The sequence below is a fragment of the Phocoena phocoena genome, chromosome 11, assembly GCF_963924675.1.
Source record: "Phocoena phocoena chromosome 11, mPhoPho1.1, whole genome shotgun sequence".
Lineage (NCBI taxonomy): Eukaryota > Metazoa > Chordata > Mammalia > Artiodactyla > Phocoenidae > Phocoena > Phocoena phocoena.
The window spans coordinates 241,364-309,082 of record NC_089229.1 but is presented as its reverse complement, the minus strand read 5'-3'; the positions used below and the strand labels follow the sequence as shown (position 1 = coordinate 309,082).

Genomic DNA, 67,719 nt, shown 5'->3' with positions numbered 1-67,719 from the left:
CCACGTCCAGACAGGGACCTCACCGGTGAGCCCCCACCACGCGGGGCAACGGCTGGTCAGCTTGACCACACCCGAGGCAAACATGAGGCGAAACAGCAGCCAGCGCACGAGCCAGAAGGGGAGGTCTTCGTGGGGCGAGACCCCTGCCAGCCTGCCCTGGGCCTGCTTGTGGCGCGGGGGCAGCCTCAGAGGGGCCACCAACAAGGCCAGGAAGCCAGTCTCCAGCAGAAGGGAATCCCTGTGGGGAGAAAAAATAGCACAAAGGACCTCCTCCCCATCAAGGCTGCCCCCCTAAGGGGGTCCTCCCAGGAGAGACAAACACACCCCACCCCATCCCACCCACCCAGCCTCCTGCAGCCCCACACCCAATAGTCACTCACCACTGGAAATAAAGAAACACCTGGCCCACCTGCAGGGAGAAGGGCTGTCAGGGAACAGGGGGTGTGTCTGCAAAGGCAGGCAAGGCAGAGGCAGGGGTGGGGTGGAGAGCGCATGGGCCTGGAGCGAGCTGGAGATAAGGGTCCCAGTGGTGCAGGGGGCAGCAGGCAGCCCTCACTTGCCTGGTAGGCAGACAGGTAGGCAGCCCAGAGCAGCAGGTAGACAAGGAGGTGGCGCAGCTGGTGCAGCAGCAGGGCTCCCAGGGCCAGCAGGGTGCCCAGCAGGCTCAGCAGCTCCAGGCCCTGTGCTGTGTCCAGCCCCAGTAGCGGAGTCTCCCACAGCAGCGTTGGGGTCTCCCACAGCTGCGGCCAGCGTCCCTTTCCCTGCGGCCGCAGTGTCCTCCGTGCAGGCAGGATGCCCTCAGGGCCGTACAGGCCTGTGAGAGGGCACTTCAGGGCCAGGCACTGGACACTGCCCTCCAAGGCTTGACTCCTCCCACCAGTCAGGGCCTTCAGGCCCGCCTCCCCAGGTCAAGCCCTGCAGACCCCCGCCCCCCAAATCTAGGTCAGGACCTGCTGACTCTACCCGCTCACGGGTCAAGGGCTGCTGACCCTCCAGACCCCCCCACCCAGGTCAGGCCCCAGGCCTACCCGACTCCCCCAGGTCAGGATCTTCCACCCGGCAGGGCCCTGTTCCCCCTTCCTCCACGCCAGAGCCTGTTCTCTTAGCTGCCCACCAGGTCTGGGCCCACCCCGCTCAGGGCTCTGCCCCCCCCGACCCAGGTCAGAACCCAGAACCCTACTGAAAATGGACCCTTGCACGCCTTCCCACTGCCCACACCCCCGCAGCCCGCAGGACACAAACCGCAGCCCCCTACCCCGTGCATCAAGGCCTGGACCTCACTCCCGCCCCCAGGCAGCGGAGTGTCTGGTGGGGAGATGAGGGGTCACAGGGCGCGGGTTGGTGGGGGGGTCCGCCTTCGGCGCCCTCACCCGGGATCTGCATGTAGAGGGAAGCGAAGGCGAACATGAAGACGGCGGCCACGCCCTGGAGAAAGAGCTGCCGCGGGAGCCGGGAGCCAGCCATATCCGCTACGCTGCTGCGGGATGGACTGGATCCCAGGGTCCGGTACAGTCCGCCCCGCCCCGCCCCGCCCCGCCCCGCCCCGCCCAGCCGGCGGCAGCTGCAAGCCCCACCACGCCCCACGCAGACGCAGGCCCCGTCCCCACGCATGCCCCGCCTCCGGGGCGTCCTGAGACCCTTCCGGCGCGATTCGGCAGCCTCACGTCAGAGATGTGCGCGCGTCGCTGCGCGCTACGTATTTTCCTGGGCGGGAACAGTAAAATGGCGCCAGAACCAGTGGCGGGCTGAGCACGCTGGGTCATTCGAAGCTGGCCCTGCGGTTCCCGGGCCGACCCGGCCCCTCCCGGACATGGAGGACGTGGAGGCGCGCTTCGCTCACCTCCTGCAGCCCATCCGCGACCTCACCAAGAACTGGGAGGTGGATGTGGCGGCCCAGCTGGGCGAATATCTTGAGGAGGTGAGGGCGGCCCCCGGGGAGTGGCGCGGGGCGGGGGCTGCCGGGGCCCGGCCGCCTCCTGGTGTGTATCCATCTGGCGCTCTGATCGCACTCATCCTCAGGCTCGTTTCTTTTTTCCCAGCCCCGTCTCTGCCCCTCGAAATCATCCTTTATTAGATTAGCCTGGAGCTGTCCTTACAGCTCCTGTAAAGTACCCGTTAGTGAGCCTTGAAATCGACTTAGTGAGTGGCGACCAGCATTTTTCTCTGATAGAGTAGAATACGATTTGTGTGCATGTGTGGGTGTGTGAGAGGTCTGGATCACGATGTAAGAGGGATATCTTATGTTAGATTTTCAAACCAGTTTCAAGTGACTGCCATGTTCCATCTCGTCAGCATTTAACCTTTTTTCAGTGTTTGACAGCTGTGTCTAGACGTCTTTAAGGAGCTGTCCCCTCCATTTCTGCACTTCACTTTCACTCCTCAGCCCGCTGGGACTGCTCTTGTCTTGATCAATAATGATATCCCTCTTACCAAATCCAAGGGTCACCAGAAGTGTCATCTTATTCAACTCAGCAGCATTTGGTGGGTTGAGCACATCCTCTTTTTTGAAACAGGTTTTGGTGTTCTGATTTTCTTCCGATTTCGTTACCTACTTTTTCTCTCCTATCCAGTCTCAGTGTTGAGCTCCGCAGGGTGTGGCCTGAGCCATCTTTTTACACATTTCCCCTAAACCATTTCATTTATTTCCATGATTTTAAGTATCACTTGTATGAGAACAACCCCTAGGTTTATTTATTTATTCCCCCCTCCCTCGATTTATATTTCCGTTCCAGGTCTTTTTTCTCAATCAGTTTTGTGTATCCAGCTGCTCATCTTGACATCCCACTTAGATTTCACACAAGCAGCTCAGGTTTAATATATTATAAAGGGGAGCTCCTTGTTTTCCTGCTCGAATCCCAGCCTTCCTGATCTTGGCATATGGCACTACTGTTCAACCAAGGTGAAAGCTAAGAGCTAGTGAAACCCCACACTCCACACCAGTTCACCCGTGGATTCTATCATGCCACCAGAATTTCACTTCAATTCATCTGTTTTCCATTTTCTCTGATCCAGGCCGCAATCTGGCTCCCATTCATGCTAAAACCTTCCTTCCTGGCCTCCCTACTGTTGTTTTTGGCCCCATCCAATTCATGCTCCACCCAGCAGCAAGTGTGATGCTTAAAATCAGGCTGCAGCACTGCCCTGCCTGAAACCCCTCAGTGGCTTTCCCTTGCTCCCAGAAGAAAATCCACATTTCCTTCTCTGAACCGGGTCCTGCCCACTGTCTTAGCCTGTGGCAGGCTCTCCACCTGTTCTTTTTTTTTTCTTTTGGGTCCACCTGTTCTTTTGAACCTGTCAGTCGACAACACCCACGTTCATTCTTCACTGACAGTTTATATTTTCTGCACTCAATGGCAAAAATTCTTTGCCTAGTTCTTTTTATGACTAATCCTTTCTCATCCTGTATCTCTCAGTTGAAATACCAGCTGATCACCAGGTCTAAAACAGTTCTGTGTCATAGTACCTTCTGTATTTTAGAATGTTCATCGTAAGCTATTCTCTAACTTGTTTATGGTCTGTTTGCACCCCAGAATGTAAGTTCTGTGAGGGCAGGAACTATGTTCATGCTCTCTCCCCTTTGTTTAATACAATGCCCGACACATAGTAGGTGCAGAATAAATGTTTGTGAAATGGACACTTGATCTGACAATTGACTCTGCTTGGACATAGAGTCTCCTGAGAACATGCAGAGAACTATGCTAGGTGGGGCTGCTGTGGATTCAGGCTTCCACGCTGAGCAGGGTGCTTGTGGATGCCTGGGAAACCTACTTGCTCGGTCAGCTCCCCTCCTGCTCCATGTGTCTGCTTTTCCAAACCTTCTCTGCCCCCTGAAGTTCTGATTTCTCTAGTTTTGTCTTTCTCCTTTCATTTTCCACATAGCTACCAGAACATTCTTTCTTTCTTTCTTTTTTTTAAACACATTTTATGTTGCTGTCCTCTTCACAAACTTCCTCTGTCTTTTCAGGAATTAGCAGAAGTGGTGCCATCGTGGCCCCTCTCAGACTCTCCCCCTTTGTTGTGCCACCACAGTACCTAATATCTCGCCTTATTCCCCAGCACACCCTCTGCTTTGGACATGTTTGCGCAGTACTCATCTCCCTGAGCCCTTGAAAGCCGTGTCCGCTGGCTGCCTCGGTGTGGGTGCCTGTGCTTTCCTAAGATGCCGTTCCCTTCCTCTGTCTGGGAGCGTCGATCTGTCTTCGCGCGTAGCCTCTTTGTCACCAGCTTGCTCATCACGCATTTGCTGAGCACCGGTGTCGGGCACTGAGCGGACGGCTGGAATCACCCTGCTGTTGATCAGAGTCTACTGGGGGAGGAGAGCCTTGGTGTGACAAGACCACCCTAGCGGTGGTGAGGCCCAAGGCACGTCCTAGGGAGACTGCTGCAGAGGCCAGTCTGAGCACGTTGGGGCTGGACGTTCCAGGCAGATGGAAAGCGAAGGCAAGGAGCTTGAAAACCATGTGGAGGCTTCAGAGTACCGCTCCCTGAGAGGAGCAGGGGAGGCGCCGGGTTGTGGGGAAGATCCTGAGTTAAGCATGGAGATGGAGTTTGGGGACTTTGGGTGTCTTGGTGGACATGCCTAGTGGGCAGCTATAAACGCAGTTCTGCAGCTTAGGGGAGAGAGCTGGTCTAGATGGGTTTGGGGACTGTTGGCATACGGTTGGTGGACACAGATTTAAGAGGTGGTGGGAATTGGGGCTCACGAGGGGCTGTGGGGTTGGTGGTTGCAGAGGAAGGAGGAGGATGTACTTGGAAGTGTTTCCTGACTTTCGTGCTCAAAGGATTGAGACCCCAGCATTTTGTCTCTGTCTCCCCCACCCCTGAGGGTCCTCAGTCCGTCTCTCGGGGTGGGCGTCTTCCTGCTGGAGTCTGGCTGAGTTGGCCCCGACTAGGATGGGTGAGGTGTGAGCACCTGCGGAGAGGAGGTGGTGTGTAGCTCTGGCCGTTCGTGGATGATACACTCTAGGGGCCTCCCTCTTCCAAAACACTAGGTCTCAGAGGTATACAGGAAGTAGGGAAAATCACAAAGACCTGTCTTTTGCCTCTAAAAAAATGCACAACCGGTGAGCCCTAAGCAGAGTCAGAGCTGTCATTCCGAGGGGCTGCTTGTGGTGATGGGTACTTTGGGCCAGTGGCACTGGGAGAAGGTGGGGTGGCGGGTGGGCTGCCGGCGAGAAGGGTGCATAGACTTCCCACTGCCCTGCGTTGTGTCTTGCAGCTGGACCAGATCTGCATTTCTTTTGACGAAGGCAAAACCACAATGAACTTCATTGAGGCAGCACTGCTGATCCAGGGCTCCGCTTGTGTCTACAGTAAGAAGGTGGGCCCCTCCTGACTACTGGTCTTGGAGTTGTAGTGTCTCGTGAGACCGAGGTCTGCTGTCCTGCCGGGGCAGGTGGCAGGCTCACCAGCGCCTCCCACCTCCTCCGCCAATTCCTCGCCACCTTTTAACACCGAAGAACAAACTTGGATTTAATCATTGCGGGGTTGGGACTTCCCTGGCTGTCCTGTGGTTAGGACTCTGCACTTCCAGGGGGCATGGGTTTGATTCCTGGTTGGGGAACTAAGATCCCACATGCTGTGCAATGTGGCCAAAAAAAATAAAAGAAGAAGAAGAAAAAGAAAGAAAAACATTTTATTGTGAAGAGAAGGAAAGAGATTGGTCAAATACCAAATCGGTGGCTCTCAACCCAGGCTACGCTCCAATTAATCACCAGTGCCTCGGCCTAACCCAGACTGATTAAATCAGGATCCCCAGGTGGTGGGGTGGAGGGGCAGGCAGGTCACAGGATTTCCTGAACTACCCTCTGACAACCAGAATTGAAAACCATGGTGCTGGGGTGGCCAGCCGGGGTGGGGGGAGGGGAAAGGGGAGCTGGGGGAGGAAAATGGATGAAACAGAACCAGAAAAAATAGGTAAGGAATGGGTCAGAAACATGGGCTGACGGGCTTGCCTTGAAAAAAAGAAAAGACAGCTCATCTCAGGAGACTGCAGGGAGAAACGCTGATGCAGAGAAGGTGGGCCCAACGGTTTGCAGAGGTCACACCTAAGGCCCCAATTTTCACAATGGAGCATGTAAGTCAGCTACTGAGAATCAGCTACTGGACTGGAAATTTGGAGTGAGGTTTGGCGAAAGTTCAAAATATTTGCTGAGGGGAATGCAAAATGAAAGATTAATTGAAAGCATTGGTAGTCTAACGAAGATTAAATGCTGGAAAGTCTTCTCCAGCAGTAATAGCTGTCCCCTAGTGGAGGAGCGTGGAAAAGTGGACCACAGCACTGATCCCAAATTGTTGGTTTAGTGGGAGGGGGGAAAATAAAAAGTGCACAGGAGGTAAGAATTCAGAAGAAGTGTGTTGAGGAGCTCAGTAATGGGGTCCCAGCCAGAGGAGGGGGAGTAACCTACCTGCAGGTTAACGGGCGCAGGGCACAGTGGACCTGCCTCCGGGCACTGTAAGTTATTAAGATGGTCTGAGATTTCATTGGTTTTTGTTCTAGATGATCCAATTAAATTGGATTCTTTTGTCCCGCATTTGTCCTAAGAAGGAGTATCTGCAACTGACTTTGAAAGCACAAAGCCTAAGGTGAACCGATACACAAATACGGGGACGGGTAGACACGTGATAAAGCAGGCGTAGCAGAATGTTAGCACGAAGTCTGGAAGCTGTGAGGGGAGCGTTGGCTGTAGTCAGCGCCGTCCAGCCGGACCTTCCGAGGTGATGGGAACGTTCTATGATCCGTGCTGTCCGAGACGTGCGGCTCCTGAGCCCTTGAATGTGGCAGGCGTGACTGAGGCATCTTGCGCTGTATTAACTCTTACTTACATTTAAATTGATTGCGCCAGCTGCGGCTCACGGCTGCCGTGTTAGACGGCGCAGCACTGGATTTCTATGTCCCTGGCGCAAGTCCTGGACCCGCCGCTGACTGAGGTTACTTTGATTCTCTGAGTCTCAGTTTATCTCGTATGCAGTGAGAATAGTGATGGCACCTAATCCAGACAGAGTGGATGAGATGATGCATGAAGCACAGTCCTGTGTATGTGCCAAACACTTAAGAAAGTTAATGTTTATTATTCCTGGTGAGTGGAATCCATGCGATCAGGGGCCACCACCTGTTTTGCTCACCACTGTCTTCTATCGGGTGCTGTCACCCCAGAGGAAATGGCCCAGGGGCAGCGCGTGTATGTACCCTCCTGGTGGGTGCTTTGCGGTATCTGGAAGATCCCAACCCTCACCCTAACAGTGGGGCCCCACAGGTTGTGGCTGGAGCTGTGACGGGCCGGCAGAGACCCCTAGGTGCTCCTGCAGGTTGGGCACTGATTGGAGCAGCAGGGATGTGGGCTGCAGGCAGGCTGGTTGGTGTGCCAGCAGTGAAGGCAGACAGGGCTGCGTGGGGCACAGGCTGGGGTGCCACAGTGCGGAGGTGGCCACACCTGCCGCGGTGTGGTGTGAGGACGCAGAGCGGGGTGGGAGCTGCGGCTGTTAGGTAATTCTGGGGAAACATACTAGTTTGATTGGACAAGTATTTCTGGCAGCCACGTTGGCAGGAATTGTGCTGGGGGTTTTGGACAGGACATCTGGGCTTCTCTGTGTACTTGGACGACTAGTTGGAAAGGCTCTGGGGAGGGCCCCCTCCTTTCTGCATCCTCACTGCCCGCTTCTGGTTGCCAGGTGGAATATCTCTACTCGCTGGTCTACCAGGCTCTTGATTTCATCTCTGGCAAGAAGTGAGTACTGGAGGTGGGGCCTGCATGCGGCTCGGGAGGCCCCGTGGCCTCCTGTGACCTCCTTGCACTGATTCTCTCTCAGGCGGGCCAAGCAGCTCTCCTGTGAGCGGGAAGACGGGCCCATTGGGGATGCCGGCTCCAGGGCGCCCCAGGAAGTGGAGTATGAGGTGAGGTTTCCTGGGTGCCTGGCATTGCCCCCTGTGCTCGCCAGGCACCCTCCTGAGCTCTCCACTCCCCCGCAGTTCCTGTCGTTGGATGACCTCTCTGATTCCCGTGCTAACGTGGATCTGAGGAGTGACCAGGCCCCTAGTGTGAGTGCCCCTCTCCTGCGTTTAGCTGATGGGGGTGTTGGAAGGCGGTGTCATGCCACGTGGGTTCTCACGGTTCACCCACTCTTGGCCTCTGTTCAGGAGACCCTCATCGTCCCCCTCCTGCCCATGGCCCTGGTAGCCCCTGATGAGATGGAGAAGTATAATAACCCCCTGTACAGGTGCGGGCCTTAGCCTGGTGGGTGGGTGGGGGGGTGTGCTGGGGAAGGGTCACTGTAGCACCTGTGTTTGTGCCAGCACAGCTGTCGGGGGGAGGTCCTGGCCAGCCGGAAGGATTTTAGGATGAATACGTGCACCCCCCACCCCAGAGGAGCTTTCATGTTGGAGCCGGTGGGCATGTCCCCCACGGGGGCACTGCTGCCGAGGAACCAGAAGGGTGAGGGCTCGGGCTCGGATGTGGGTGGGAAGGAAGGGGCCTTTTGCGGGGGAAGCGGGGCTGACCCCGTTCAATCCCCCATCTCTCCCAGAGGCCTCTGGGAGGGCTGAGGAGCAGCCAGTGGAAGTCTCTGTGCACAGGAGTCCAGTCCCGCTGCTCAGCGCCTCCCAGGAGCCAGGTGAGGAGAGAGCTGCCGCGTGGAGCTGCAGGGTGGGGTGGGGGGACGGGACCCTGCACTCCTCCGCCGCTGTGCAGCCTGTGGAGGGGTGAGGCATGGGGAGCAGGCCCCTGTGCTCAGGGCCCACCTTGGCCAGCCGTGCTGTCTTGGTCCAGTGACCACCCCCTGACCATTCTGGGGCTCTGAGGTTTGGGCCCACCCCCTCCTCTCTGGGCAGACAGAGGTGGCAGCATTTAAAGAGAAAAATTACTAAGAAATAAAATGAACCAACCAAAGCAGCAGTACGATGAGAGTGTAAAACGCCCTGCTGCATTCTCTGGTTCTAACAAATGAAGCTGAGAGAGGAGTGGCCTCTCAGGTTCTCCTTGGGGTCGGCCCCTCATCCCGGAAGGGCAGCCCCCCTTCTGCTGTCTGGTCTTCAGGCTCCTTGGGGCTGACTGGTGTCTTCCTTCCCTGCCCAGGCACCACTCCAGAAGGCCCAGTGCCCGGAGGTGGGGGTGAAGAAGAGGATACAGAGTGGGCAGCAGAGCCCCCCGAGGCCTCAGCCCCTGAGGTCCCGATGGAGCTGCAGGAGCCCAGGAGCCCAGAGCAGGTGGGACCCACAGTCCAGCCTGCAAAGCTCTAGCCCTCAGCCCTGGCGGGGACAGTCTCGCTTACACAGGGAAGGCAGTCCCCTGGTCTTTGCTCCCTCTCTGGTCCTTGCACACCAGGGCAGTGGGTGCGTCCCCCAGCCAGCCCTAGACCTGGCCCTGCACCCTGCCCATTTGGGCAGCAGCTTTCATGTCTCTCCCCTCTCCGAGCAGAGCAGCAGCTGCTCTCAGGGCGGGGCGGCTGGTGTCCAAGAGTCCAAGGCCCACAGTGCTCAGGGTTACTACCCAGAATGGCAGCTGGTCTCCAGAGCTGACTCTCCCAAGGCCAGGCTGGCAGGAGTGGACAGGCCGGCCTCCCTCACCCCCGAGGGTCAGCTCTGTGCTCCAACCTAGAGCTAAGAAATCTTTTTTTGTAAGAAAAAATCCTGACATATAGGAAAAAATACTAACATTTGTCAATTTTGGCTGGTAGATACTTGGATATTGTATCGTTCTATTCTTTTTTCTGTTTTTTAAAGAAGAAAAAGTACCCCGTGACCACTAGTTTACTGATTTGTATGTTCTCCTAAAGTTTTTCCTAGAACTTTTGTTTTACTTTTTAGTCATTAAAACTATTTGAACTTCCTGCCCCCAGAGAAGGTCCCTGCAGGGTTCTTGGTGTCTAGCCCCGGAGCAGGGCTGCTGGGGTGCCTGGAGCCTTGGGTGGAGGAGGAGAGGGGAACCCTCAACGTATTTTTGCAGAGTGTGGCCCAGCCCAGGAGGTGTGCACTACGGGAGCGAAGGGAGGCCCTGGAGCCTGCGTCCCGGCTGAAGGTGAGGGCTGGTGGGGCCTGGACCCCCGGCAGGGAGGGTATGCTTGAGGCCCCTCTGCAGTGGCTGTCTTTCGAGCAATCTTCTTCCCTGCAGCCCCAGGGCACCTCCCTCCCTATGTCTCTCGACTTGGGGGAGGGTGCACGTCCTCCACTCCCCTGTGTCTGCTTGTGCTCTGTGCTCAGGAGACCCCAGACCCCTGGCAGGGCCTGGACCCCTTCGACTCCCTGGACTCTAAGCCCTTCAGGAAAGGTAACTGGGGGAGGGGCCCTGCCCCTGGGCATCCGGGGCTGGGCTCACCTGCCTTGAGTGGAGGCTGGGGCTCCAGGGCCCGTGGGCACGGTGATCTGCCCTGGGCCACGGTTGTGCTCCGAGACCGTCTGTTTGCCCCCAGGTAGGCCCTACTCTGTGCCCCCCAGTGTGGAGGAGGCTCCAGGACAGAAGCGTAAGAGGAAGGGTGCCGTTAAGCTGCAGGACTTCCACCAGTGGTACCTGGCTGCCTGTGCGTGGGCCTGGGGGCTGGGCCAGGGCCGGAGGGCCCGGGTGTGGCTGTGGGACTGGGCTTGGCGCCTGCTGACCCAGTCCTCTTGCAGATGCTGACCACGCTGACAGCAGGAGGCCCCGGCGAAAGGGCCCTTCCTTTGCAGGTGCGGCCGGGGCCTTGTGGGCTCTTCTGAGGGATGATGGCACCACGCTCTGCCACCTCCCCTCAGCCTGGGGACACCTAGGGCCCGGGGTGGATTCGGGTGGACCTGGGCAGGATGAGGGAGCCCTTCTCACAAGGCTTTCGTGTGCAGACATGGAGGTCCTGTACTGGAGACACGTGAGGGAGCAGCTGGAGACCCTCCGGAAGCTGCAGAGGAGGGAGGCAAGTACCGGCCACCGCCTGGACCCCGCTTGGCCCTTGGTGGGAGACGGCAGTGCCCCTCAGATGCTCTCTTTGCACAGGCGGCTGAGCGGTGGCTGCCGAGGGCTCAGGAGGAACCGTGGCCCGCGGAGGAGGACCGGCTGGAGGATTCCCTGGAGGACCTGGGAGCGGCAGGTGGGTGCCTACGGGGGGCAGGCTGGGTCGGGGCTCAGCGCCGGCTGTGGGCTAACCTGCCTTCTGCTCGGGTCCTCCCCTCCCAGCAGGTGACTTTCTAGAGCCCGAGGAGTACGCAGAGCCTGAGGGGGCCGAGCCTGGGGAAGACGCAGACCTGGGTAGGTCTGGGAGTGGGCTGCTGGCCAGGGGACCCTGAGGGGAGGAAGGAGAAGGTGAGGCTCACGGCTGCAGCACCTCATGGCTGCCCTTTTCCAGAAGCAGAAGCCATGCCGGCCTCCCTAAGCTACGAGGAGCTGGTCCGAAGGAACGTGGTAGGCCCAGGTCAGAGTGGGTGGGGGAGCCGGGCGGTGGGCCCTGCACAGAGGTGATAGCCCCTGCTCCTCCCCCAGGAGCTCTTCATCGCCACCTCGCAGAAGTTCGTCCAGGAGACAGAGCTGAGCCAGCGCATCAGGGACTGGGAGGACGTCATCCAGCCCCTGCTCCAGGAGCAGGTGAGGTGGGCTGCGCCAGGGCCTCTGGTGAGAGCTGGAGCGTCCTGCTGCCTGCCTGGGGCCAGCCCGAGCACCTGCCCCTCCCCTTTGCAGGAGCAGCATGTGCCCTTTGACATCCACACTTACGGGGACCAGGTAGTCTCAAGGTTCAGCCAGCTCAACCAGTGGTGTCCCTTTGCGGAGTTGGTGGCTGGCCAGCCTGCCTTTGAGGTGTGTCGTTCCATGCTGGCCTCCCTGCAGCTGGTGAGTGGCCTGGGAGCCTGGGAGGGAAGCGGTCCCTGGTCTCTGCTGATGATCTGTCTCTACAGGCTAATGACTACACAGTGGAGATCACCCAGCAGCCGGGGCTGGAGGCGGCGGTGGATACCATGTCCCTGAGACTGCTCACGTACCAGCGGGCCCACAAGCGCTTCCAGACCTACACTGCCCCCTCCATGGTCCAGCCCTGAGTGGGGAGCACTGAGACCGGGGTTGGGCCCTGGAGCCCTGTCCCCAGCAGGTGCTGGGCATGCATCTGCTCACTCCACTTTGCTTCCTGGCTCGCCCAGCCCAATAAAGTGTTGCCACCCCGCCAGTCCCTTTAAAAAACCTTTACAAAACTGTTCCGTGTGGAGGAAAGGGCTGTCCATCCTCCGCACCTCAGGAAGCTACCACGTCTCCAGCCCCTTTCCCGCTGTGGCCTCCAGGGGCTGCTGGTATAGATCTCAGGCACACACAGCTCCACCACATCCTTTTAATGACCCAGCTCAGTGCAGGACGCTGCGGAAGGCAGCCATGTGGCGCCGCACACTGTCTGCGACCTGCTCGGCCGACCTGGCCCTGCCGTAGTAGTCTGTGAAGAGGCCGTCAGGGCTGAGCAGGTAGATGGCGATGGAATGGTCCACGATGTAATCCTGGTCCTCGTCCTTGGGGCCGGCGCTGTAGTACACGCGGTAGCTGCGGCTCACCTGGGCAACCTGCTCAGCAGAGCCGGTCAGGCCCAGCAGCCTGGGGTGGAAGTCCTGCACATAGTGGGCCATGGCCGCCACGTCATCCCGCTCGGGGTCCACGGTAATGAAGATGGGCTGCACGGGGGGCAGGCCAGGCTCCGCCTCCAGCTGCTGCACCACCTGCACCAGCTTCTCCAGTTCCTCGGGGCAGATGTCAGGGCAGTGAGTGAAGCCGAAGTACATCAGCACCCACTGGCCCCGGAAGTCAGCTTTGCAGCGAGCTTGGCCCCGGTGATCCAGCAGGCTGAAGTCACCCTGGCCCACGGCAGCTTGGCGCAGGGCCTCTGTCCTTCGTCGCTGCTGCCACTGCTCCTTCTCGGCTCTCATGGCCAGCCAGACCCCACCCAGCCCAGCCCCAATCAAGGCTGTGATCAGCAACCTAGTTCGTAGCCCAGGGCCCTGAGGCTGGTCCTGCCTTCCCATCTCTGTGGGGCCCTGCCTTGATAGGAGCCGGTACCTCACATGCTGGGCCTCTCCTCCTGGGGTCCTAGGGAGGGCTGGAGGCTTGAGCTGAAAGAGCCTGTGCCAAGCCTTGGGTGCCTGAGCCAGCAACAGCATGGCCTGACGCTCCTGGAAAAGAGCAAGGGTGTCAGGAGCCAGAAGGTGCCTCGGCCTCCCGGGTCATACCCCATCCTGGAGATGCTTGCTGCCATCTGAAGGACCAGCCCTACCCAGGCTCTGCTAGCAGCAGCTGCTCACCTGGCGTCAGAACTGCTTCACCTCTGAAACCTCAAACTCCAGCTTAGGTGTCATCAAGCGTCCATCCCTGTCCCTCCTGTCCTTCAGCCTGAGAGCCTCAGTCTATCGCATCCCACCCGGACCCTGCCCCCGGTCCTGTGCCTGCAGCTCTAACCAGCCTAGCCCTCGCCTGCACCTGAGCGTCTGAGCTGACCGAGAGCATTCCAAGCGCATGCCTCGCCCGGATTCCTGAGCATATTTATCTGTTTGCAATAAACTCCCATTTCTTGAAAGGAGGTAGGTGAGTCTCTGGCTTCAACCCCCGTCCCCCAAGACTGACTCCTCCGGCCCTTTTGCAGCCTCTCCCCTCTGAGGCCGCTTCAACCGTGGTGCTTTGGCCTCCAGCCCCGCGGAAATCCTGTGCCACCCGCACCGCAGCCTGCAGCGCCTTCCCCCGCCCCCCCACGAGCCCCTCGCACGTAGAACCTTCCGGCCGGCAGTCACCCTGTAAGAGAAACAAGGTTTCCACTTGCCTCGAGCCCACTCTCTTCACAGCCGGGTACCCGACAGCAGCTCTGAGCTCGTGGCCCACACCCTGCTGTTGCTTCGGTGACCTCTGCGCCTTTCTCAGGGCCCTATGGAGGTTTGCTAGGCGGAGGTCTTAGGACCCCGCCCCCCCCCCCCCCCCCCCCCACGCCTCACCTGTTCAGCTGCTGCTGGGAGGACCCTCTGGAAGACTCCTAAACGTCCGGCCTCCGCCCCGTCCGACGATTCCTGGGCTGGAAGACCTTGGATACACCCCTCAGCCTGTTGACATCAGCTTCCTCCTTTACAAAATGTGTTCTAATTGGTGCACAAGATGGACCTGCAAACGGAGGCAGCCTGCGAACGTTTCCAAGGACCCTCTCCGGGAGGCCCTTTTCCTCCAGGAGCCCCGTTCAGGGCGCCCTCTCGGAACGCGCCTCGCGGGCCGCTTTCCCAGGACCCCGGCGCGCCGGGGTCGGTGCCAGGAGTCTGGGGACGCGACCTGGCAAGCTGCGGAGACCTCCCGCCTCGCACCACGCCAGCGCGCATGCGTCAACGGCGCCGCGCTCGCGTACACTGACTTGGAGCTGGCCGGCGCTGGGCCGTGCGCGTGCGCCGAAGGTGGCGGTTCAGCCAGAGGTCACGTGTTGGAGGCGGGGCTTCCCTGCGCCCCGCCCCCCGCGCGGCGGCTCCTTGTTCGGCGCTGTAGCTAGTCGCTGGCTCTACTCGCCCTCTCGCTTACGGCCCCGGCGCACCAGGCATCTGCACGGCTGCGCGCCTCTCGGGCTTCGTTGCTGCGTGTCGGCCTGCGCGCGCGGTGGGGCGGGGAGTGAGGAGCCGGGCTCAGGAGGGGAGGACGTCTCTGGGCGTAGGGCTGAGCCACAGCGGGTGCCCCTTTTCCTGTCCCCTCACCGAGCCTGGTGATGGGTGACCGGGTCCGCCGGCCCGGTGGCCCCAGGCCGTCCAAGCACAGCAGCGCTTCCTCCACTCCAAAGCGTGGCCTACGGCGGGGTTCCTGGCGGTCAGAGCGGCTGCCCCATGCCAACCTGCGGAGACACGGTTCAGCGTGGACCCACCCCGCGTCTCGCGTGCAGTCAAGCTCCAGCCCCTGATGCACCCTTGGTTGCCAGTTCCCCTGGAGTGAGGGGGCGGGGGAGACGTGAAGCGGCAGTGTGCCTGACTTCAGCGGTGGGGGTCAGGAAGTCCTTGTATTCGGCCTGGGCGGGAGGGCCGTGAGGGTTTCCCCAGACCCGAGGTCAGCCTTGCTTGGATAAGGTCACTGGGTGGGAGTTGAAGAAGTGGGGGGGGGGGGACTGCCAGCGGTGAGGCCGGTCCCGGCAGAGGCAGGGTGAGACAGGGCTGCTGAGGTACTTGAGGACCAAGGCTGCGGGAGTTATGAACGGGAGGTTGGGGCCACATAAGGAGATCCATGCCAACAGACATGCCACAGCCACATGGGGACCCCTATGGAGAGGCCACACAGGCTCCAGGCGCTCCGGGGCCTGTCCTGGCTGGGGAGGACTGCGGCCGCTCTGAACTTCCTGCCTACCATCAGAGCAGACAGGCTGTCCTCTGCCTTCTTACTGAGGATGAAGGCTGTGTGGGGGAGACTAAGGTGATGGAGATCCTGCAGCTTCCTGTGAGATGCGGGGGATGCTGACTCTCGGGTCAGTCGTGAGAGGTCAGGGACCCTGAGCATGGAAGGTCAAGTTCCCTATGTGATGGGATGACAGGTGCATCAGTCAGGTCACCTTCTTGAGTGGGTGGTCAGGCATCCTGTGATGTGGGACACTGACCCTGGGTTTGGGTCAGATCACCTGTGGTTGTGTGTGTTCATAGGTCAGGGGTCTTTAACATGCAGGAGGTGGACCCCGGAATCTGGGGTCAGGTCACAGGTGATGAGTGGCAGGCTGTCGACAGTGGCTGTCACATCTCTTGCTTCATGCAGGATTCCGTCTGCAGGAACAAGCTTCCTGCTCTGACCCACTATACAGCGGCCCCCTTGCCCTGGCAGCCCTTGCATCTGGCCAACCTCCCCTGCATCAGGACTCCCAGTGACCCTCAGTGGCCTGTGATCAGTGATCGCATCACTGACCCTGACCAAGGACTCATCAGCAACCTTGACAAATGTCCAAAATAATGACCAGTGACGTGGACAATTGTGGTAAGTCCTCACTAATGACCCGTCAAAGATATGGGTCAATGTCCTATGGCCCATTAATGATTGATCAGAGGCCCATCAGTTATTTTGACCAAGTCCCTATTAATGACTCCAATCAAATTTCCGTTGATGATCTTGACCAGAGTCCAACGACCCATGAATAACTGATCAGTATCCTCCCTAGTGACCCTTCAGAGATTCTGGCCAATGTTTCTACCAAACCCAGATCAGTGACCAATCAGTGGCCCACCTATACATGCTCTGGGCTCTGGGTGACAGTGAATCCATGAATAGACTCCAGTTTACCCAAAGTGCCCTCCCACGTGCCCCAGACCACGTCTGCTGACTATTGGTACATGCTAGGCAAGGATGCCGTTCACCTGCACAGTCACCTCCCCACCCCCACATTTTTCCTCACCTTCCTTGGTTAGGACTCAGCTGGAGTTAAGTATTTACTGAGCAGTGTAGTGGGTGTCCAGCTGGAGAGGGAACGGAAAATAAATTGTCCTCGTTTGGGATTGGGGGTGTCAGTGGGGGGATGAGGCTGGTACATACTGCTGGGGGTACAAGTCTGGGGGATGGAGGGAGAGCAGCTCTTCCCTTGGGAACCGAAGGGGAAGGGGCAGCTGGATGATTTGGTCCTGTTATTGGGGGCTGATGGGAAGGGAGATCCAAGTTCTGTCCTGGGGCTGAGAAGCCTGGGTCCTGCTTTTGGGGGCTCTGTCTGGGTCAGGCGTGCGGTTAGGAGCTGCCTGTGGCTGCTGGCCTTTTTGAGGTCAGAGGTTCTGGTCTGGAGAGGAGGTGTCTTCTAACCTTGCAGCCACAGGCAGCCAGGGCAGGTGCCAGGACTCTGCCTCAGGGCATGTTTGTCCCCAAAGTATTGGCACCAGGCTTCCGGCCACTCCAGCTGCTGCCCAGACTTGGCCAGGGCCGCGGTCTCCTCCAGATTCATGCTTCGCGAGATGGCCAAGAGCATGGCCCCTCGGCATGGGTAAGGTGGTGTAGACAGCACAAAGGGGGCGTTCCCACAGCAATGGGTTATCCTCAGTGTCAGTGACAGTGGTGGGGCGCTGTGGCGTCCCTGGGGGCAAGCAGTCTCTGGGCCTGACCTCTGGGTCGAGGTCAGGGGCAGCCAGCCGTCTCCACGCACGGATGTGTGCGCCCTGCGCGTCCGGTCCAGCACGGCGCGCACGAAGCCTCTGATGTACCCTTGCTTCAGGCTGATCAGCCCCGGCAGCTGCTTGGGCTCTGGTTCCCGCCCCGGGAGAGATCAGCAGGTGCGACAGGGGTAGGTGGGGCCGCCACCACTCCGGGCTGCGACACACATCTGGAACCTGTCGCCGTCCTGTGTCCGTGTCACTGAGGCCAAGTGCCCTTGTCCCGACCCCATTCTCGTTTCTCTCCCGTGTCCGCCCCTCAGTCCCGTGTCTGTGTCGCCCGTGTGCATGTCTCCGTGTCTGGCTCTCACGTCTCGGTCTCACAACTTGATCCGGGGCCGTACCTGTCCTGCACAGAGGCGCTCGCCGGTCCTCTTCGGATCCCAGCCGGTTTCCGTTCCGTCTTGCGGGAGGCCACAGGGTGGGAACAGCGGGACTGCGCGCCTGGCCGGAGCCGCGGAGGGGCGGGGCCTCCCGACAGGCAGGGATTTAGGCCAATCGCCGCCTCGGAGGGGCAGGACGACCCGGCTCACTTCTGTCCTGGCCAATCACGAGGGCCTGCGGGAGCTTGAGAAGTCCGGGACTTCGCGGGCCCGCCCACCTGTCCGTTTTGCCCGCCTGCGCGCCGCAAGCACAGAGAGGCCGACAGGCTGCTGGCTCCAGAGGTTTTAAGAAACATTCGTGGGGCCGCGCCCGCCCGGCTGGTCAGTCATCCACGTCGATCACCATCGGGGCCAGGTAGTCCGAGTGCCGGATCCCGAAGCTCCAGCCGCGAGGCTTCCGGTGCTGCGGACCCAGGAGACGTCTCTGGCCTGGCGCTGCCAGCCGGCCCAGGGCTCCCGGGTCCCAACCTCGCACCTCAGACCCTCGATCCAGACCCGGACCCCTTTACCCCGCCTCTGACCCTTGACCCTGAACTGCAGAGCACCTGGTCCACGTTGTAGGCTGCAGGCCCGGGATTCAGGCTGTTGCCTTGGGGGAGCGAAGTCCGCGCCAGCATTGAGAACTGGGGGGCCCGGGTCTTGTAGATCCCAGGGCTCACCACATGGTAGGCGCAGGGCCCGGGGGTCTGCGGGAGGGCGGGAGGGGCTCTGTGTCCGGCTTCCAGGACTGTCGCCTGCTGACCCCTCGCCGCGCGGTGCGGGCAGCCCCTTCCCCACCTTACTGAGGTCCTCACAGACGCTGCCCACCGCGCTGCGGCCGTAGATGGAGTAAATCGGCGCCGAGACTTTACCGACGACGCGCGGGCCCAGGAGCGAGGGCACAGTGTAGGTCCCGGGGCCTGGGGGAGCCAGCGAGGGTGGGTCTTTGAGGACCGGCCAATCTGCCCGCCGCAGCCAGTGCAGGGTGGGCCTTCCTGGGCTCACCTGGGGTCTGCGACTCCGCGCGGAGGCCCCAGTTTCAGGGAGCGATGGTGTGCCGAGGCGCGCTGGGGTACGCCGCGTTCCCCGCTCGCTCCGGGAAGTACCTGTCTGCGGGGCGGACCGGGGTGTGGGCCGGAACTGCACTGGGGGCCTGGTGGGTGCCCGGGCTGGAGTCCAGGGATTAGGGGGAATTCGAACCACGATTTGTCAAAGCCTGGTGAGGCTTGGAGCTCTTTTGAGATCCGGAGATGGGGGGACCGAGTTTGGAGTGTTAGGGTGCCCGAGGGGGACTCGGGCTCAGTGGGGGGAGTTCCCGAGTGGGCGTCCCTGGAGGCGGCTCGGCGTTGGGGAGGCCGGGGTCCCAGGGTCCTGACCCGGTCCGGGAGTGAGGAAGGGCGCTGCGTGGCGCGGGCGGCCAAAGATGGAGTAGGCGGGAGCGCCGTCGCGGCCGCGCACGGTCATGCGAGCGGGCACCAGGTGACCTGGCCCTGGGCCGCACGAAGTCTGCAGCGTGGGGAGGCGTGCGCCGAAGGTGAAGGCGGGGGCGCGGGGCCGCGACGGGTCGTGCAGGATGTAACCTGCGGGGTTAGGGTTAGGGTTAGGGTTAGCCCCTGTGTGCCCCCCTCCCCCGGCCCGCCGCTGGTACCGGTGCTGGCTGGCAGCTTGTACTTGGGCCCCGGGCCGCTGTAGAGCGCTGCGATGGGGCCGCGGCGCCGGTGCGGCCGCCACGGGCCGACCCAGACTTCCGAGCCCATGGTACGGTGGGAGCGCTTGCTGCCGGCAACACCTGCGGACACAAGGTGGCGGCCCCGGCCGCCCCACCCTGACTCGCGAGGCCGCACTCCCTATCCCCTCCAGACAGGCCGGACTCCGGGGCGGGGCCCGCGCCTATCCCAAGTACCAGGGAGACAAACGGTAGCTTTCCCAGCTGCAGAGGGGCGCGGGTCAGGGACAGAGCTTCGAGGCCGTCTCTTGTCCCCCACCCCCAAAATGAGTTCAGTGGAGGTGTATGTGCGCGCTCCAAGTTTGGACTCAACACTGCGGGAGAGGAATTCCCCGGGGTTCTGGAGAACTGGGATATTTTAGGGATATTTGGGGGAGGATACCGGGGCGAGGGAGCGGCGTGGGGGACCTGGTGCCGGAGGGGGGCCCCCGAAGTTGATGCACTGACCTGCTCCTGTGTCTCCTGGCTGGGAAGGTAGGGTTGGGTGTCTGGATTTCTGCCCCTGCCCGGCCCAGCTCCCAGACTCCATTGTGTTCAGGTCCTGCCTCCAGGCAACCAGACTGACCGTGCCACCTGGCTCCGCCCCTCCCCTCCCCCCGCCTCTCCTCCTTGGAGTCCATGGCAATGGCAGTCGTCCTGCAGGCTGTGCCACAGACCAGAGCTCTGTCCTCACCCTTCCCCAGGCTTCAATACACCCATTCCAGAAATGGACAGATATGCAGACAAAAAACAAGTGCGAGAATAAAGAAATCAAGCTTAATTTAATTGTTATGTGTAGGGGAGAGAACTTTGCATCTATTTAAACCCATGGAATATTTGCAGAAAATAATCATGTACTGGGCCAAAAGAACGTCCATACAATTAGCAGATGTAAACTATTATATATAGGATGGATAAACAACAAGGTTCTACTGTATAGCACAGGGAACTACATTCAATATCCTGTGATAAACCATAATGGAAAAGAATATGAAAAAAAAGTGTCTGTGTGTGTATAACTGAGTCACTGCTGCACAGCAGAGACTGACACAACATTGTAACTCAACTCTACTTCAATTCTAAAAAGAAGCCCATACGAGTTGAATAAAGAGATATAATAGGACACATGATTGATCACAATTCAAAATAATTCTTAGCAAACAGTAAAATGTGGGGTTTTTGTGAATTTTATTTATTTATTTATTTATTATTTTTTTTTTTTTTGCAGTACGTGGGCCTCTCACTGTTGTGGCCTCTCCACTTGCGGAGCACAGGCTCCGGACACACAGGCTCAGCGGCCATGGCTCACGGGCCCAGCCGCTCAGCGGCATGTGGCATCTTCCCGGACCGGGGCACGAACCCGTGTCCCCTGCATCGGCAGGCGGACTCCAAACCACTGCGCCACCAGGGAAGCCCTATTTATTTTTTTAATGCAGCAGGTCCTTATTAGTCATCCATTTTATACACATCAGTGTATACGTGTCAATCCCAAACTCCCGATTCATCCCACCACCACCACCCCACCGCCACCTCCCCCCTTGGTGTCCATACGTCTGTTCTCTACATCTGTGTCTCTATTTCTGCCCTGCAAACCGGTTCATCTGTACCATTTTTCTAGGTTCCACATATATGCGTTAATATACAATATTTGATTTTCTCTTTCTGACTTACTTCACTCTGTATGACAGTCTCTAGATACATCCACGTCACTACAAATGACCCAATTTCGTTCCTTTTTATGGCTGAGGAATATTCCATTGTATATATGTACCACATCTTCTTTATCCATTCGTCTGTCGATGGGCATTTAGGTTGCTCCCGTGACCTGGCTATTGTAAATAGTGCTGCAGTGAACATTGGGGTGCATGTGTCTTTTTGAATTATGGTTTTCTCAGGGTATATGCCCAGTAGTGGGATTGCTGGATCATATGGTAATTCTATTTTTAGTTTTTTAAGGAACCTCCATACTGTTCTCCATAGTGGCTGTATCAATTTACATTCCCACCAACAGTGCAAGAGGGCTCCCTTTTCTCCACACCCTCTCCAGCATTTGTTGTTTGTAGATTTTCTGATGATGCCCATTCTAACTGGTGTGAGGTGATACCTCATTGTAGTTTTGATTCGCATTTCTCTAACAATTAGTGACGTTGAGCAGCTTTTCATGTGCTTCTTGGCCATCTGTATGTCTTCTTTGGAGAAATGTCTATTTAGGTCTTCTGCCCATTTTTGGATTGGGTTCTTTGTTATTTTAATATTGAGCTGCATGAGCTGTTTATATATTTTGGAGATTAATCCTTTGTCCGTTGATTCGTTTGCAAATATTTTCTCCCATTCTGAGGGCTGTCTTTTCGTCTTGTTTATGGTTGCCTTTGCTGTGCAAACGCTTTTAAGTTTCATTAGGTACGATTTGTTTATTTTTGTTTTTATTTCCATTACTCTAGGAGGTGTATCAAAAAAGATCTTGCTGTGATTTATTTCAAAGGGTGCTCTTTCTATATTTTCCTCTTAGATTTTTATAGTGTCCAGTCTTACATTTAGGTCTCTAATCCACTTTGAATTTATTTTGTGTATGGTGTTAGGGAGTGTTCCAATTTCATTCTTTTACATATAGCTGTCCAGTTTTCCCAGCACCACTTATTGAAGAGACTGTCTTTTCTCCATTGTACATCTTTGCCTCCTTTGTCATAGATTAGTTGACCATAAGTGCGTGGGTTTATCACTGGGCTTTCTATCTTGTTCCATTGATCTATATTTCTGTTTTTGTGCCAGTGCCATACTGTTTTGATTACTGTAGCTTTGTAGTATTGTCTGAAGTCAGGGAGTCTCATTCTTCCAGCTCCGCTTTTTTCCCTCAAAACTGCTTTGGCTGTTTGGGGTCTTTTGTATCTCCATACAAATTTTAAGATTTTTGGTTCTAGTTCTGTAAAAAATACCATTGGTAATTTGATAGGGATTGCATTGAATCTGTAGATTGCTTTGTGTAGTATAGTCATTTTCACAATATTGATTCTTCCAATCCAGGAACATGGTATATCTCTCCATCTGTTGGTATCATCTTTGATTTCTTTCATCAGTGTCTTATAGTTTTCTGCATACAGGTCTTTTGTCTCCCTAGGTAGGTTTATTCCTAGGTATTTTATTCTTTTTGTTGCAATGGTAAATGGGAGTGTTTCCTTAATTTCTCTTTCAGATTTTTCATCATTAGTATATAGGAATGCAAGAGATTTCTGTGCATTAATTTTGTATTGTGCAACTTTACCAAATTCATTGATTAGCTCTAGTAGTTTTCTGGTGGCATCTGTAGGATTCTCTATGTATAGTATCATGTCATCTGCAAACAGTGACAGTTTTATTTCTTTTTTTCCAATTTGTATTCCTTTTATTTCCTTTTCTTCTCTGACTGCTGTGGCTAGGACTTCCAAGACTATGTTGAATAATAGTGGTGAGAGTGGACATCCTTGTCTTGTTCCTGATCTTAGCGGAAATGCTTTCAGTTTTTCACTATTGAGAATGATGTTCGCTGTGGGTTTGTCGTATATGGCCTTTATTATGTTGAGGTAGGTTCCCTCTCTGCCTACTTTCTGGAGAGTTTTTATCATAAATGGGTGTTGAATTTTGTCAAAAGCTTTTTCTGCATCTATTGAGATGATCATATGGTTTTTATTCTTCAATTTGTTAATATGGTGTATCACGTTGATTGAGTGCATATATCGAAGAATCCTTGCATCCCTGGGATAAATCCCACTTGATCATGGTGTATGATCCTTTTAATGTGTGGTTGGATTCTGTTTGCTGGTATTTTGTTGAGGAGTTTTGCATCTATATTCATCAGTGATATTGGTCTGTAGTTTTCTTTTTTTGTAGTGTCTTTGTCTGGTTTTGGTATCAGGGTGATGGTGGCCTCATAGAATGAGTTTTGGAGTGTTCCTTCCTCTGAAAATTTTTGGAAGAGTTTGAGAAGGATGGGTGTTAGCTCTTCTCTAAATGTTTGATAGAATTCACCTGTGAAGCCATCTGGTCCTGGACATTTGTTTGTTGGAAGATTTTTTTTTTTTTTTTTTTTTTGCAGTATGCGGCCCTCTCACTGTTGTGGCCTCTCCCGTTGTGGAGCACAGGCTCCGGATGCGGAGGCTCATGGGCCTAGCCGCTCCGCAGCACGTGGGATCCTCCCGGACCGGGGCACGAACCCGTGTCCCCTGCATCGGCAGGCGACTCTCAGCCACTGTGCCACCAGGGAAGCCCCCTGTTGGAAGATTTTTAATCACAGTTTCAATTTCATTACTTGTGATTGGTCTGTTCATATTTTCTATTTCTTCCTGGTTCAGTCTTGGGAGGTTGTACCTTTCTAAGAATTTGTCCATTTCTTCCAGGTTGTCCATTTTGTTGGCATAGAGTTGCTTGTAATAGTCTCTTAGGGTTCTTTGTATTTCTGCAGTGTCTGTTGTAACTTCTCCGTTTTCATTTCTAATTTTATTGATTTGGGTCCTCTTCCTCTTTTTCTTGATGAGTCTGACTAATGGTTTAACAGTTTTGTTTATCTTCTCACAAAACCAGCTTTTAGTTTTATTGATCTTTGCTATTTTTTTCTTTGTTTCTATTTCATTTATTTCTGCTCTGACTTTTATGACTTCTTTCCTTCTGCTAACTTTGGGTTTTGTATGTTCTTCTTTCTCTAGTTGCTTTAGGTGTAAGGTTAGATTGTTTATTTGGGATGTTTCTTGTTTCTTGAGGTAGGCTTGTATAGCTATAAACTTCCCTCTTAGAGCTGCTTTTGCTGCATCCCATAGGTTTTGGATCGTTGTGTTTTCATTGTCATTTGTCTCTAGGTATTTTTTAATTTCCTGTTTGGTTTCTCCAGTGATCTCTTGGTTATTTAGTAATGTATTGTTTAGCCTCAATGTGTTTGTGTTTTTTACATTTTTTCCCCTGTAATTCATTTCTAATCTCATAGCGCTGTGGTCAGAAAAGATGCTTGATATGATTTCAGTTTTCTTAAATTTACTGAGGCTTGATTTGTGACCCAGGATGTGATCTATCCTGGAGAATGTTCCGTGCACACTTGAGAAGGAAGTGTAATCTGCTGTTTTTGGATGGAATGTTCTATAAATATCAATGAAATCTATCTGGTCTATTGTGTCATTTAAAGCTTGTGTTTCCTTATTAATTTTCTGCTTGGATGATCTGTCCATTGGGGTAAGTGAGATGTTAAAGTCCCCCACTATTATTGTGTTACTGTTGATTTCCTCTTTTATAGCTGTTAGCAGTTGCCTTATGTATTGAGGTACTCCTGTGTTGGGTGCATATATATTTATAATTGTTATATCTTCTTGGTTTGATCCCTTGATCATTATGTAGTGCCCTTCCTTGTCTCTTGTAACATTTTTTATTTTAAAGTCTATTTTATCTGATATGAGTTTTGCTACTCCCGCTTTCTTTTGATTTCCATTTGCATGGAATGTCTTTTTCTGTCCCCTCACTTTCAGTCTGAATGTGTCCCTGGGTCGGAAGTGGGTCTCTTGTAGACAGCATATATATGGGTCTTGTTTTTGTATCCATTCAGCGAGCCTGTGTCTTTTGGTTGGAGCATTTAATCCATTCACGTTTAAGGTACTTATCAATATGTATGTTCCTGTTACCATTTTCTTAATTGTTTTGGGTTTGTTTTTGTAAGTCCTTTTCTTCTCTTGTGTTTCTCACTTAGAGAAGTTCCTTTAGCATTTGTTGTAGAGCTGGTTGGTGCTGCTGAATTCTCTTAGCTTTTCCTTGTCTGTAAAGCTTTTGATTTCTGCCTTGAATCTGAATGAGATCCCTGCCGGGTAGAGTGATCTTGGTTGTCGGTTCCTTCCTTTCATCACTTTAAGTATATCATGCCACTCCCTTCTGGCTTATAGAGTTTCTGCTGAGAAATCTGCTGTTAACCTTATGGGAGTTCCCTTGTATGTGATTTGTCATTTTTCCCTTGCTGCTTTCAATAATTTTTCTTTGTCTTTAATTTTTGCCAGTTTGATTACTATGTGTCTTGGCGTGTTTCTCCTTGGGTTTATCCTGTATGGGACTCTCTGTGCTTCCTGGACCTGGGTGACTATTTCCTTTCCCATGTTAGGGAAGTTTTCGACTAAAATCCTTTCAGATATTTTCTCGGGTCCTTTCTCTCTCTCTTCTCTTTCTGGGACCCCTATAATGCGAATGTTGTTGCATTTAATGTTGGCCCAGAGGTCTCTTAGGCTGTCTTCATGTCTTTTCATTCGTTTTTCTTCATTCTGTTCCACAGCAGTGAATTCCACCATTCTGTCTTCCAGGTCACTTATCCGTTTTTCTGCCTCAGTTATTCTGCTATCGAGTCCTTCTGGTGTATTTTTCATTTTAGTTATTCATCTGTTAGTTTGTTCTTTAATTCTTCTGGGTCTTTGTTAAACATTTCTTGCATCTTCTCGATCTTTGCCTCCATTGTTTTTCCGAGGTCCTGGAGCATCTTCACTATCGTTATTCTGAATTCTTTTTCTGGCAGGTTGCCTATCCCCACTTCATTTAGTTGTTTTTCTGGGGTTTTAACTTGTTCCTTCATCTGGTACATAGCCCTCTGCCTTTTCATCTTGTCTGTCTTTCTGTGAATGTGGTTTCTGTTCCACAGGCTGCAGGATTGTAGTTCTTCTTGCTTCTGCTGTCTGCCCTCTGGTGGATGAGGCTATCTCTAAAATGTTTTTTTAAAAGGGTTAAATACTTAGAAACTAACAAATTCTCTTTTAAAACCAGCAACCACTGAGGTAGAAGGAAAACAAAGGGTAGGGGCACTGTGAAGGCTGAGAGCGCATTTCAGGAAGCTGTTGGGTCTCTGTTTAATATTCTTGAGAAGCTGAGGAAGGCCAGTTCCTTGAGGCTAATGAAATGGGACTGCTCATGAGGAAAACAGCTAAACTCCCAAATTAAAAATGATGAGAAGACACAAGTGCAGCCTGCACACAGACAGACATGCTAAAGTATACAACTATACTTCAATTTAATTTTTTTAAATAAATAAAATTCTTTTGTTTCCCTCTGAAAGATACCCCCAAGTGTAATTCCTGCATCATATGTTCTATTTTTAATTTCTCGAGGAACCTCCGTACTGTTTTCCATACTGGCTGTGCCAGTTTACATTCCCACCAATAGTGCATGAGGGCTCCATTTTCTCCACATCCTCACCAACACTCGTTATTTCTTGTCTTTTTTTTAAACATCTTTACTGGAGTATAATTGCTTTACAATGGTGTGTTAGTTTCTGCTTTCTAACTGTTGTCTTTTTCATGTAGTCATTCCGATAGGTGTGAGGTGATAGTGTGGTTTTGATTTGCATTTCCCTGATGATTAATCATGCTGAGTGTCTTTTCAGGTGCCTGTTGGCCATCGTATGTCTTTTTTTGGGAAAAATGTTTATTCAGTACTTTTGCACATTTTTTCATTTTTCTTTTCTTTTTTAATTTTTATTTTTTTATTTAAAAAATAGTTATTTATCGGCTGCGTCAGGTATTAGTTGCAGCACGCAGGATCTTCTGTTGCGGTGCATGGGCTCTTCGTTGTTGTCATGGGCTTCTCTCTAGTTGTGGCACTCAGGCTTAGTTGCCTTGTGGCATGTGGGATCTTAGTTCCCCGATGCATTGTAAGGCAGATTCTTAACCACTGGACCACCAGGGAATTTCCTAGGTCCATCCATGTTGCTGCAAGTGGCGTTATTTCATTCATTTTTATGGCTGGGTAATATTCCATTGTATAAACGTACGACATCTTCTTTACCCATTCCTCTGTCGATGGACATTTAGGTAGCTTCCATGTCCTGGCTGTTGTAAATACTGCTGCTATGAACACTAGGGTGCATGTGTCTTTTTGAAATAGAGTTTTCTCCAGATATATGCCCAGGAGTGGGATTGCAGGATCATATGGTAGTTCTATTTTTAGTTTTTTAAGGAACTTCCATACTGTTTTCCACAGAGGCTGCACCAATTTACATTCCCACCAACAGTGCAAGAGGGTTCCCTTTTCTCCACACCCTCTCCAGCATTTATTACTTGTAGACTTTTTGATGACGGCCATCCTGACCAATGTCTGTTGCACTTCTATACACTAACAACGAACTATCAGAAAGAGAAATTAAGGAAACAGTCCCATTTACCATTGCATCAAAGAGAATAAAATACCTAGGAATAAACCTCCCTAAGGAGGCAAAAGACTGTACTCTGAAAACTATAAGACAGTGATGAAAGAAACTGAAGTTGACAGAAACAGACGGAAAGATATACTGTGTCCTTGGATTGGAAGAATTAATATTGTTAAAATGACCACACTACCCAAGGCAATCTACAGATTCAATGCAATCCCTATCAAATTACCAATGGCATTTTTTTTTCCAGAACTAGAACAAAAAAATTTTAAATTTGTGTGGAAACACATGTTCTCTTCATCATTCCCATACTGTTGAAGGCTTATGTGTTTTAATTTTTTCCATTTTAAATCACATTGTATGGTTTGTCTTTTTTTAAAAAAATTATTTATTTATTTATTTATGGCTGCGTTGGGTCTCCGTTGCTAAGCCCGGGCTTTCTCTAGCTGCGGTGAGCGGGGGCTACTCTTCGTTGCAGTGCGTGGGCTTCTCATTGCAGTGGCTTCTCTTGTTGCAGAGCACAGGCTGTAGGCGCACGGGCTTCAGTAGTTGCGGCACGCCTGCTCAGCAGTTGTGGCTTGTGGGCTCTAGAGCACAGGTTCAGCAGTTGTGGCTCACGGGCCCAGCTGCTCCGCGGCATGTGGGATCTTCCCGGACCGGGGCACGAACCCATGTCCCCTGCATTGGCAGGCGGATTCTCAACCACTGCGCCACCAGGGAAGCCCTGTTTGTCTTTTTTAAATAACTTTTTTCTGCATAAACCTTTCCCCACCTCAGATGGATTCCTTAAAAGGTATCCCCTGTTGGGTATAACTATATAACTATTAAACCTGAGATTTATATTTTCTAAGGCTTAAACAGTATTCTAGATTTATTTATACATATATAAAAGTACATATGTACTTTTAACATAAACATGATTATATAATATTACATTCTTTGTTTTATATCATTTCTGATTATGCAATCTTTCTTGTCTTTAAAAAATTCCAATAATGGAAAAAGTCTACATTTAGTGGAGTTTGCAGCTCTCTACCATCTTTTTTTTTTTTTTTTTTTTTTTTTTTGCGGTACGCGGGCCTCTCACTGCTGTGGCCTCTCCCGCTGCGGAGCACAGGCTCCAGAAGTGCAGGCCCAGCGGCCATGGCTCACGGGCCCAGCCGCTCCGCGGCACATGGGATCCTCCAGGACCGGGGCACGAACCCGCGTCCCCTGCATCGGCAGGCGGACTCCCAACCACTGCGCCACCAGGGAAGCCCCTCTACCATCTTATTTATATTAGCTGTCCATTTGTATTTAGCTCTCCATGTGGAATCATGTCTTCATAACACTAGGCTTTTCCTCCACCAAATGTTTCCGAAAGGCACCATGGGATCTAGCGTAGTTGGGGCTTGGTGACCAGTTAGTGAGGGTCTTCCTGTGAGTGCTGCAGTGGATCAGCTCATGTGGATGGATTTCCCCACCTCCCGGACTCCCAGCTGCATTGGTCATGGTTGCTGGCAAGCAGGTGACTGCCTCCATTCCTGTTTTGCTTGTGTTGTCTCTGAGGAAACAGGATCTCTGGGTCCATAGGCCCAAATCCCTCTATTCCTTGGAGCGACTGGGACAGGGGTCCTGCCTCAGCAGGCAACTGGAAATGGAGCTCTGAGGAGGCTGCTACAGGTCAGACTTTCCTGGGACCCATATTTTTGATCTTTATTTTTACCTCAATGGGAATCTATGATATTTATGCCATCATAGCACAACCAGAACCATTACTCATGTTTCACAATTGCTGTGGGTGATCCTGTGTGCTTCTGAAGTTCTGTCACCTTTTCAGCAGTGCCACATTTTTACTCTCTATGGAAAGAGGGCAAAACTCCCACTGTTTTGGGCGGTAACATGTCTCCATTCACCTTCCCAGTAGGGAGCTGCTCCACGAAGGGCAGGGTTTGCCCTTGACAAAGTCAAGGGTTTTGACAAAGTCAGGTGTTTCCTTTCCACAGAGGAGGGGACTAGACCCTTCCTTGGTCACCTGTGTGTCTCTAGGACCTGTCACGGTCCTCAGCACCTTGTGAAGTTGGTGTCCTAAGGTACCCCTAGTGGACACGTGTTCTCTGGCCGCAGCCTGGTGCTCAGACCGACAACAGGGGTCTTCAGGTACTGGGTGGAGATGCGTGGTGGACACCACATGGCCGATACAGAGGTGCAGACGATGGTGTCATCTCCATCCCCTCAAGGTTGTTGGACCCCAAACTTAACCAAGAGGCAGAGCCTGGGACCAGGACAGAGAATAAGGGCGGCATCCAGAAAGCCTGCCACCAGCTTGAGGTCCACCTTAAGGCAGGGCCCCCTTCCATCCTTCCTCTTACTGTCACTTAATACGCTCGGGGAGGGGGGAGGCTGGGAGGGGACAGGTGGGTGAGATACCTGAGGCTCAGCAGAACCCAGGCTGGGTGCCAGGGACATGGCTTGGCCATCTCACTGCCTGAGTCAGGGAGAGTTCTCTGTCCCTGAAGAAGGAACAAGTACGTGTCTTGGGGGCCTGCCTTTGTCCCAGGAGCTCCAGGCTCTTTTTCATATCTGGGTCCCACATGGCACCTGTCCTGACACTTACTCCTCGGCTTAAGTGAGAAGCAGATGGAGGAGACAAGGCTTGTCCCCTGAGAAGCCAAGTGCTGCAGGGCACCTACACGCCGGCCTGTGAGGGGCCTGAGTCCTGGCGAGGAGGGAGGGGGTGGACGAGGGAAGGCTGAGGCCTGAGATGAGGTACCAGAAGTCAGACTGATAGAGCCCCGGGGCCAGAGGAGGGTTTGTGAAGTCTCCCAGGGCTGAGTGGTGATGGGAGATGGAGCTGGCGGGGGCTCAGGGTTCTCCACTGCGTGAGAGTGGCGTTTGGCAGTCAAGATGGCCCAGAGGGAGGCCCAAGGGCTCTAGAAGGTTGTGATAAACCAGGCCAATAAAGAGGAAAACACAACTTTTGGATTTTCTTTGCTTTGTTCACTCTTTATTAGTGAGAGCTTAAAAATTCCTTTTGACAACCATCCCATCTCTGCTGAACTCAGGGTACGGAGAGTCCAGAGGCTGCTGGAGGAGGGGAAGGGAGAGTCGGCCTCGGCCCCCCCAAGCACCTGCGTATCTGGGAGGGAGAAGCGCCAGCCTCTGCTTCACACCTGTGCACCTTCCCGGCAGCCCATCTGTGTGCTGGGCAGTGTTTAGGGTCAGGACCCCCGCCCCCATGGTCCCCCTCCTCAGGGAGACCCCCCCCACCCTGGCCAAGAGTGGAATAGTCTTCTCCGGTTTCTGGTAATTTCATCAGGGCCTCATCGTGTTGCTGCAGCTACAGATAACATCTTCCTGTGGGTAACTCTTCCCCGCCAGAGCCCCCTGAGGCTGGCCCCGAGCTCAGAGGAGGGGCGCGGGGGTGTGGGATGAGTTTGGGGGTGTGAGGGTCTCTTAGGCAGAAGTGGGTCGGCTGGGATGCCAGAAGAGCGCTGAGGAACGCTGCCATTTGCCATTGGAAGCTATGGAAAAAGGGAAGGGGCAGGAGCTGGGCAGGGGCCTGGGGACGCCCCTGAGCTCCTGGAGCTGCCGTGGGTTATGCTGTCTTCTGATACCTCCAGCCAGGCCCTCCTAACAACACCCAAGCCCGGGTGCAGACACAGAGACCCACCCCTCCCAGGTTGGGCGGTGCACTGGCCCCAGCACAGGGCCACCTTAACTGGGCAGCCCTCTGGGCGGGGCACGTCACGGATGCCATCTGCGCGACACCAGGTGGCACCCAGGCCTGAAGCAGGACCTGGTGTGCGCAGCACATAGCTCCCAGCCTGCTGCCCAGCTCCTCACGCTGGGTCTCCGCCCAGACCATGACCCAGGGCGTCTTGGAGGCTGACAGCCCCGGCTGGGGCTGGGACGGGGATGGGGACGAAGACTGGGATGGCGTCGTGCTGACCCTGCTGGCGCTGGCTGTGGTGGCCGCCACGGCGCTAGCTTTGCACTGGTTTGGCTCTGGGCAGGACCAGGAGGCGGCAGGTCCAGCATCCACAGCCCCTCGACCTTCACAGGTGGGAGGACCTGGGACAGCCCTGCCCCCGAAATCCAAGGTCAGTGGTGGTGTCGAGGGACACAGCCCAGGGCAGGAGAAGCCACACCCTCCAGGACGTGGCCAGGGGAGTCCAGCTGCAGCAGGGGCCCAGGATCAGGAGCCCCCGCGAGGTGAAGGTCTGGCTGCTACAGCTACACCTCCACTCAAGACACCTGGTGAGGTGGCCAGCGGAGGGGCCTTGGGACAGCAGCGTGGTAATGCCACTCCAGAAGCCCCCCGAGGAAAAGGAAGGGAGCCTCGCAGGCCAGGTGCTGCCCTCCTGGGTCAGAGCAAAGCAGAGGGGACGTCTGCCCCCCTCCTGATACACTTCACCCCCCGGAGTCCTGGCGGAGAAGTGGAGGTGCAGGTAGAAGCAGGAGGCGTCCAAGCCAAGGCACCAGCTCACCAGGCCCTCGTCCACATGGTGCAACGGGACACCAGCCCCTGGCAGCAAGGTGTGGCGTCACCTGGCTCACTGGGGAGGGGCCCAGGCAGCCGCCGGTGGCAGGTGGACCGCAGCTCAGGAGAGAGAACCTGCCGCTCCCCAAGGCTGGACCCCCTGTCCCTGGGCACTGTGGTGAGTGTGTGGGATTCTGTGGGTGGAGCCAGTGGCCTCCCCGCGGGCTCCCAGGGGCTCCCTTTGCCCCAGGAGCTGCCCCCATCGTACACCCTGAAGACTAGTCCCCCGATGGATGTCTCAGAGAGGGGGCCTGGGAAGAGCAGCCCCCAACCAGCCCCAGTCCTAGCTCTGGACTCAGGAGTCAAAGCTACTGAGAGCAGGGAGGCTGGGACCCTGGCCCCCAGGGAGTCTCAGAGGTCCCCAGCCTCCGTGGAAGGTTGGCCCCGGGTGAGGAGGGAGGTCCTTGTCACCGGGAGCTTCAGCGAGGCCCCAGGCTCCATGGGCCTATCACAAGAGGGGCCACAGGGGGGACACCGACCCTTGTCCCAAGGGGAGGGGACCACAGAGGCCAGCACTGCGGGTGAGGCTGGGGCTAACGGCTCTGGAGACCACCTTTTCTTCAGTTCAGGGCCTGAAGGGACAAAGGAGCAAGAGGGCCACAGTGTTAGAGAAGGGAGAGGATCCCTGCAAGGCCAGGTGGCTGGCGGCTCTGACAGAGGGAAGCGAGCTGCAGAGGTTCGCAGCTGCGTGCCCTCCTCAAGCCCCTCCCTTACGTCCTCTTCACACACCCCTAAACCCCTCCCACCCACAGCACATCCCCATCCAGGTCTCTTACCTGTAGCCCCAACTCTTCTGAACTCTTCTCTGTCAGTCTCTTTGCCCCCCAGAGTTGGCCAGGGTCCTGCTGAGGATGAAAATCTCAAAGCAGTGCCATCCCCTGCCCCAGGCCCATCCCCTGTCACAGCTGCAGCCCCTGCCCCAGGCCCATCCCCTGTCACAGCTGCAGCCCCTGCCCCAGGCCCATCCCCTGTCACAGCTACAGCCCCTGCCCCAGGCCCATCCCCTGCCCCAGACCCATCCCCTGCCCCAGGCCCATCCCCTGTCACAGCTGCAGCCCCTGCCCCAGGCCCATCCCCTGTCACAGCTGCAGCCCCTGCCCCAGGCCCATCCCCTGTCACAGCTGCAGCCCCTGCCCCAGGCCCATCCCCTGCCCCAGGCCCATCCCCTGTCACAGCTGCAGCCCCTGCCCCAGGCCCATCCCCTGTCACAGCTGCAGCCCCTGCCCCAGGCCCATCCCCTGCCCCAGGCCCATCCCCTGTCACAGCTGCAGCCCCTGCCCCAGGCCCATCCCCTGTCACAGCTGCAGCCCCTGCCCCAGGCCCATCCCCTGCCCCAGGCCCATCCCCTGTCACAGCTGCAGCCCCTGCCCCAGGCCCATCCCCTGCCCCAGGCCCATCCCCTGCCCCAGGCCCATCCCCTGTCACAGCTGCAGCCCCTGGGCCTGCTAGTGGGTCAAGGCTTGCACCTCAGAAGCCCAGTGTGGTTCTCTGCAAGGGCAGTCAGGAGGGGCAGTTCTCAACTAGCTGGGGAAACCTTATTTCGATGGTTCTTAGGAGTCACCCCTTCCCCAGGCCAGAGAGGCCCCAAGGGACAGTCCCAAGGGCAGCTCTGGAGAGCCCCAGAGATCCCAGCACTTCCACACCCTCTGAGAACAGAAAGTCTGGCTCTTCCCCTGAAGAGGCCGTCCCCAGCCGTGAGGACAGGCATGGCTCGGCTGGACTGGTCACAGGGGCAGGCACAGGGGGCCTGGCTGAGGCTGGAGCTCGGCCACAGCAGAGCAGCACCGAGACCAAGGAGGCTCCCACCGCAGGCCCTCCCTCAGGCCCAAGAGGGGAGAGAATTGAGGAGAAACATCCAGACTCGCTGCCATCTGGTACTGCAGAACCCAGGGCCCCCTCACGGCCACCGGAGCAGACCCAGCCTGGCTCTGCACCCTCCCCAGTTACAAGGCAGGACTCACAGCCTGTCCCCCGGCCACGGAAACGCAGCTTGTGCGAAATATCCCAGAGCTCTGAGCGTGAGGCCAGCCCAGCGGCCCCAGGGCAGCGCCGAGGACAGGAGCCCGGGGAGGGGCCCAGCCCTGCAGGCAGCGGGCAGGTCCTCACTGAGAAGCAGAAGGAGGCCCGAAAACTCATGGTGTTTCTGCAGAGGCGGGGGGGCTGGGGGGTGGTGGAGGGGCCCCAGAAGCCCAGATCCTCGGCGGCAGCGGCTCTGCAGCGATGGCTGGACCTGGGCAGCTGCCTGGAGGCACTGGCCTTTGCCCAGCAGCACGGGGACCCCCGCCTTGCCCAGGAGACCTATGCCTGGATGAGTGACAATCTGCTACACGTGCTGGGAGACCCGAGTCTCTACCGGCAGCTGAGTGGCGCTGACCGGGAGCGTATCCTGAGCCTTCGGACCAGCCGGGGCCAGGCGGTGCTGGGGGTCCTCGTGCTGCCCAGCCTCTACCGGGTGAGCCGCTCGGGGCTCACAAGGGACCCTCGTGGGGTGGAAGAAACTCACGCGGTGCGGCCCGTGCCCCCGCCTCCCCGCACGTTCCTGTACGTGTTCCACCCCCGGGAGAACGCGTGGCGGCCCCTGACCCAGGTGCCCCAGGAGGCCCCGCTCCGGGGCTGCGGTCTCTGCACCCTACACAACTATCTGTTCCTGGCGGGGGGCATCCGTGGATCCGGTGCCGAGGCCGTCTGCTCCAACGAGGTCTTCTGCTACAACCCTCTGACCGACATCTGGAGCCAGGTGCGGCCCATGCGGCAGGCGCGTGCCCAGCTCAAACTGGTGGCGCTGGACGGGCTGCTCTACGCCATTGGGGGCGAGTGTCTGTACAGCATGGAGCGCTACGACCCGCGCACAGACGCCTGGACCTCCTGTGCGCCCCTCCCTGCAGGCAGCTTCCCCGTGGCTCACGAAGCTGTGGCCTGCCGGGGGGACATTTATGTTACCGGCGGCCACCTCTTCTACCGCCTGCTCAGGTACAGCCCCGCGAAGGACGCGTGGGACGAGTGCCCCTACAGTGCCAGCCACCGGCGGTCCAGCGACATTGTGGCTCTGGGGGGCTTCCTGTACCGCTTCGACCTGCTGCGGGGCGTGGGCGCCGCGGTGATGCGCTACAACACCGTGACAAGCTCCTGGAGCCGGGCCGCCTCCCTGCCCCTGCCCGACCCCGCCCCGCTCCGCTGCGCCGTTTTGGGCAACACCATTTACTGCCTCAACCACCAGGTCACAGCCACCTTCAAGGTCTCCGAGGGAACCGCCCAGTTCCAGGCCAAGGAGCTAAAGCCTTTTCCCCCGGGGGCCAAAGGGGTCCTCTGCCCATTCATCCTGACGCTGCCCCCCGTGGACCCGCTGCAGACTGCCCTCTGAGTGGCTGCTGGAACACCAGGGACTTCAGCACTGCTCTCCGGGGAGACCCTGGGGCGGAGTCTGAGGGCAGGAGGGGCACAGGGAGGAGGCTGTGATCCAGAACTTTCTGCCCTTGTTCCCGGGACAACTTTCCTTTTCTGTTCTAATAAGCCTCCTGACTCCGCCTTCCACCTGCTCCCCTCCCCTAAGCCTCTCCCCTCAGAGCCCAGGCTCCCCGCACCTGGGAGCTGGTCGCTGGGTGTCCCTAGCCTGGTATCCTACCTCCCACCACACCCATGCTGCTTCCTTCCTCTAGGACTTAATTCCCTCTCTGGTTACCCAGCGCCTCTGCTGGCTCACCCACCCTCCTCCAGACAGAGATCCTCTCTCACAGCACCACCCCACTGCCTGGGAATTACCTGCCTGTGGGACTCCCTGGGCTCCGAGAGCCTGACGTGTCCCTGGGCACCAGGACTTGGCCCACTGAGGAGCCTGGCAACCCCTGAGCCGAGGAAGGAGATGGCTGGGAACACATTCTGCTTCCTAGGGTCTGTCCCTGGGGCTCCAGGCCAGGCAAGGAGCCCTCAAGGGGGTGGGAAGGGGGACCAGGGAGCAAACAAGTCCCCAGGAAAACATCCTTGCCTCTGGGACTTTCTACCTGTCCTGAGGCCTCTGGGAGCCTGGTTGGCTCTCCCCTGGAACAGCTCTGAAGCCCTCTTTTGTCTGACTGACCTCAAGGGCCTAGAACCCTTGTCTGTGAAAGTGCCCTGCTGGCTCTATCCCCTGCCCAGACCCCAGCCCAGGCCGTGCAGGACCACTCAGCTCATACCCCTCTGCAGCCTGGTGGGGTCTCTCCTGCCGGCTCAGCTCCTCCAGAAGCCTGCCCCACTTCCCACCAGCCCCCTTCCTAGGTGAGGCCTGGGTTTCGCCCTCATTCTGCCCCTTATTAGCTGTGTGGATTGGAAGAGACATCTAACATTGCTTTTCTTGTCTGAAACGGGGCTGTGAGAACATAAGGACACACTCGAGAGTGCCCAGCCTGGTGCCCCAAATACACAACTGAATAACTAATGTTCCCCCTTATTCGCTTTGGAACTCACAGTAGGAAGGTAAATAAATCTGACTGAATACTGCTGCCTGTCCCACCCTCTGACCTGGTTTGTCCCCGTCTGGCTCCCTTTTAGTTTTTTTATTCTAAGTTCGGCACCACTGGCACTGAGTACGTCTACTTCATCGAGAGCCTCTGCATCTCGCCCTTCTCATGTGCTGTCCACAAGGTTTGTTATGCAGCTGGGTGGGACAGAAAGGGCCCTTAGGTTGTGCTTGGAAAGAAGTTTACTGAGAAACAAGCTCTGCGCACAGCCCTGTTCCGGGGCCGCTGCTACTCTGCCAAGCCTGCTCAGGCCGTGTGGGGTGGGCGGGCCTCCTGCGCTCGCTTGGTCTCATCGAACAGCTCCTGCCAGTTCTTCTCCAACTCCTCCTTGCAGTTGAGGAAGGCGTCCTCCAGCCGCCGCATGGACTCCGCCAGTGTGGGGTTGGTGCGCATCACCACCATGTCGTAGGCCATCCACGTGGCCTGCACTGCAACAACCAGACAGGCCCTGGTCAGGCCACAGGGGGCTGCCGCAGCGCTGGAGCCCCCCAGCAAGGGCTGGGCGCCTCCGCTCATGCCCAGCATCCTGGGGACAGGACGTGCTGAGTCACCCAATTACTCGAAGGAGAGAAAGCGGGTCGGCCATGCGTTACAGGGCTCATGACAACCCTATTAAAACTCCTCTCTACGAAAAGCAGTAATGAACCTTCCCTAATCTCACACAAGCCTTAACTTCTGGATACACCAGCCCACAACACTAAAAGGTTGGAGGCCAATCTGACATGAAATGTTAGGAAAAATGAGAGTAAACACAGGTCCTTACCTATCTGCAGTTCACAGCTAGTGGTTGCCGGGTGACCCCCAAGAAGTCATAACCCTGCCCAAGCTCACATACTCAGGTAGGGCTGACCACTCTCACTCCCGCAAGGCTAGAGCCTCAGGTTATCTCGTGCTCATTGGCCTGGGATGCCTGCCCACCTCCACCTTGGCACCTCTCTGCTTTCAATAAGGCCAGTCCAGGGGCTCCTCCTTCTGGGAAGGTTTGCCAAGTTCCATGTTAGGTGTCCTTTGGTGCTCACCACTGCACTGACCACCTTTCTTGCTCTTTCCCTTTGAGAGCAACTTGAGGGCCGCATCCCCTGGGCCTATAGGTGAACATGTGCTTCCTGTACAAATCCAATGGTGTGTGCAGAAGCCCCACCCCCACCTCTTCCCTCTGCAGCACCCGCCCCCCACTGGTGTGGTTCTCCCCTTTAGAACTATGAAGAACAGGGTTGTCTCTCTGTGCAGTAAATACATCTCCTTAGAACTTCTCCTGTCTGGGTTAAAAAATGCTGGATACTTTGGGAAACTATGTCCTTCAGGAAATGAACCAAAGAAGAGATAGGCAGGGAATTCCCTGGCAGTCCAGTGGTTAGGACCCCGCACTTTCACTGCTGAGGCCGTGGGTTAAATCCCTGGTCAGGGAACTAAGATCCTGCAAGTAGAATGAAAAAAAAAAAAAGAGATAGGCAGAATGATTAATAACAAATGCACATGTATGTCTACACACAACCGAGGTCAGCAGTGTGGCAGACTTGAAGTTTATAGAAAGTGGCATCTGTTTGTTTAGGGAAAAAGTGTTAGAAGAGATACGTGCGGTACACCTCAACACATAGAGATACGTGCGGTACACCTCAACAGACAGAGATACGTGCGGTACACCTCAACAGATAGAGATACGTGCGGTACACCTCAACAGACAGAGATACGTGCGGTACACCTCAACACATAGAGATACGTGCAGTACACCTCAACAGACAGAGGGCCTATGATATATAGCTAGCACAGGGATTCTTGATCTTCTGGAAGTATGAGAGCCACTTGGGACACCTGTTAAAATGTAGACCACTGGCCCCTCTCAGAACTCAAAGAAGGTTCTTGTGTAGCAAGTTGGGAATGGTGCCCAGGAACCTGCATCTTGGCAAGCATCCTGGGCAATTCTGGTGCAGGAAGCCTGTAGACCACCATGTGAGGCCACCTGGGCAGCAGGTGGGGCATGGACCTGAAGCCAGGGCAGAGTCTGCTTCCCAGCTCTCCACTCACTGGCTGTGTGACCTGGAGTAAGTGATTTAAACTTACTAACCTCATCTCCTCTTATGTAAAGGACGGAAAACGTCCGGATCTCATGGCTTTGGTGTGAAGATTAAACCGATGATGTATGTAGCCTGTCTCCAACATATTAGGTGCTCAAGAAAGGAGAAACTCTTACTATAAAATAAATAATTCAGGTATTCAGGACAAAGAACTAGGGTGGGTAAACAAAACAAAACAAAACAGTCCACAGAAATGAATCTCATATAGTCCTACATAGCAGCTGAAATTCTAGTCCTGAGTTTCCTGAGCTCAAAGCAGAGAAGGAAACATGCTCGGTTATAAGATTCAGTGACCATAAAATAAAAACAAACCCATTGTTTAAGACACTTTTACCCCAAGAAAGAATTTCCTTATAGGTATATTTCATGAGAGGTGTGTAACATAATGGAAAATGTCCTTGACAACATCCCTACTTTAAATACAAAGACATTCTTCTATGTCTACAGTTGTAGGCACTGGTAAAAGAAAGCTGGTGGCACAGTACCAAAGCACACTTCAGAAAAGGCAATTCAATGAGACACTAAAACATTATATCAAGTGCATAGCCCTCTTATGATTTGATCCAAGGGAAAAAGAAAAAGAAAATATAGAATAGGAAGGACTCACAATCATCTGAAAATCCTTTGGAAATATATGTCGCCTGAGTTTTTCATTCATTCAATGTTTATTGCGCACCTGCTCTGCGTCGGCGTTTTGCTAAGGCAGCCCTGATGATACAGCTGTCTACTACAGGCCAGACACATCTCTGCCCTCGTGAGCTTCTATACTAGTTGCAGTGGGAGGAGACAGATAATAAACATATAAGACAATTACACATTGTGAAAGGAGCTGCGAAGCAACGCGTATTGTGACAGAGAAATGGGATAGGAAGAGTCTGTTTTTAGACCAGGTAGTGAGGGCAGGCCTTCTCAGAGGGCTTTTGGTAAGGCCTATGCAGTAGCAAAGCCAAGGTCCTAATCTCTTGAGGGGCCTGAACAGCAGATACTCTGAGAGGCTAGTTAGGACTCGCCCCACAAACTCTGATAACCTGCTGGGTAGGGCCAGGTCCTCACACAGAAATTTAAAAACTGGTCAAGATGTGCACTAGATGCAGGGTTCAGTAAAGGATGAGGATAAAGTGTTCCAAAAATCTGTGTAGGAGAGGGAGGACTAACGAGGGATACAGTGAGGAGATGTATTCTGACAGTAGAAGAGGTAGAAGCAGAGAACAGGAATGACAAGGCTAGTTGAGCCAGGCGATCAAGGGATGAAGATAAGCCTGGAGTTTACAGACCACAGGCTAATTCACATCACTGGCAAAATAGAAGAATCAACATTTTAAAATGTAAATGGTGAAGGTCTACCTCCTCAAATCTCAGGTCCCAAATGGTTTTACAGATGAGTTCCACTGAACTGTGGAAGAACATTTCATTCTTATCTAACGTAAGTGATTCCAGAAATAAGAAAAAGAGGGAAGACTGATAAGCTGACTGTATGGACTAGTGTTAACTTTTTTAAAATTTTATTTTACTATTATTACTATTTAAAAAATTTTTTTGGCTGCACCACGTGGCATGTGGGATCCTAGTTTCCTGACCAGGGGTCGAACCCATGCCCTCTGCACTGGAAGCTCCGAGTCTTAACCACTGAACTGCTAAGAAAGTCCCCTGGTGTAACTTTTTAAGAAAAGCATTTGATAGAAGTATTCCATTTACACTGCAGAAAATTTGAGAATAGAGATAAGCAAAAATAAAAACATAATTTTCCCTAAGCTGGTTTATTTTAAAACAAGACAAATATTATATAAAAAAAATTATAGGTCTGTCTCACATGAAAATAGATGTAAAATCCTAATATATGATCTAACCAAACCTAACAATGTGTTAAAATGTTATGATCAAGTAGAGTTTGTAAAAGAAATTCAAGGATAGTTGAGTATCAGAAAATCAATCAGCATAATTAACCACATTAATAAAAGGGGGGAAATCATAGTAATATCTCAGTTAATGCAAAAAAAGGCAGTTAATAAAGTTTAATACTTATTTGTGATTTCAGAGAATCAAAACTAACAAATTAGGAATAGAAGGAGACATTTTAACCTAGTAAAGGTGATACACCAAAAACTTACAGCAAACATTATACTTAATGGAGAAACTGTGGATAAATTCCTTTGGGAATCAAACAAGGATGCCTCTAATAATGTAATGGGTATTGAAGATGTTGGTAAATGGAATTTAAACATTTAAAAGAAATAAGAGATATAAGGTAAGAGATAAAACTAACAGTATTTGTAAATTATAAAAGTGTATATGAAAGAATAGAGGTCCAATAGTCAAGTCAATCTTAAAAAAATAACAGCTAAAAGGGGGAATATACCCTATTAGATATCAAGACATCTTATAAAGCCCTGTTTTATTTATTTAGCCACACTGAATGGCTTGTGGGATCTTAGTTCCCTGACCAGGGATTGAACCTGTGCCCTCAGCAGTGAAAGTGCGGAGTCCTAACCACTAGACCACCAGGGAATTCCCTAAAGCCCTTTTTTAAAATCATAGTGTGGTACAGACAAACAGACCAATGAAAGAAAATAGTATGCTCGGAGATAGACCTAAGTGTATATGGAATTTAGTATATGATGAAAGTAACACTAAAAAATCCTTCAGAAATATACGTCTCCTGAAAAAAGGACAGTATACTCCAGATGGATTAAAGACATAAATATGAAAGATAAAATAACATTTATAGATCAAAAGAATACCTGTGATCTAGGGACTTCTTAAAAACCACAAACCAAATGTCATGAAGAACCTAGGGGTAAGACAGGAATAAAGACACAGACCTACTAGAGAATGGACTTGAGGATATGGGGAGGGGGAAGGGTAAGCTGTGACAAAAAACAAAACAAAACAAAAACAAAACCACAAACCATAAGGCAAAATATTGGTGAATTTCTTGTTATCAAAAAATTTTTTTCTACTAAGGACAACATGGACAAAATTTTCATACAAATGATAGAAGAAATTTACAATCTTAAAACTGATAATGGGTTAATATCTAGAATATACAAGAAATTACTTCAGGGCTTCCCTGGTGGCACAGTGGTTGAGAGTCTGCCTGCCGATGCAGGGGACACAGGTTCGTGCCCCGGTCCGGGAAGGTCCCACATGCTGCCTGGCGGCTGGGCCCGTGAGCCATGGCCACTGAGCCTGGGCGTCCGGAGCCTGTGCTCCGCAACAGGAGAGGCCGCGACAGTGAGAGGCCCGCGTACCGCAAGAAAAAAAAAAAAAAAAGAAATTACTTCAAATCAATAAAAGAAATTCAGCAACAACAACAAAACCCTGGAAAATAACAAGTGTTGGTGAGGATGTGGAGAAACTGGAATGCTTGTGCATTGCTGGTGGGGTTATAAAATGATGCACTATTGTGTAAAACAGTTTGATATTCTTCAGGAAGCTAAATATAGAATTACCATATGACCTAGCAATTCTACTCCTACATAGTGTCCCAAACAATAAAGAATGGGCACTCAAACAAATACTCGTATACACATGTTCATAGTGGCACTATTCACAATAGTTAAATATTGGGACACAACCCAAATATCCATCAGTGGATGAATACACGGAATATATTTTAGCTATATAAAGGAATAAAGTACTCATAATATGCTACAATATGGGTGAAACTTGAAAATACTATGTTAGGCGAAAGAAGCCAGAAACAAAATGTCATATATTATATGATTCTCTTACATGAAATATCCAGAATAGGTAAATCCATAGAGAATGGAAACAGATTGGTGGTTGCCAGGGGTTGGGAATAGAGGTATGGGAGTGACTGCTTAATGGGTACGAAGTGTCTTTTTTTTTTTTTTTTTTTTTTTAAATGATGAATCATCATATTTCTTTTTTTTTTCTTTTTTTTTTTAAATGATGAATCATCATATTTCTTTTTTTTTCTTTCTTTTTTTTTTTTTTTAAATTTATTTATTTATTTATTTATGGCTGTGTTGGGTCTTCATTTCTGTGCGAGGGCTTTCTCCAGTTGCGGCGAGCGGGGACCACTCTTCATTGTGGTGTGTGGGCCTCTCACTGTTGCGGCCTCTCTTGTTGCGGAGCACAGGCTCCAGACGCACCGGCTCAGTAGTTGTGGCTCATGGGCCCAGTTGCTCCGCGGCATGTGGGATCTTCCCAGACCAGGGCTCGAACCCGTGTCCCCTGCATCGGCAGGCAGACTCTCAACCACTGCGCCACCAGGGAAGCCCCGAAGTGTCTTTTTTGCGTGATGAAAATGTCGCGGAACTTGACAGAGTTGGTGGCTGCACAAAATTATGAATGTATTAAATGCCACTGAATGGCATTTAATTTAAACTATTTAAAATACTTAATTTTATGTGAATTCACTTCGATAAAAATTTATTTAAATATTAGATGTAGATATTATAATCATCTTCATTTTTCAAAAGTGGAAACAGACGGAGAGGTTAAGTAGCTTGCCCAAGTCATACAGCTAATAAGTAGCACAGGCAGGGTCTAACCCAAGTAATCAAGCACCTGTGTCCATGTTCTTAGCTGCTTATGATACACTGCTTCTTACATTCCCTAAGGAGAAACCCAAAAGACTAACAAGCATTTGAAGAGAATCTGGAATTCATTAGAGAAGGAAAAATGAAAACAATCAGATATCACTTTACACCTATTAGTCTGGCAAAATTAGAAAGCTGGATAATATCAAGTGTCTGTGAGCTCGTGGGATCTAAGAACCCCAGGCACTGCTGGTTGGAACAGAGTCTGACTCAGCCGTTCTGTGAGGTCATCTGGTAACCCCTAAAATGATTACACAGGTCCTTGAGCATAGATGTGTGAAGATGTTCATTGTAGCATTGTTTTTGGTGACGAAGAGTTGTAGACAATCTAGGTGTCCATCACCGGGAAGAACGGAGAAGCAAGAAGTAGTGGCTCACCATGGAATAAATACTATATTGCAGTTAAAAGTAATAGATAACATGTACACATGGCTACTCAAATAGGTCTTCATAACATAGTCGTGAGTTTAAAAAGTAAGATACAAGCTGGAGATATAAAACAAAAAGTATGAATTTTACAGAAACACATAAAAAGGGATATACCAAAAAAAGGAATGAGAAAAAAGAGCATAAATAAACAAATAAATGAGGATTGTTACATGGGCCAGTGACGCTAACATGCTATGAACTGAGAAGTATGGTGTCAACCTTTCTGCCAGAGAACCATAAAGAGAAACAAACTAACAAATAAACCAGACTCATTAGGAAATAACAAGTGGGGATACACTATGGCAGACAGGCATGGAAGAGAACAAAGTCAATCACAAATATAGAAAACATACTATATTCTCTTCACTGTGCCAGGCAAGTGGGTACCAAGGGAAACAAGCACATTCCAAATACGATTTCACTGTTAGCACTGAACTAGGCAAGGAAGATGCCAGGAGGCTTAAGACACAAGCTTTCTCAAAATGCATAAAAAGTCAGGGAGTTAAGACACATCATTCAATTGAAAAAATATCTATCAAGCACCTAGTATGGGTCAGCACCTGTTTAAGTTCTGGGGACAGAGCAGTGAGAAAAAATGTCAAAAAGTCTTTGCTCTCATGACCATTATATACTAAATAACAAGAAACTTACATAGTGCCTATAGTAAACTTACACAGTGTGTTAGAAGGTTAACAGGTGCTAAAGAGAAAAATAAAGCAGTGAAGGAGGGTTGAGGATGCTAGGAAAATAGGATCTGCAATTTCAAGAAGGGTGCTCGGGAAAGACTTCACTGAGGAAGTGACCTTTAAATCAACTTTTGATGAATAGAAGTTCTTAACGTTAGTGTAGTTCAATTTCTCAATCTTTTATTCTGTATTTAGCACTTTTTGCCTTTTGTTTAGAAAATTCTACCCAACCTTCAAAGTTGCAAAGATATTCTCCCCTATTTTCTTCCCAGACTTTAAAATTTATTTTCGATAATTAAGTTCTCATCACTCTGAAGCTACTGTGTGTTTGTGTGTGTGCAGGGATCCATTTTAAATTTTTATTCTTATTCATAACCAATTTTTCCAGCTTACTTGTTAAATAGTCCCTTCTTTCCTCCACTGATCTTCCATGTCACCTGTGTTATGTATAAAATTTTGTGTGTGTGTGTATCTGTTTCTGGGCTCTCTGTTGTACTCCACTGCTCAACTTGTCTATTCCTGAGCCAATATGACACTGTCAATTATACAGTTTTATAATAAACTTTGCTAACTGTAGGGTGAATCCCCTGTCCTTGTCTTTCTCAGAAGTATCTTAGCTACTTTTGGCTCTTAAGTCTCCAATAAATGTTTTATTTTTTTAAATTAATTAATTTAAAAAATTTTGGCTGCGTTGTGTCTTCGTTGCTGTGCGCGGGCTCTCTCCAGCTGCCGCAAGTGGGGGCTACTCTTCGTTGCGGTGCGCGGGCTTCTCATTGTGGTGGCTTCTCTTGTTGCGGAGCACCGGCTCCAGGTGCGCGGGCCTCAGCAGTTGTGGCACGTGGGCTCCAGAGCACAGGCTCAGTAGTTGTGGCACACGGACTTAGTTGCTCTGTTGCACGTGGGGTCCCCTTTGACCGGGGCTCAAACCACTGCAGGTGGACTCCCAACCACTGCAATACCAGGGAAGCCCAAGTCTCCAATAAATGTTTTAGAGTCAACCTGTCAAGTTCCATGAAAAACCCTATTAGGATTTTTATTAGAACTACTTTGAAGCCTTGGATGGAATTTGGGGAGAATGAACACATTTATTATATTTTCTTTCTACTCATGAAGGCAGCTATAGCTCCATTTATTTTGGTCTTTAATATCTGTTAGTCAAGCCTTGTAACTTTCTGCATATAGGCCTTGCATATTTCTTGTTAAACTTCTTCCAAGGTAATTCATAGATGTACGTGTTTGTGTTACTGTTATTGTTGCTATTATAAATGGTGCCTTAAAAAATATGTTCTAATTCTTTGCTGCAGGTATATAAAAACGCAATTAACTTTTGTACATTGATTTTATATTCAGCCACCTTGCTAAGCTTTATTATTTCCAATAAGATGTGTTTTATGTTCTACATAATAAATTCGGTAATTAGCTCCACGTTGGCCCCAGTAGTCCCTACCTTCTGGTAGTCACACCCTTCTGTAGTTCTCTCACATTGTGCCAGAGTTGATCCATGTGACCAACAGATTATGGCAGAAGTGATGGTATGTCAATTCCAAGATTAGATGATAAAAGACTGTATCTTCTGTCTTGGGTTCTCTCTCTATTATATATATAAATATTTCTTGGATCACTTGCTCTGAGGGAAATTATTACATGACCAGCCCTGTGGAGAGGATGCATAGAAAGCCTCCTGCCAACAGCTACGTGAGCTTGGAAGGAGACTCTCCAGCATCCAGTCAAGTCTCCAGAGATTGAAGCCATGACCTACAACTTGACTGCAAACTCATGAAAACCACATCCAGAACCACGCAGCTAAGCCATTCTCAGACTCCTGACCCTCAACAATTGTGATAATAAATGTTTCTTGTTTGGACCTGCCGAGTCTGGGTTAATTTGTAGCGCAGCAAGTAGATAACTAATACAGACCTTGGTACTGAGAGTATGGTGCTGCTGTAACAAAAACCTAAAATGTAAGAGTAGCTTTGGAATGCGACAGTTGTTGGAAGCTAGAAAACTGTAAAGATTTTGAGGAGAGCATTAATGAAAGTTTAAAGTGCCTCAAACTCACTGTTCATAGGATTTTGGATTTTGAGGAGGCTGCATCCGACCTCATCTATAGTCCTTGGAGATGTAAATATGTTGACTCTTGTTTCTGTGGACTTTCACTAACAGTGGCTTATCATCTCATGTATTTATTGGTTAGGTCATTGCTGAGCTAGCTCCCAGTGTCCTCTACACTGCTACAGAATCTTTCTAAAACACTTATCTCTTCATGTCATTCCACTGCCTAACTTTCTTCAGTTATTCCCGTTGCCTGTAGGATGATTTCTTGGTGTGGCACACGAAATCTTTCATGATCTGACCCCAGATGATTCATTTAGATTTACTCTCTATCACTTCCACTTATAGTGTATTCAACAGTAATTGAACCCTAAGTCCAACCAGCTTTCTTATTCTTTTGTTCCTTGGCACAAACTGTTCTTTTTGTCTGAAAGCCTTCCCTGCCACCTGTCTATCTGGGGAACTCCTCACAATACTTCAGAGAAATGCTCCACACCTCCTCTTAAAAAATTCCACAATTTACTACACAGATTTCAGTCACTCATCCAAAATCTCATTGAAATTTTAATATCCTTTTATTATAGCAATTAACATAGTATATTGCATTTATGTGTCTGTACATTTATTTCTCCATTAGATTATAAGCAACTTGAGCTTAGGGCTTGGCATAGGTGGTTATTTAGAAAGTGTTTGTTGGGACTTCCCTGGTGGCCCAGTGGGTAAGACTCCATGCTCCCAGTGCAGGGGGCCCAGGTTTGATCCCTGGTCAGGAAACTAGATCCCACATGCATGCCACAACTAAGAATCCACATGCTGCAACTAAGACCCAGCGCAGCCTAAATAAATTAATTAATAAATATTTTTAAAAAATAGTGTTTGTTGAACGAATGAATGAATGAATGAACAGTGCTTTAACCCCTCAGTCTTTGAGCTCTGGGATTATATTTTTCCGGCTTTACTGAAGTATAATTGACAAATAAAAACTGTATATATTTAAGGTGTACGATGTGATTTTTTTTTTTTTGCAGTACGCGGGCCTCTCACTGTTGTGGCCTCTCCCGTTGCGGAGCACAGGCTCCGGACACGCAGGCCCAGCGGCCATGGCTCACGGGCCCAGCCGCTCCGTGGTATGTGGGATCTTCCCAGACCGGGGCACGAACCCGTGTCCCCCGCATCGGCAGGTGGACTCTGAACCACTGCGGCACCAGGGAAGCCCCGATGTGATGTTTTGATATTGTATGCATTGTGAAATGATTATCAGCATCAAGCTAATTAACATTTCCATCACCTCACAGTTAGGTGGGGTTTTTTTTTTTTTTTGGTATGGAGAGAACACTTAAGATCTACATTTGTAGAAAATTTCAAGTATACAATATCATATTAGCTGTAGTCATGATGCTGTACATCTCCAGAATGCATTCTTCTTGCATAATTTCCTGGATATATACCCAGAAGGGGAATTGCTGATCATGTGGTAGTTCTATTTTTTTTTTTTTTTGCGGTACGTGGGCCTGTCACTGTTGTGGCCTCTTCCGTTGCAGAGTACAGGCTCCGGACGCGCAGGCTCAGCGGCCATGGCTCACGGGCCCAGCCGCTCCGCGGCATGTGGGATCTTCCCGGACCGGGGCACGAACCCGCAACCCCTGCATCAGCAGACGGACTTTCAACCACTGCGCCACCAGGGAAGCCCCTAGGTAGTTCTATTTTTAATGTTTTGAGAAACCTCCATACTCTTTTCCATAACGGCTACACCAGTTTATATTGGTACATTATACCGTTTGCATTGGCTCTGTGATTATATTTTTGACAATATATAAAAGTGGCCTTGGGCTTTCCTGGCGGTGCAGTGGTTGAGAGTGTGCCTGCCAATGCAGGGGACACGGGTTCGAGCCCTGGTCTGGGAAGATCCCACATGCCGCGGAGCAACTAGGCCCGTGAGCCACAACTACTGAGCCTGCGCGTCTGGAGCCTGTGCTCCGCAACAAGAGAGGCCGCGATAGTGAGTGGCCCCCGCTTGCCACAACTAGAGAAAGCCCTCGCACAGAAACGAAGACACAACACAGCCAAAAATAAATAAATAAATAAATTTAAGACATATGTCAATATTAAAAAAAAAATTGGACAATCTCTTAAAAAAAAAACAAAAAAAACCTGGCCCTTCCCACTCAGCATATCCATAAGTGAACTCACTCTTCCCCACATCCTTCTAAACCTGCTATTCTTTCTGTATTCAGAAACTCTCATCTCTTCACTCTTCTCCTTTCCTCTTTCATTCAGCTAACTCATGTCCATATTTCAGTCTTAGCTGAAGGAGGCCTTCCTTGGCTCCTTATATCAAATTAGGTTCCACTTTTGGCTACCATAGCACCACGCAGATTATTCAGTCTTAACACGCATAGAAATCTGTTGGAACTACTTGTTTAGTTATTTTTCCTCTTCACATGATCGTCAGCTTCAGGAAGAGGCACCCTACAACAGTGCAGCTGGAGGGCTGCCCATCGCGGGAAGGGAAAATATCAGACCTTTTGGGGACTATTAGACACTGGCTCTGAACTGACATTAATTCCTGGTGACCCAAAACATCGCTACCAGTGTAGTGATCTACCAGTCAGAAGAGGGGCTTATGGAGGTAAGGTTATCAATGGAGTTCTAGCTGAGGTCTGTCTCACAGTGGGCTTAGTGGGCTTCTGAACCCACTTTATGGTAATTTTCTCAGTTCCAAGATGCATAATTGAAATATATATACTCAGCAACTGGGAGAATCCCCACATTTGTTCCCTAATCCACAGAGTGAGGGCTATTTGGTAGGAAAGACCAAGTGGAAACCACTAGAACTGCCTCTACCTATGAAAGTAGTAAACTAAACGCAACACTGTATTCCTGGAGGGATTGCCAAGATTATTACCACCATTAAGGACTTGAAAGATGCAGGGGGTAACTCCACCACAGCCTCATTCAACTTGCCTGTTTGGCCTGTACAGAAGACAAGTCTGAGAGAATGACAGTGGATTATTGTAAACTCAATCAGGTGGTGACTCCAACTGCAGCTGCTGTTCCAGATGTGGTTTCGTTGCTTGAACAAATTAACACATCCCCCCCCGGTACCTAGTGTGCAGCTATTGATCTGAAAAATGCTGTTTTCTCTATACCTCTTAGTAAACACCACCTAAAGCAGTTTGGTTTCCACTGACAAGGCTAACAATACATTTTCATTATCCTAATTCAGGTATATCGACTCTCCAGCTCCTTAGTTGCCTTTCCCTTCCACAGGACATCAAGCTCTTCCATTATATTGATATTATGCTGACTGGACCTGGTGAGCAAAGGAAGCCAGACACAAGTGTATACACGGTGATTCCGTTTATATGAAACTCTAGGCAAGTATATCAGTTGTTGCCTGGTGCTGGGGAAGGAAGAGTGGGAATTGACTGGGGAGGGGCAAAAGGAAACACTTTGGAGAGACAGAAATAATTTGTACTTTGACAATAGTGTTAGTTATACTGGTGTATACATTTTGCAAAACTCAGTGAACATTACACTTAAAATATCTATTTTATTATTTATTTATACCTAAATAAAGGTGACTTAAAAGCAATAAAAAACAAGAACACTATTTATCAGTACTTATGGGTTGCAATGACATATCTAGAGATAAATGCACAGCTCCAAATGTTTTCATAACTTAAAAAGGAATAAAAATAAACGAATAAAGCATTTAACTCAAAGTTTTACTAAAACAATAATAAAATTTTAGGGAAGGCAGGACGAAGAAAGCCCAGAAATCCAATTAATTTAGAATGTAGAAAAACAAATGCATATTAAGATGCTTTCCGTGCCCATATGCCCTTCTCTGAGACTCTGTCTTCATCCACAGGTCCTACAGATGTGTTGAGCTTAAACTTCTATATTATCACCCATGTGGCCTAGCCTAGCCACTCATGATGTACACTATTGCATACTTTGTAACATTTAAAAGTAACAGATTGGAAAGTAACAGCATCTTGGAAAGAGCTGACACACATAATTCTGAATGAAAAAAAGTACGAAAAATATATAATCATTTATAGAAATTTAACATAAATTTACCATTTATAGAAATTTCAAATAAATGTATAAAATAGCAATATACATTTCACAAGAACATACACACACAAAAAATACACATTAGAATTGTTGCCTACGGGTGGAGAGAGGAAAGGGAATGGAGCATGGGGACCGAAGGGGATAAATAAAAAAATTAAACTAGTAGTGCCCTGCATGGACCAATGATCATAATGTAGCACAAACTGAGGAGTATGATAAAATCAATTCTCTACATCTGAGGTTGAAAATAAAGAGACAAGAAAATTGTTATACAACAGCATAATCAGGGAACAGGGGGACAGTCTTGAGGCACTGACACAAAGTAAAATGGAAAATAACAAAGAAATAAAATGGATTACAGAGATGATGATGAAGATAAGACAAAAAGAGACAGACAATATGGATAACTGGAATTTCTAAAGAAATAAACCAAATAAATAGAATTAAAAGTATCCAAAGATACGATAACTGAATAAGATCTTATAAAAATACTCAAATCGGGCTTCCCTGGTGGCTCAGCGGTTAAGAATCCACCTGCCAATGCAGGGGACACTGGTTCGAGTCCTGGTCCAGGAAGATCCCACATGCAGCGGAGCAACTAAGCCTATGCACCACAACTACTGAGCCTGCGCTCTAGAGCCTGCAAGTCACAACTACTGAGCCCGCGAGCCTAGAGCCCGTGCTCCACAACAAGAGAAGCCACCACAATAAGAAACCTGCGCACCACAACAAAGAGTAGACCCCGCTCACCGCAACTAGAGAAAGCCCGCGCACAGCAACGAAGACCCAACGCAGCCAAAAATAAATACATAAATAAAATAAATAAATAAATAAAAAATACTCAAATCTGCAGCTCTAGAGATCTAACATGTCCTAGGAAACATGTCAGAGCATATTAACAGCAATCTTACGCTGGTGAAGTATAGAACTACAAGAATAAAGAAAGAATCTTACAGGCAGAAAAGTCACTTTTAAGAGGCAGAGTGTTTCACACATCTTCACAGTGCCACTAAATGCTGAAAACATATTTTACGTTATAAAGAAAATAATTATATACCTAACCAAGTTACCATCCAGTTACAAACATAGATATATTCTTAAGCATTTATGAATTCAAAGAATACAATGTGCAAAGCTATAGTTACTAGGTTTAACTCTTTGAATTATTTGAATACAGAATGGGTGAGTCTCAACAACCTTAGGAATTATGATTACAGAATAGAGTGTAAATGTTGTAAATGTTATTGTTAATGTAAACATTATTTGTACTTGATAATATACAAATACAGGTAATAGTATCACGAAGGACAGTCGTGTCTCAGTTTCTTTACTTGTAAATAGGGATAATAACAATCCCTATATCTCAAAAATTGTTGTGAGGATTAAATGAACAAATTCATATAGTGCTTAGTATAGGATATAGCAATTAATAAGGCATAAATACTACTGATCAGTGTTATTAGATCCTGAATAAAGATAAAAGATACAACTAAAAAAAAAAAGATACAACTGAAGAAATAACACTAATTTCCTTAATGTTTCCCCACAAACTTTCTTAATTTTAGTATAGTTTTTATGGTGAAGAAATATTTATTTTAAGTAAAGAATTTCTTCAGTTTCACTTCAGTTTAAATTCTTAAGTAAAATTAAAGGTAGTACTCTTTATTTTAAAAGTAGCTTGTATAGTATGATTCCATTTTCATTAAAGTGTATCTGTCAAAAAAAGATTCCTCTATGCATCCCGTATCGGTCCATTATTCTGTTTTTGCATAGAGAGAGAGTTGGAATCACGTTTGCCAGTGTTAACAGTAGTTAATTCTGAGTGGCTGGATTTTGCTGATTTTAAACTTTTCTTGTTATTTTCTATTTTAATTGAATTTACTTTGTATTTTAAAAACAATGTACATGCAACATTTCTTTTAAAAATCGTTGTTTATTTAATAATTATCAACTTATGAATTATTAATATTTATTAAATAATAAACATGATTATTCATTACAATTATCTAATAATAGTTATTTATTTTAAAATGCTATAATGCTATATATAGCAGTAATCTAATAAATTAGAAAATACTGATGAAATGGATGAAGTGGGAGGATAAATGAAATACACAAACTGACACAATCTTAAAGCATTAACCAAACAAGAAATTGAAAAAGTTATCAGAAGTTATCTCTAGCAGTTTCACCATTAACTGTTCAATGAAGAGTTGTTTCCAAATACTATACGTATAATTTCAGAATACAGAAAAAGAAGACTCTAGAGGCTGAGTAGAGCTGGATATTACTACAGTTTGACCAAGTGCCTTTGAGCAAGTTATTTATTTATTTATTTATTCTGGCTGTGTTGCACAGCCTGTGGGATCTTAGTTCCTTGACCAGGGATTGAACCCGGGCCCTGGCAGTGAAACCGCTGAATCCTAATCATGGGATCACCAGGGAATTCCCTGAAAAAGTTATGTAAACTCTGTAAGCTCTAATTTCCTCTTCATATGTAAAGTGGAAATAATAATAGTGTCTCTCCCCCATAAACTTGTTAGGAAGAATAAGTGAGATAATGTGTGTAAAGCATATGGTAAAGAGACCAATACATGGTAAACAATAAACATAAGCTATGAATAATAAAATTACTACTATTATTATTATTAGAATAATACAAAATATCCAAGAATCTACAGCCTTCCTGTACACTAGTATTAATTATTTAGTAAATAAAATAGAAAAACACCCCATTTATAATAGGAACAGAAACACAGAAGTAAATGTACTGAAAACTCTGGAGAGTGCCCCCTTTGATGGCATATATACTAAAATTGGAATGATACGGAAAAGATTGGCATGGCCGCTGTGCAAGGATGACCTGCAAATTTGTGAAGTATTTCACATTTTTATGTAATGAACAGCATGATGACTATAGTTAACCAGACTGCATTGTATATTTGAAAGTTACTAAGGGAATAGTATCTTTAAAGTTTTCATCGTAAGGGAAAAAATAACTTGTAACCATGTGAGGTGGTGGATATTAACTAAATGCATTATGGTAATCATTTTGCAATATATACATATATCAAGTCATTATGTTATACAATCTAAACTTATACAATATTATGTATCAATTATATCTCAATAAAACTGGAAAAAATAAAATAAAATTGAAGGCAAAAAAAATCTGGAGAAAAATATTGCAAAACCCTTTGAGACATGTTAAAGACATGTTAAAGAACACTGGAATAATTGGAGAGAAATAGCACATTCCTACCTGAGAATGCTTAATGTTAAAAATACATCATTCTTGGGTTTCCCTGGTGGCGCAGTGGTTGAGAATCTGCCTGCCAATGCAGGGGACACGGGTTCGAGCCCTGGTCTGGGAAGATCCCACATGCCGCGGAGCAACTGGGCCCGTGAGCTACAACTACTGAGCCTGCGCATCTGGAGCCTGTGCTCCGCAACAAGAGAGGCCGCGATAGTGAGAGGCCCGCGCACCGCGATGAAGAGTGGCCCCCGCTTGCCACAACTAGAGAATGCCCTCGCACAGAAACAAAGACCCAACACAGCCAAAAATAAATAAATAAATATTTTAAAAATATATATATATATCATTCTTTCTATATTAACGTATAGGTTTAACACAATTCCAAATAAAATATTAAATGAATCTATTATTCATCTGGAGAATAAACATGTGAGAATAGGTATAAAAAGAAAAAAGGAAAGAAAAAAGAATAATGAAGGGGAACTCACTGATTAATAATAATGAAACCAGTGTGATAAGCCATAAAACCTAACATATTATATAACAGGTTAGCTATCTCCGCTCTACTATATATAAAAACTTCATGAGTAATAAAGAAATTACTTCTAAACTAACAGGATAGGATGGGATGGATTTGGGGATGAGGGAAACCAAGTTAGAATCTCTCCTTCTACCTGAGAAATTGTACATTCTCAAGGCTCACCCCCATAAGGCATTCTACAGCTAAATTTGTACTGTATCCTAGGTCATGAGTTGACTTAAGTTCAAGAGAACAGAAAGAGAAACTTTAAGCCTTGGAGTCAAGATGATTTGGCTTTTTAATATTGCTTAAGTTATGCATATATACTTAATAGTTTAAAATAAGCATGTGTATTTATATAAATACATATAAATATGTACACTTACATTTATTTGCTGGTTGGTGCCTTTGATAGTTGATGACTGCTTGTTTGGTGACTTTCCTTGCCCTGTGTGGTCACTGGAAAAATTGGGCAAGAGCCTTCCCAGGGACAACAGAGGCCAAGAACTTACGTGTTGGGCTTCACTTTAAGTTTAACCTAAAGGGTAAGGGTGTGAGATTCATCATGGCCCCAAAACATGCCACTTCTGTCAACAATATTTACCCTAACTTGACCTAGAGACACGATGACAAAATAGTTCTGCTGCTTACACTTCAGGTAGAAAAATACTTTATTGTTCTCAACCGTTGGATTTGAGTCCGTGGACCCAAGAACGTACTGTTTACTTAAGAAATTACAAAAGGTAAACTTTACAAAACGTTTTAATACTATTTAACCTGTGGTTGCTTATATGTTGATAAAAACATATCTTCACCAGCTGATAAACTGCTAAAGAAAAAATTTGAAAGATGTATATTGTCCCCCAAATTAGACAACTGTGCAGAACATTTATATAAAAATAGAATAATAAAAAGAGGAAAATATGTGCAACTAAAACGAAGGAAAGAATAAGCTAAAGGGGAAATAATGGACCTTCCATCAACTCAAGGAATGTGATGTGGAAAAGCACCAAGGGGAGGGGATGTGGAATGATGCACCGCAGAAGCCTCATTCATGCCAAGTAGATGAGGCTACATTTGTTTTATTTCTGTGAGAAAGGAAGTACACAAGCCTTCCAGGATGTGCAGATGCTTAAATACAATAGTTGAATCTATCAAACAATTTCAGGTTTACTTAGAAAACTTAAAAGACAAATTTTTAAAATTGTAAAGCTAAGTCTTTTATGTGACTTGTTTCCATATAAACACCTGTCAACCTTGTCTCTAAGGTGAGAGAGCATTGTTTTTACAACACTACTACCTTAGTAATATCATCTTAGCAATATTAACTTTTATTATTACTTAATAACTTACTTAACTATTACCTTAATTACTGTTGGAATTATTTGCCAAAAAGAGAGACTCTAGTGAATCTAAATAAAAATGCAGTACACAGCCTGGCTCCTTTGGCACACCAGATAGTTTAGAATTAAATGTTTAAAAACACAAACAGGACTTCCCTGGTGGCGCAGTGGTTAAGAATCTGCCTGCCAATGCAGGGGACACGGGTTCGAGCCCTGGTCCGGGAAGATCCCACATGTCGCGGAGCAATGAAGCATGTGCACCACAACTACTGAGCCTCTGCTCTGGAGCCCGTGAGCCGTAACTACTGAGTCTGTGTGCCACAACTACTGAAGCCCACGTGCCTAGAGCCTGTGCTCCGCAACAAGAGAAGCCACCGCAATGAGAAGCCTGTGCACTGCAACAAAGAGTAGCCCCCGCTCGCCACAACGAGAGAAAGCCTGCGTGCAGCAACGAAGACCCAACGCAGCCAAGAATAAATAAATAAATTTATAAAAAAAAAAGAAGAAGAAAAAACAAACACAAAGTAGAAGAAAATATAAATGACTATTTCACTCATCTTGGATTAGGGAAAGGTTTTCTAGGCATCACAGTAATGGGAATAAATCTGAAAGGAAAATATTGATACATTTTTACTACATATGACTTCTGTTTACCAAAGCTTCAAATACAAAATTAAAGGAAAATAACAAACTGGGAAAAATATTTACTACAATTTTGAACAAGTCTTAATACATAAAGAGCTCTTACAAATCAATAAGAGATGCTATCACAGAAATCTGTTATTCTCTTATTGTTCTCAGTGCCAAGCCTGAGGTAAGGCTAGCCCCTTTTTAGCCTTTAGTTCTGCAAAACATTCCTAATTGGCCTTCCTGCCTCTAGTCTTCCCTCTCCGAACCATCTCTCACACTGCTACCAGAGGTATCTTTTCAAAAGGCAAGTGTCTTCCTTGAAATCCCAAATGGCTCCCTATCACCTGAACAAGAAAGGTAAACCTCTTTAGCTTGGCGCTGAAGACCCTTCTTCTCACCATTTCAGCCTCTTCTTTCTTTGGCCTGCCTCTTTGTGAATCTCATGCACTAATATGACTTCTTGACTATGTCAGTCTTTCCCACACGGGCACACAGCCTTGGCTATCTCCTCCTACCCACGGGCCCTACCCCATCTGTCCAATCCCTGCTGCTTCCCTAGTGCTCTGCTCTGTTCAAAGCCTCACTTGCTTCCCCAGGCAGTCAGCCTCTCCTTCTTCTCTTCTACCTCCCTGGTACTTGGTATACACCATTATTAGCATTTCCCAGGTTATAATTTTAACATAAAGTTAAAATGTGCTTTAATTTTAATTTATATATTTAAATTATAATTAGTCATCTTGATGTCTGTTTCTGGCCCCTGCCCACTTCTTCTAATGAAGGAGCATCTCTATTCAACTTTGTATTCTTAGAAAAGCACATAGTAGGTGCTTAGTAAATGCTGTTAAATAAGAGACTATTTAATTAGATTGAAGGAATTAAATAACTTATAGTGGAAAATGAATTATAGAACATTTTAGCAAGGTATATATAAGACTTTCAAGTACATGGGCACAAAATTGCAAACATTTCTAAGCAGAAATTTTCTGAAGACTGTTGTAATAAATGGAGATTATTTATAAACTAATAATGTCCTTAAAAATAATTTGTTTTCATTTGAGTAGAGTATGCAGGCTTTCTAAAATTTGTTTTACATTATGGTTTTCTCTAGCAAAACTTAGGCTCACACAATTATAAGAATTACACATATTCTGAACTAGTAAAGAACAAATTAAAAACTTATAATGGTATCACTACCACTGCTAGTTACCGCTTAGTGGAAACATGTTGAATAAAATAACAGACAAACATTTTTTTCCAAAAATGGAGAAATTTGTTGAACTCTACTGCTGCTTCATTACACTGGCTGTACCTCCCATTTCAGCACCTCGCCAGTCTTAGCACTATTTCTCTGAACTCTTCTTATTTAAATGATTCACAGAAAGTATGTTCCAACTTTGTTCACAGGTGTTATATTAACATAATTTGTCATTTGCTGAGTACTTGAGCTTGGGTATGGTACTGTGTGCCCAGTTACAAAAGAAGAAGTCACTATTTCTGCCCTCAAAAAGATAACAGCCCATTTGCAGAAATAAGATGCAAACGCACATAAAATAATCAGAAAACGAGTCAAGGCAATATTCAGAGGTTCGTGTAAAATCTTGTGGTACAGTAGTTATATGGTGCAGAAGTTGAAAAGTAGTCAGGGAAGACCTGGTTGAGAAGGCGCTTGATTTGAGCTTAGAAGTGTAGGGAGGATTTGAGCTCTTGGAAAGAAGGGTGAAGGTACCCTGCCTGGGAAAACATCTTACCTGAGATTTTTTCCATCTCTTCCAATAGCTTTTCCAAGTCTTTATTCAGGTCTGACAGCATTTTCAGCATGTTTTCATAGTTTCTTTCACCAGGGTCAGAATCAGCCATCTAGGCAGTGCACAGAAAGAAGATGCAGTGAGACAAACCAGTGTTTCAATTCTAGCTCCACTACTCAGCTGGGTAGCCCAAGCCGGAAAACTTAGGTCATCTTTAACTCCTCTTATCTTCCTGACCTAAGGGGTCACTGAAACTCACCAATTGTATTTGTTTATGGAATAAACATTAAATCATCTATGGGTCAGGAAGGGTCAGTGCTTGAGAGTCACCAGTAAACTGAATCCTGCCCTTGTGGAGATCATAGCCTGGCCCAGCTCTTTAAAGTCTCTCCTATCACTGCCTTCCTCCCTCTCTCCAAGGTTGCTGCTTTAATTGAGGTCCATTCCATTATCCACCATTGATTACAGATTTACTGGGCATCTACTATGTGCCAGACATCTACTATGGCTCTGGGGACACTGCAGCGTATCTGAGGATCCAAATAGACTGGATGCTGTCATGGAGCTTCCATTCCAGGGAGAGAGACTGATAATAGCCAAGTTAACAGTTTCATAAAGATACCTTCAGTTTGTGGTCACTGCTACAAAGAAAATAAAAAGGATGGTGTAATAAAGATTTTTCATGGGGAGAAATGCTTTGGCTTGTAAAGTCCAAGAAGTCCTTTCTAATGAAGTGACATTTGAACTGCCATTTGAATGACAAAAAGGAGTTGTCATGTGAAGATCTAGGGGAAGAGTTCTAGACAGAGGGAATGGCTCAAGAAAAAGTGGGAGTGTCCCTGGTGTGTTTTAAGGAATAGAGAATGGGGTTGAGGAGAAGAGTGGTAGGACATGAGATCAACTAAGTAGGCAAGAACTTTGGTTTTATTTTGAGAGTGCGGAAAAGCCACTGGAGGTTGAGAGAGCAGGGGATTATGTGATTATGTTTTAAGGTAACAGCAGACTTCAGCTGCTGTTTGGAAAATGAACTGCAGAAGGCTGAGAGGAGGAAAGAGTGGGAAGACCAATTAGGCAGGAGAGCACTAAAGTGGTCTAGAGATGACAGTGGCTTGGACTTCAGTGATAATATGAATAGTGAGAAGTGAAGTGTTGTGGTTATATTTTGGAAGATAGACCAACAGAATTGGGTACAGGACTTGTGTCAAGGTTTGCAGGGGCAAGTGATGGGAAGAGAGAAAGTAAAATGACTTCTAATTTTGGTGAGAACAACTTAATGGATGGTGGTGTTATTAACTGAAATGGGGAAGAGTAGGAGAGGAGCAGATTAGAAGGTAAACCGGGTGCTTTTCTTTTTTTTTAGGCTGTGCCGTGTGGCATGTGGGATCTTAGTTCCCGGACTAGGGCTCAAACCCGTGCCCCCTGAAGTGGAAGCTTGGAGTCTTAATCACTGGACCGCCAGGGAATTCCCAGGTGCTCTATTTTGAACATGTTACTACTATGAGATGCCTATTAGGCCTCCAATTGGAGATACAAATAGGCAGTTGAATACATGGGCCTGGAGTTCAGGAGACAGGCCGAAGATAAAAATATAAAGTTTGGAACTAGTGGAACAAGCTCTCTTCATCTTTCACTTGGACTATTGTCATAGACTCCTAACTGGTCTCCCTGCTTGTAGCTTCCTCCTGTCCAATCTATTTTCCAGTTCACTCCCAGAGTGACCTTTCCTAACGTACAAAACTAACCATGTCACACTGCTTGAAATCCTTCAATAGCTCCTATTTCTTTCAGGATAAAATACAACCTCTTTACTATAGATATAAGATCCTTCATAATCTAGCTCCCGACTGCCCCTGTTCTCATCTAGTTCCAAGATGTGACAAAATAGCTGAAAGCCTTAAGAGATCCAAAATGTAATGAGATATTATTAAATATAATAATAATCTCTTGTAAATAGAGATTATTATTTACAAGAGATGTAATGAAAAGATATCCACGAAAATAACACAAAACTCTGGAAAGTTAAAAATCTCTACAGTTTTCTTACAAAAGGAAGTACAAAATGGAGTAAAATAATTCTATCACGTGGGTGGTTACAAAAATCTACGTGAAGGCAAAGAAGTAGGTAATTACATACTTCATACATACTTCATATCTAAGTCGTGTGGACTGCTTGCTCAATTCATTAAGTTGTAAAGTTCCACTTATATTATTTTATCCATACATTCAACACTTATTTATTGAGTACTATTTTAGATCTGAAGATACAGCAGTGAACAAAACATTAAAATCCTTGAACAAGATTAATGAGTGAAATAAATATAAGGAGGGGATAAGTACTAAAGAAAAAAAGTTAACTGGAGGTGGAGGGTGGGAGAGAGTGTGTACAGGGTGGTGGCTGTACTTCAGATAAGTGTGCAGGGAAGGCCTTGCTGAAGTGATTTTGACTAGAGAGCTGGAGGAAGTGAGAGAATGGTGAACCATACAGGTATGTTGGGGAAAGTGCATCCCAGGCAGAGGAAATAGTAAGAACAAAGGCCCTGAGCTAGGAGCCTGCTGGATGAGCCGGAGGAAGAGCAATAAGGGTGGTATAGCTGGTGTAGAGAGAGTGAAGTGAAGAGTAGTAGAAAATAAGGTCAAAACTTGGTGGGTGAAATTGAGGTGGGCCTTAGAGACCACTGAAAAGACTTTGTTTTTTTCTTTGAGTCAGATGGGAGCCTGGAGGGTGATAATCTGATTTACATGTTAATGAATCACTAGATTGAGAATAGCTATACGGACATGGGTGGAGGCAGGGAGACTAGTTAGGAGGAGGTCACTGGAATAATGCAGGTGAGAGATAACAGCTCAGATCAGCATAGGACTGATGCAAGTAGTGTGAAGGAGGACCGTTCAGGGTATATTTTGAGGGCAGGGCTGACAAGATTTGCTGATGCGTCAATGTGAAGTCAGGGACAACGCTAGGGTATTTGACTGGGCAACCAGAAATGGTGGTACAATTAACTGAGACGGAGGAAGACTGGAAGAAGATAGCTTGCATGGGAAAGAAATAACTCAGTTTTGAACATATTAAGATGCTTATGAGGCATCCAAGTGGGAATGGTGAGTAGGCAGCTGAATAAATGAATTCAGGGGAGAAGGTAGGCTAGAGATAGAAATTTGGGAGTCATCAGCATATAGGCGATATTTAAAGACATGAGAATGGGAGAGATCAAGGGAGAAAACACAGATGGAGAAGAGGCCCAACATCAAAACTGGGGAGATGCAAAGGAACCAGCCAAAGAGACTGAGGAAGAGGGGCCAGAGAGGCAGAAGGAGAACCAGGAGGGTCATGTTTCGGAAGTCAAGTGCAAACTGTTACAGAGTCACTGAACCCCAGCCAATGTCCTCTGATCATTATGAAATCTCAGCAAGCTGAGAAGACAACTCTAAAAAGCACAAGACACTGGGAACTATACTCAATATTTTGTAATAACCGATAAGGAAAAGAATCTGAAAAAGAATGTAAATATACATACATAAAACTGAATCACTGTGCTGTACACCTGAAACTAACACGACATTGTAAATCAACTATACCTCAATTTAAAAATAAATAAATAAAGTAAAAATAAAAAGTACAAGAGAAGGAAACTCTAAAGATCATATGGGTGAATAACTTATAATTCTGGGAAGGTAGGGAATTAAGATAGGAAATATTAAGAGCATAAAAACTAGAATTACAGGTTTCCCCACTATCCAAAAGTAGAGTGTTTGTATAAAACCTTCCATAAGCCAAAATGGCATAAGGCAAAGAAGCAATTACCTTAGGACACATCTTGCTAATGAACGCACAAAATAAACCAAGATAAAGCACAGATGCTCACAGACAAAGTTCAAAGCTGTGGCAGCCTGATGCTGAGATGCAGAGTGTAGTTCCCCGGGAATGAGCTTGGCGGTGCTACTCTCAGTGCTGGGGTGCACACTGCCTCTATACGGCTCGCTGCAAAACAAATGCAGGACGCTATTTTCATTTTTTACCTTTTTTTTTTTTTATAAAAGCCAAAATCCTCTTCATATTTCTTTTGGTTAGTGAAACAGGTACTAATGTAGGTTTTTCATAAAAGTGGAGTGGTGTGAACTGAACTTTCACAAAGCAGGGGATACCAGGGAAGTCCTGACTATCTGTTATTATATGCATTTGAATGTTTAAGAGAATCGGGTCTACCAGAGTAGCAGCTCAGCTTTGTCACTGGAGTTTAAAATGTGAAATTGATTATGGGTTGTAATTTTAAGTCACAGTCTTAGTAAGTTTATAGGAGTTCTAGGACATTTAAGAGAACTTGAGGTTTACAATATTTGTAAATTTTACTTATGATTTTTATAAGAATTACATGGGGACCTCCCTGGTGGTGCAGTGGTTAAGAATTTGCCTGCCAACGCAGGGGACACGCATTCGATCGCTGGCCCGGGAAGATCCCACATGCCGTGGAGCAACTAAGCCCGTGCGCCACAACTACTGAGCCTGCGCTCTAGAGCCTGCTAGCCACAACTACTGAAGCCCACTTGCTGCAACTACTGAAGCCCGCGCACCTAGAGCCTGTGCTCCGCAAGAGAAGGCCCCACTTGCCGCAACTAGAGAAAGTCCACGAGCAGCAATGAAGACCCAACGCAGCCAAAAAAACTTTTTTAATTAAAAAAAAAAGAATTATATAAGAAGGTAGGATGGTTTGTTATTAAGACAACTGAGGTACTTAAAGAAGTAGAATACATTAAGTTTATTATTAAAAGTTTAAGTTTGTAAATGGAACAAAAACATTGTTACTATTAAAAATATGCTAGGGCTTCCCTGGTGGCGCAGTGGTTGAGAGTCCGCCTGCCGATGCAGGGGACACGGGTTCGTGCCCCGGTCTGGGAAGATCCCACATGCCGCGGAGCGGCTGGGCCCGTGAGCCATGGCCGCTGAGCCTGCGCGTCCGGAGCCTGTCCTCCGCAACGGGAGAGGCCACAACAGTGAGAGGCCCGCGTAACGCATAAAAAAAAAAAAAAAAAAAATATGCTAGACCTAGAATAAGATTAAAAGTTTAGAATAAGATAATCCTATTTAGGGACTTCCCTGGTGGCAAAGTGGTTAAGACTCCACACTCCCAGTATAGGGGGCCCAGGTTCCATCCCTGGTCAGGGAACTAGATCCCACATGCATGCCGCAACTAAGGAGCCCACCTGCCACGGCTAAGACCTGCCACAACCAAATGAGTAAAATAAATAAATATTTTAAAAAAAGAACTGATGGATCACTAGACAAAACAGATAGGGCATGCAAACTTCGATGAGGAGGGTAGAAAAAAAGAGGAGATAGTGAGAAGGTGGTACAGAGTAAAAGTTTTTTGTTTTTTAAATTAACAAAGGCAGAGACTTGCCTGTCTTTGGTCTGTGTGGAAAGGATTAGCTGTACAGAAAAGGCTGACGAATCAGGAGAAAGGGCTGCTGATGGCGCAGGGCCTGGTCTCAGACAGAATGGTCACCTTACCCTATGGAGGGAAGGGAAGGTAAAGAGGTACGGGTGGAGTCAGGTAGGTCAAGGGCCAGGTAGGTCCCTGTTCAAGCTCGAGGTCTCCAGCTTGCCTCCGAACGGCAATGAGAAGGTTTTTCCTGAGAACAGACGGTCGGCAGAGAAGCAGTGGTAGCAGCGGCTGAGGCCACGTGGCTGCACGCATTCTCAGGGCCCCGGGGTGGCACAGAGACCACGGACGGAGTGTAACTGGCCTGGGAACTGAAGCGTGTACGCGGTGGAGGCACAACGAAGGCGTGTGGAAGATGAGAGCTGGATACGAAGCGGAGGCCCAGAGGGACGGGGAGGTGAGGGGCGGGGCGGGTAGGCTGGGGATGGAGCACGAGCCACCGAGAAGGACGGAGGCCGCGCCGAGGGCCCCGGGCATCTCAGAGGAGGGGCGGGCCTGGAAGGCAGACCCAGGGAAGGGGTGTGAGCTGGAGTGAAGGAGGAAGGCCGTGCCATCAAGGCCCACGGCATTCTTCCCCGGGGAGGCTGCCGAGGCAGGGCTAGGATGGAGAGGCGGCCTGGGCCAGCGCCGGAGCCAAGGGAATGAGGGTGATGGCTGACCGTGGGCGAGAGGGTCACCTCAGGGTGTGAAGGCCTGAGGTGCTGGCGACAGGAATTCAGAGGCATGAGAAATGCAAGGGCCTGGGCCCTCTCTGTGGGCCGAGGGTCTCGCTCGCCCAGTACGAAGAGCTGTCACGGAGGCCGGGATCCTTCCTGGGGTGAGAAATGTGAGAGGACGCGAGGGCCACCTGGACCGGCGAGTCTGCGAGGCGTGCGCGTGTGCGTGGTGTGAACAGCATGCGAAGAGAATGCGTGTGTGATGCTCGCGGCGGTGCTCGTGCAGTTGGGCGGTGTGAGTCTCGGACCACGCCTGGTGTGCAGACGGGAGGGAATTCGACGTGTGTGACGTGAGTCCAGGTGGGGCGCGAGGCTGAGAGGTTCAGGTGTACAGAGTTCGGGATGTGCGTTGTGAGGGGTCTGGAGGACGTGTGGGTGAGGGGCCGGGGGTGCGGCGTGAGGAGAACGGCGTGACGAGACCGGGTTGAGGGCCGGGTGGGTGAGGAAGCGGTAGGCGCCCCACCGGTCTGGCGTGAGGCGGTGAGCAGCGCCTGGGGACGCCGTGACTCTCGGGGGTCGGGGCGCCAAGGGAGGGTCCGGGACCCCCAGGCGGAACGGCCCAGCTCACCTCCAGCTCCCCAGCGTGCGGGTTCCGCTCGGCTACCCTCCTCCGCCGCCTGAGGCTTGAGGCGGCTCCTCAGAATGACGCCCCTCCCCTTTCCGTTACCAGACCCGCCCCCGGAGCTTGCCTCTGGCCCTCATTGGCTGATCTCCTGGAGCGGAAGGGGCGGCGCTGCGAACACCTGACTACACCCGCCTCACGCTGGTTCCAAGTCCCGGCCTTGAGGTCTCATTGGCTGGTCGCCTGGAGCGGAAAGGGCGGGGTTGCTCCCGGCTGGTCCCTCGTGGTCCCGCGCTTGGGTCTCTCCGTCTCAGGTGGGCCGAGTACCTGGATTGAAGAGTGGCTGAGGTTGAGGGATGGTAGAGCTGAGATGAGGGGAGACACCCTCGTCCTTATGGGAGTGTTCTCCCCCTTGCACCTGGAGCGTAAATCTGTGCACGGCGGGGGTGGGGGCGGCGGGGCGTCTGCTTGACCACTGTGTCTCCAGTATACTGGACAGCAAGTGCTAGTAACCATTGTTGAGTGAGTAGCTGAAGGCCCAAGTATTTTGTCTCGCAGCTACTGTGGGTGGCCGACATTGTTGCAGCTGTCTCACAGAAGAGGACGCTGAGGCCCAAGGAGATGAGGCAGGGGCCCAGGTCCATGCACCTGCGAGGTGCGGGCCTTGGCTACAGCCGAGGTCTGCCAGGCGCTCTGGCCTCCAGGCAGTAAAGCACAGATCACCAAGCAAGGCCAGGTGAGCGTGCTGCTCAGCCCTTAGAGAGGCTGCACATAAAACTCTGGTCAAGAGGAGGCTAAAGAGATCACTCTGGCCTCTATAGGTCAGTCCAGGGAGCTCGGTCTTTATTTGGAGGGCGATGGGCACCTTAGAAGGTTAGGAAGCAGAAGAGGGGCATGGCGAAGCAGTCTCTCTTGCCGGAGGGAGAGTAGAAATGGGGCTGTTGCTGGTTTTTGGGTGAATGATGGTGGAGCTGGGGACAGGGAGGCAGTGGTCGTGGCGGAGGGAAGTACACGGAGTCAGAAGCCATTTAGACGGTCGCCTTGACAAAGCTTCGTAATGTGGGAAGGGAGGGAGAAAGAAGGAATGGCTGAGTCGCTGGAGGGTGACACCACCGGCTGAGATGGGGAAGAGTGGCAGAGGAGCCAGTTTGGGAGGTTGTTAACTTCGGTTTTGAATGTCTTGAACTCTGAGATTCCTGACAAACCTGGGACCCACTGCATTTTCCCTCAGGGATTCCGATCCTTAGCAAACTGACCGCAGAGTAGGAAACACAGCTGGAGCTGAGCCAGACAGTTCTGGGCATAGAGTGCGGACTCGTCTCTCTCTTGAGGAGTCTGCTGTCTGGGCCACGTCCCCTCTCCAAGCTGCCAGGCTCCTTCCCCTTCTGAATCTGGTTCTCCAGCTGTTGCTTCCTACCTCTGAGCCACCTGCACACTTCCAATCATTCCACCATTTGCTTAGACTCTTCTAGAGCTGATTTCTGTTATAGCATCCCAGAAAAACATGAATCAGGAATAATTCTGAGGGGTAATGAAGGCAGCTTCAGGGAAGAGTAGGAGTTTACCAGGCTGAGAAACAACGGCACAGGATTCCAGGGAGGAGGTTCGGCAAAGGCAAGGGTGTGGAGGTGCCTGCCTCCTTTAGGAATTGAGAGTGAAGCTGGAGCTCAGGGTTCTTGTGGAGGAGCAAAAGATACTCAGAGAAGATCAGTTGGTCTGGAATGTGAGGTCCCAGCAGGTGGAGGTGGGCGTCTGAAACACCCTGCAGAGCCCAGGCCTAGAAGCATGGGCCCTCAGGGAGTCCAGAGACATGTGTCTGGTCTGCCCATCCCCTTGTGCATCCGAAACTGGCTAACTGTTCATCAAATGTTTCCTTTATGTCCTGGGCACACAGCTAGACTACATTTCCCAGCCTCCCTTGCAGTATGAGTCCTGGCTGGTGGGATGTGGGTAGAAATGCTCTGTATCACTACCAGGCTGAGTCCATGTAAGCCTCCCATGAGTGAGCCCTCTCTCTCCTCCGTGTACTTGCGGGATGTTGATGCCCAAGGCAAATTGGGAGCTACCTGAGGAAGGTAGGACTTCTAACAGCCAAGTCTTTGAATAATGGTATGGAGTAGAGTCTTCCTCTCAGCCAAGTGAACAAGAATTAAACTTCTATTGGGTTAAGCCGTTGAGATTTCAAGCTTTGTCTGTTATGGCTACTAGCCTTAACTAATGCAGATCTGCACACCTCTGGGGTACTAATGCAGATTTGCATTTGGTGGATGGTCACCAGAAGTTTATACCCTGGTTAAGCACTGTGTTTTCTTCTCTTATTTCAACCAAGAACAAATCAGATAAAAGAATTTTGACTGAATTTTAACATTAATTAAAAGCCAGCTTGTTGGAATCTCTGCTCACTGTTCTCCCAGGCCTGGGCGAGCTGATGTCTCCCAGAAGCCGACCAGGTCCCAGTTTCCCAGGGTAGGTCACGCAGGCACCGGAGAGGCAAAGGCCTGTGAAGATACTTTTGGAAGCCCAGGAAAGCTCTGATACGGAATGTCCTATTTTGTGAGCATAGATTTATTTTTATAAGCTTCTCATAGAGACTCAGAAGAGGTTAGAAGCCTCTGTCCTGGGAATCTTCTCATGTTCTCAGTGTTCAAACAACCTTCAAAGCTATTATCAGGAACCTAAATCTCCTTTCTTTCAATTTATATTTTCAAGTCTATGAGACATTTTCACAAATGTTTCTTACAGGTATGTTAAACTCAACATTTAAAAATCTTGTTTAATCACCCAGTCACCCAAATAGAAAACATGAATTGTCTTTGATGGCTCCCTAGCATCCTGAATCTCCATCCCTCAGTTAGTCCCATCATTTCTCCCAACTCTTACCACCACCATGAGCCGTACCCTCTGCTAGGCCTTCTTGCTTCTATCCTTACTGCACCCTACTTTGTTCTAATATTCTGGTTAGCCAGAGTGATCCCATTAAAAGTTTACAACAGATTATGTCACCCTCTGCTCCAACCCCGGTGGCTTCCCCCATCATTTGGAGAACCCAGAGCCTGGCCTACAGGGCCCTTGCTGCGCCACTCCACTGGTCCCCTCCTGCTGCTCCCGACTCCACGCCAGCCACAGGCCCTCGGGTACTGTTCCTTCACCACAGCAGGCTCCTCCCACCCCGAAGCATTGGCTGTTGCTGCCCCCTTGGCCAGGAATACCCTGCCCTCAGGTACATACATGGATTGCACCCTCATCTCCTGCTGGTCTGAGTCAAATGGCCCCACTCAGGAAGGCCTGCCTCTGCCACCCTGTCTGAAATTGCCATCTACCCCTCCATTGCTCCCTCCCCTTACTTCTCT

The 67,719-nt window shown here is 49.5% G+C and overlaps 8 protein-coding genes and 1 non-coding gene across 10 annotated transcripts in view; 4 read left to right on the top strand and 5 right to left on the bottom strand.

The window, feature by feature from the left end:
• The window catches only part of LMF2 (lipase maturation factor 2), a 4,929-nt gene extending 3,405 nt beyond the window's left edge, over window positions 1-1,524 (bottom strand). Inside the window, exons 1-4 of the mRNA XM_065887170.1 lie at window positions 1,371-1,524; window positions 561-814; window positions 381-409; window positions 24-238 (exon numbers count right to left, since the gene is read on the bottom strand). Of these exons, the coding sequence (XP_065743242.1) occupies window positions 24-238; window positions 381-409; window positions 561-814; window positions 1,371-1,464 (592 nt within the window). The 5' untranslated portion in view covers window positions 1,465-1,524. The remainder of the gene's footprint in view (window positions 1-23; window positions 239-380; window positions 410-560; window positions 815-1,370) is intronic.
• Window positions 1,525-1,810: 286 nt separating this feature from the next.
• On the top strand, window positions 1,811-11,992 carry NCAPH2 (non-SMC condensin II complex subunit H2). 2 transcript variants are annotated; one of them, XM_065886835.1, is made up of 20 exons: window positions 1,811-1,918; window positions 5,219-5,320; window positions 7,672-7,727; window positions 7,810-7,894; window positions 7,970-8,038; window positions 8,138-8,217; window positions 8,299-8,432; window positions 8,488-8,610; window positions 9,072-9,202; window positions 9,942-10,013; window positions 10,196-10,262; window positions 10,405-10,512; window positions 10,604-10,657; window positions 10,808-10,878; window positions 10,959-11,052; window positions 11,142-11,210; window positions 11,314-11,363; window positions 11,442-11,543; window positions 11,637-11,786; window positions 11,852-11,992. In XM_065886835.1, the coding sequence occupies exons 1-20, from the start codon at window positions 1,811-1,813 to the stop codon at window positions 11,990-11,992; spliced, it is 1,866 nt and encodes a 621-aa protein (XP_065742907.1). The 2 variants fall into 2 exon arrangements, with proteins under 2 accessions (XP_065742907.1, XP_065742906.1); XM_065886834.1 differs by having other exon boundaries at window positions 11,139-11,210.
• A 275-nt stretch (window positions 11,993-12,267) lies between these two features.
• Window positions 12,268-13,097, bottom strand: SCO2 (synthesis of cytochrome C oxidase 2). Its single transcript, XM_065887745.1, has one exon. The coding sequence runs from the start codon at window positions 13,088-13,090 to the stop codon at window positions 12,290-12,292; it is 801 nt and encodes a 266-aa protein (XP_065743817.1). The 5' UTR covers window positions 13,091-13,097; the 3' UTR covers window positions 12,268-12,289.
• A 2,478-nt stretch (window positions 13,098-15,575) lies between these two features.
• TYMP (thymidine phosphorylase) lies at window positions 15,576-17,286 on the bottom strand. Its single transcript, XM_065887224.1, is given in 8 exon segments — window positions 15,576-15,758; window positions 16,153-16,212; window positions 16,214-16,255; window positions 16,710-16,752; window positions 16,754-16,877; window positions 17,047-17,070; window positions 17,073-17,144; window positions 17,202-17,286. Coding segments are annotated over 8 exon segments (633 nt in total).
• Window positions 17,287-17,758: 472 nt separating this feature from the next.
• Window positions 17,759-19,172, bottom strand: CIMAP1B (ciliary microtubule associated protein 1B). Its single transcript, XM_065887873.1, is given in 6 exon segments — window positions 17,759-17,839; window positions 17,982-18,122; window positions 18,214-18,335; window positions 18,421-18,525; window positions 18,792-18,995; window positions 19,064-19,172. Coding segments are annotated over 6 exon segments (762 nt in total).
• An 11,927-nt stretch (window positions 19,173-31,099) lies between these two features.
• Window positions 31,100-33,300, top strand: LOC136130687 (MAGE-like protein 2). Its single transcript, XM_065887223.1, has 3 exons — window positions 31,100-32,297; window positions 32,605-33,224; window positions 33,277-33,300. The coding sequence occupies exons 1-3, from the start codon at window positions 31,100-31,102 to the stop codon at window positions 33,298-33,300; spliced, it is 1,842 nt and encodes a 613-aa protein (XP_065743295.1).
• LOC136131573 (kelch domain-containing protein 7B-like) lies at window positions 32,927-35,137 on the top strand. Its single transcript, XM_065888364.1, has one exon. The coding sequence runs from the start codon at window positions 33,320-33,322 to the stop codon at window positions 35,135-35,137; it is 1,818 nt and encodes a 605-aa protein (XP_065744436.1). The 5' UTR covers window positions 32,927-33,319.
• Window positions 35,138-36,515: 1,378 nt separating this feature from the next.
• On the bottom strand, window positions 36,516-57,792 carry SYCE3 (synaptonemal complex central element protein 3). The gene is made up of 2 exons (XM_065887222.1): window positions 57,657-57,792; window positions 36,516-36,697 (listed from the first exon to the last, which is right to left on the bottom strand). Exons 1-2 carry the CDS (start codon window positions 57,763-57,765, stop codon window positions 36,516-36,518), a joined length of 291 nt encoding a protein of 96 aa, XP_065743294.1. The 5' UTR covers window positions 57,766-57,792.
• Window positions 52,946-53,052, top strand: LOC136131712 (U6 spliceosomal RNA). The gene has a single exon (XR_010656437.1). It is a non-coding gene; the product is annotated as a U6 spliceosomal RNA (small nuclear RNA).
• Window positions 57,793-67,719: the final 9,927 nt, after the last annotated feature.

Excerpts from the sequence above, each read along its gene's own strand:
- NCAPH2 (XM_065886834.1), top strand. The coding sequence starts at position 1,811 with ATGGAGGACGTGGAGGCGCGCTTCGCTCACCTCCTGCAGCCCATCCGC. Across the intron at positions 5,321-7,671 it reads CTTGTGTCTACAGTAAGAAG|GTGGAATATCTCTACTCGCT; the intron begins GTGGGCCCCTCC and ends TCTGGTTGCCAG. Across the intron at positions 9,203-9,941 it reads AGCCCAGGAGCCCAGAGCAG|AGTGTGGCCCAGCCCAGGAG; the intron begins GTGGGACCCACA and ends GTATTTTTGCAG.
- SCO2 (XM_065887745.1), bottom strand. The coding sequence starts at position 13,090 with ATGCTGTTGCTGGCTCAGGCACCCAAGGCTTGGCACAGGCTCTTTCAG.
- LOC136130687 (XM_065887223.1), top strand. The coding sequence starts at position 31,100 with ATGACCCAGGGCGTCTTGGAGGCTGACAGCCCCGGCTGGGGCTGGGAC. Across the intron at positions 32,298-32,604 it reads CACAGAGGCCAGCACTGCGG|AGTTGGCCAGGGTCCTGCTG; the intron begins GTGAGGCTGGGG and ends TTTGCCCCCCAG. Across the intron at positions 33,225-33,276 it reads TGCAGCCCCTGGGCCTGCTA|TCAGGAGGGGCAGTTCTCAA; the intron begins GTGGGTCAAGGC and ends CTGCAAGGGCAG.
- LOC136131573 (XM_065888364.1), top strand. The coding sequence starts at position 33,320 with ATGGTTCTTAGGAGTCACCCCTTCCCCAGGCCAGAGAGGCCCCAAGGG.
- SYCE3 (XM_065887222.1), bottom strand. The coding sequence starts at position 57,765 with ATGGCTGATTCTGACCCTGGTGAAAGAAACTATGAAAACATGCTGAAA. Across the intron at positions 36,698-57,656 it reads AGAGATGGAAAAAATCTCAG|TGCAGGCCACGTGGATGGCC; the intron begins GTAAGATGTTTT and ends TGGTTGTTGCAG.